General features: G+C 45.1%; 2 protein-coding genes across 3 annotated transcripts; both read right to left on the bottom strand.

Moving 5' to 3' along the window:
• Positions 1 to 23,848: 23,848 nt before the first annotated feature.
• Positions 23,849 to 25,362, bottom strand: LOC123058278 (expansin-A11). Its single transcript, XM_044481055.1, has 4 exons — positions 25,296 to 25,362; positions 25,033 to 25,176; positions 24,619 to 24,928; positions 23,849 to 24,523 (listed from the first exon to the last, which is right to left on the bottom strand). Exons 2-4 carry the CDS (start codon positions 25,157 to 25,159, stop codon positions 24,220 to 24,222), a joined length of 741 nt encoding a protein of 246 aa, XP_044336990.1. The 5' UTR covers positions 25,160 to 25,176; positions 25,296 to 25,362; the 3' UTR covers positions 23,849 to 24,219.
• Positions 25,363 to 28,419: 3,057 nt separating this feature from the next.
• Positions 28,420 to 39,582, bottom strand: LOC123061094 (uncharacterized). Of its 2 annotated transcripts, none has more exons than XM_044484018.1 (11): positions 37,678 to 39,582; positions 36,845 to 37,075; positions 36,044 to 36,173; positions 33,238 to 33,390; positions 32,918 to 33,126; positions 32,716 to 32,785; positions 32,171 to 32,377; positions 31,109 to 31,338; positions 30,328 to 30,406; positions 30,110 to 30,247; positions 28,420 to 29,113 (listed from the first exon to the last, which is right to left on the bottom strand). In XM_044484018.1, the coding sequence occupies exons 1-11, from the start codon at positions 39,417 to 39,419 to the stop codon at positions 29,102 to 29,104; spliced, it is 3,201 nt and encodes a 1,066-aa protein (XP_044339953.1). In that variant the 5' UTR covers positions 39,420 to 39,582; the 3' UTR covers positions 28,420 to 29,101. The 2 variants fall into 2 exon arrangements, with proteins under 2 accessions (XP_044339953.1, XP_044339952.1); XM_044484017.1 differs by having other exon boundaries at positions 32,888 to 33,126; positions 37,678 to 39,580.
• Positions 39,583 to 72,089: the final 32,507 nt, after the last annotated feature.

Raw genomic sequence — 72,089 nt, 5'->3', positions numbered from 1 at the left:
AGCAATGCACACTTGAAGAGTTGAATCATGGAGATCTCCCCCTATATCTTGTAATTCATACACGCATTTGACATATAACAGTGAAGAATTTGAAATGCATGATGAAATATGGTGACTGATGTAATTCAGCATGCGTGCAACAATATTAACGAGGAATAAGCATGCAGAAAAACGTATCAAGAGTATCAGAGCACCATCGGGTTTAAGTTTACAACTCGATCCAATAAAGTCTCAGAACGAGAGTTGTAAATTAACAAAAAAAATGCCCATATAGAAAGACCCACTTGAAGACTAACTCAAAGTTCTCCCCCTTTGTCATCAAATGACCAAAAGGATCGAATATGAGGACTAACTCCCCTGAAGAAATTCAAGTTAATAAAGGAGCGCCAGCATTGTTGGGGTCGTTTGTTGTAGTAGGGCCTGCCGCAGTGTCGTCCAAGTCTTCATTTTCATCAGTGTCGCGCGATGAAGAATATGGGCTGGCCACCAGAGAAGGAACCTTGACCTTCTTGAATTTCTTCGGTGGAGGTGCAGACCAATCAAAATCTTCATTGAGACCCATTTTCTTCAGATCGTCTTCACCATACAGATGTGATAGGATTGCCCAGGTGCGACCGAAGACTTGATGGAGGTAGTAATGGTTTTTCTTCACTGCATTGTGTGTGGCAGTCATGTTGTGAAAAAGTGAACCAAACTGACGCTTAACCCATTTGTGATTTCGATCCACCTTCTAGTGAAGACTAAGCAGAAGTTCACGGCCAGTCATCACGCGTGGAGCAGTGGCTTGAGGAGTGGACTTGGGTGCATTGGCAGAGTCATGTGTGGCAGAGTCATCATTGGTGGAATAAGATGCAGCTTTGCGAAACTGACCATCCAATGGATGAATGCCTTCATCTATTACAGCTGGTGCCTTGCCCTTTCCATCAACTGAGGAACATGTCTGCTTGAGGACTTCAATTGGGGGCAAGTAGCTGAGGTGATTCTGGAAATCAGCTTTGTAGTTGAGTGAAGACCTTGTCCTAAGGAATCTCATAATCCAAGGTGCATAAGGCTTCAGCTCAAACAGAGACAGTGCAACATTTGCCATAGTCCTCATGAAGAAATCGTGATAATTGACAGGAATGTCATGAACGATGTTGAATACCAGATTCTTCATGATGCCAACAATTTCCTCATCAGATGAATCGTGGCCTTTGATAGGACTGATTGTCCTCGTAAGAATACAATAGACAGTTCTGGGCACGTACAGCAATTCCTTCACGAGGAATTTGGTTCTTGGTGCTTGACCTGGCTTCAAAGGTTTCATTAGCACCTGCATGTAATGATGTGTGAGCTCAGGTTCACTGTAGATGCAGCGAGCTTCTTCAAGGGGAGGACTGAGTGGTAGAGCACGAAGCAATTCAGAGGTTGGTGCAGTGTAGTGAGTGTTTTCAGACATCCAGTCCAACACCCATGAATTCACATCTTCAGCATCTCCGGTGATGTGCATCGTTGCATAGAATTGAAGAATCAGTTCTTCATTCCAATCGCAGATGTCAGAGCAAAAGTTTAGCAGTCCAGCGTCATGAAGAACACTGAGGACTGGTGCGAAGCACGGCAGAGATTCCATATCCATGTGAGGAATATGCTCATGGTAGAAGATTTTCTCCTTGTTGAACAGCACTGAGGAATAGAAATTGGCTTGACTAGCAGTCCAGAAACGCCTCTTCCTACGGCGAGCAGAGTTATATGGGTTGTAATCTTCAAAGAATATGTGCTCGCCGAAGAAATCATCAGCCTTGAACTTTTGCTTGCGTGAGAATGGATCCTTTGGCTTCGGCAGAGGAGTGTCAGTGAGTTGCATCATGACCGCAGGAATCTCAATCGCAGGTTCTTCAGGCTAAGGAATTTCTGGTTCCTCCTCAGTGGCAGTCTATGTCGTTGGTTGTTCAGCGGCAGCAGTTTCTTCAGCGCTAGTGGCTGGAATTTCCTCATGGACAAATGCAGTGGGATGAGTTTCTTCAGAGCCCATTTGAATAGTTGGTGCAGGAGACTGAGGTATTTGATGCAGCGGTGTGAACATTGGAGAGTGTGGATGTTGACTGTCCCAGAATTCATCACTGATTACGGGTGTGGAGCAGCCAACGTCCACATCTTCATCTTCCATTTCTTCAATGCCAGCCTCTTCAGCTGTGAACTGAGGCATGGGCGAGGAGATGATAGGTGTTGAAGGGATCGCATCCACTTCAATTTCTTCATCAATCTGCTCTGACGAACAAGCAGAAGGAGTTTCTTCATCTGATCCACTGGGGATCACATATTCTTCATCAAAAGGAACAAGGTCCTTTGATGGCCTGGTTGAGATGGGAACAGCATCACTGTGATTTGCAAATGAACTTGTCATAGGCTTCATTTTCTTCGGAGCTGAAGAATCTGAAGCAGCTGATGCTTTCCTTTTCTTCATTGCAGCATGCTCTGTAGCCTTGGTCTTCTTCACATCTGATGCAGATGGAAGGATTGGAGTTGAAGTTGGTGCGGGAGCAGCTGAGGAATCTGGTTGGTTTTCTTCAGACACAACTGATGCAGTTGCCCTGAGTTCTTCATTTTCTTCAGGCGCACCACTAGTGGGTGCCCTGGCAATTTCTTCAGCGGCTGGAATGCAGTCATCAGCCCTGGAACTCCCATTTTCTTCAGCAGCCTGATTGTCATTAGCGGTGCTGGCATTTTCTTCAGTAGGCTGAGCAGATGCTTCAGCCTGAGGAATTTCCTGTTGCGTTGGGGCTGCAACATTGGAAGTGAAGTTATCCGCAAGTTTCACAAAACGAACCTTGGCTCCAAGCCAATCAGCGCGATATGCGTCAAAGTCATCACTGAGTTTCTTGATCTTAGTCTGAATAGTGACAAGTTCTTCAATTGTCATAGAGACAACATTTTTCTTCAGATAGCGCTCTTTCTTGTATTGCGCTTTCTTGATCTTCCTGGCCTTCTCAAATTTCCACTTTTCTTCTTGAATGAAGTGGGTCAGCATGTGACTTTGGCCAGGAGTCAGCTTGAAGTCAGGCATGGGAGTGTTGGGGTCCTTGTGCCTGGGCGAGGACCTCGTCCAGCAGTGGCCTTTGTCTTCAGCAGTGAGGCGCCAGCTGAGGAACTTGGTGCAGCTGAGGAACTAGCTGAGACACCTGAGGCAATGGAGATGCCTGCAGTCCTTTGGCACGAGGCGAGATGCATAGGTGCTGAGGATTTAGTCGGAACAGCTGAGGGCTTTGGCGGAGGAGCTGAGGAATTTGGAGGAACAGGAGCAGCATGAGGAATTGGCCGTGAGGGCTTTGAGGATTCTGGCCGTGAGGGCATTGCTGAGGAACTTGGCCTTGAGGGCATTGTTGGTGAAGCACTTGGCTTGCGCGCAGGCTTCTTTGACATAGCCTTCTTTGGCTTGACAACAAAGGCCTCAGCAGAGGCAGCAGCAGCAGAGTCTTCATTGAATTTCCTCACTGCTTCTTTGGCTTGTTTAGCCAACTTGGCTTGGCGCTTGGCCCATTCATCAGGATAGTCCTCACCGCACTTGAGGCTGGTGGGATCAGTGATTTGGACAGGTGCCAATGGAGCTCTTGGGCATGGAGGATTGAGTGTGAATTTCTTCATGTACTTTGGAGTTACATACTTGTACTCCCTCCACTCTCTTGCCCGTCTCCTTTCTATTTTATGAATGCGCACCTTGCGCTCATTCTTCGTTTCCTCAGTAGGTGTGCAGTACCCAGCATATATTTCATCAGGGATCTCAAATGTTGTATTGACCTCAGGCCTCTTTCCTCCCTTCTGTGGCTTCTTACCGTCGGCCATTTTCTTCAGTTGAGGAATTTGGACAATTGAATTCTCTGAAGAAGTATGCAACTTTTCTTCGAGGAATGCTGCAAATGAGTTAAGTTGATGAGAACCTAGTTATTCAGCAGCTGACATGTGTACCTATGAACAGAGTATAGTTGCGAGGAATTTGGAGAGGTCATATGCGTTCTCAGAGGGTTTTTCAAAAATAAACAAGTTTGAGGAAAGAGTCTTGAAGAATTTCACTAGGCATTCTTTGTCTTAGGTTCCAGAGTTGTATAGATCGAAGATCCACACAATTGAGGAATCTTGAAGAAAAATGATGCTTAGAGAAACGAATCAAGAACAGATGACTTGTGAGGTGTTTAGTGTGTGAAGCTATGAAGAAAAACACCTTTGAAGATTTTGAAGATAATCATTCGAATCAACAAGGGCAGTAAAAGTAACTTTTAATTACCCTGGATGAAGAACACGACAAACAGTGAGGTGTAGAGATGAAGTTCCTCTGTGTAGATCTTCCACGCCCTAACTCGGCGGAGGAAGACGGCTACGGCGGCGGCGGAGTGAAGATTTCTGCAGTCGGTGCGAGTACATCGGCGACAAGGTCGAGGCAGTGAAGCTCTTCCTCACCGGCGGCGATGAAGTACCGGCGGCGCTAGGGTTTGAGAAGCTCGAGCTGGAGAGAGAGGTCGAGCGGAGTAAAAGAAGTGAGGAAGGGAAGGAGGGGTATTTATAGCCACGGTGAAAATCTGCTCGCCCGAAGAAATTGGACGAACGTGCCCCTGACCCTTCTCATTCGCATGACATGTGTCACCCACGTACTAAGAGGTGGAGATCATGTGTGATCGTGGGTGAATGGATAAGTGTATCGTGGGATGCGGAACGGTTTGAGCGGCAAAGCCAAAAATTTAGATAGGATAGGTTTTAAAGTTTCTTTCCCAATTTCTTCAGCTGACAAGGACATAGTGAAGATTTTGAACAAGTTTCAAATAGAACGCACATGAAGAATTTGTGAACAGATTGGGTTGAGTATAGCATAGAGGGGAAGGGTCCGATCACATTCACTTAGCAGAAAAACCAACTTGAAGAATTAGCAATAAGTGAATGCTATAGAGGACATAAACTCATATATATATATATATATATATAATGAAGAAAAATGACGAAACCAGTGAAGACAATGCAAAGTTGAAGAATATGATCAATTGAGGAATTTCAACTTTTGGTGGTGGCATGACCCACCGTATAAGAATGATGATTTCAGACACCGCGTACAATTATCGTAGGGTTCTGAGAATCAAATTCTTTGTTAATTTCTTCACACTAAGAGTGTTGTTCTTCATTGAATTGAAGAAAAACGTTTCTTCATGTGTTACATATCTAAGTCATCAATTTTGCATAAGTGTTAGGATGAGTGTCCTTTTCAAAGAACATTCGAAGATTCTAGGATATTTAGCTCACACCGCAACTTGCTAAATCTCTTCTCGTCCAAGGGCTTTGTGAAGATATCGGCTAGCTGTTCTTCAGTCTTCACATGCTCAATAGAAATGCCGCCCTTCAACACATGATCACGAAGAAAATGATGACGAATCTGAATGTGCTTTGTCTTTGAGTGCTGAACTGGGTTGTGAGCAATCTTGATGGCACTCTCATTGTCACAGTAGAGAGGCACATTCTTCATGTTGACGCCGTAGTCCTTGAGAGTTTGCTTCATCCATAGCAATTGGGCACAGCAAGAACCAGCGGCAATATACTCAGCTTCAGCAGTAGATAGTGATACACAGTTCTGTTTCTTCGAGGACCAACAGACCAAAGATCGTCCGAGGAAATGACATGTACCAGATGTTGACTTGCGGTCCGCACGATCACCAGCATAGTCAGAGTCAGAATATCCAATGAGATCAAAAGCCGAGCCCTTGGGGTACCATAATCCAAGTGTTGGTGTGTGAGCTAGATATCGAAGAATATGCTTCACAGCCTTATGGTGTGATTCCTTCGGTGTAGCTTGAAATCGGGCACACATGCAAACACTAAGCATTATATCTGGCCTAGATGCACATAAGTACAATAAAGAGCCAATCATGGAGCGGTATACCTTATGATCGAAGTTAATACCATTTTCATCAGTGCACAGATGGCCATTTGTGGGCATAGGAATTTTGACGCATTTGCTATCTTGCATGTCGAATTTCCTCAGTACATCCTTGAGGTATTTCTCCTGAGATATGAATATGCCATTGCGTTGTTGACGAATTTGAAGTCCTAAGAAGAATTTCAGCTCTCCCATCATAGACATTTGATATTCTTCACTCATCATATAGGCAAATTCATCACACGCCCGTGGGGCCTGCTTGAGGCCATAGAGGGCCTTGTTGAGTCTGAAGACTTTGTCAGGATTCTTTGGATCTTCAAAACCTGGGGGTTGAGCAACATATACTTCTTCCTCAAGCTTACCATTGAGGAATGCACTTTTCACATCCATTTGATATAAAGTGATATCATGATGGTTAGCATAAGCAAGTAATATGCGAATAGCCTCAAGTCTAGCAACAGGTGCAAAAGTTTCATCGAAATCAATTTCTTCAACCTGTGTGTAGCCTTGAGCTACAAGTCGTGCCTTATTCCTCACCACAAGGCCATTTTCATCTTGCTTGTTGCGGTAGATCCACTTTGTGCCGATGATATTGTGCTTGCGAGGATCTGGACATTTGACCAGTTCCTAGACATTGTTGAGCTCGAACTGATGTAATTCTTCTTGCATGGCCTGAATCCACTCAGGCTCCAGAAATGCTTCATCTACCTTAGTGGGCTCTGTAATAGAGACAAAAGCATGGTGCCCACAAAAGTTAGATAAATGTGAAGCTTTTGAGCATGTGAGAGGACCTGGCGCTTTGATGTCATTGATGATCTTTTCAACTTGCACTTCTTTTGCAATACGAGGATGAGTTGGTTGCCGTTGAAAAATTTGACCAGCGTTTTCTTCAGCACCATTTTCTTCAGTATTTTCTTTAGGTGCATTAGCTCAACATTCTTCATGTTTTGGAATGAATTCTTCAGCAGATTCTTCAGTAGGAATGACATCCTCAGTAGCCTTGAATTTGATAGTTTCCTCAGGCATTGGTTCATCTATCACAGTAGGTAGGTGCTCTCTTTGCGAGCCATTAGTTTCATCGAACCGCACATCTACAGTTTCAAAAACCTTGTGAAGAACGTTGTTGAAGACTATGTAGGTATGCGAGTCCTTTCCGTAACCAAGCATAAAACCTTCATGTGCTTTCGGTGCAAATTTTGAGTTGTGATGAGGATCTCTAATCCAACATTTAGCACTGAAGACTTTGAAATAGCTTACATTCGTTTTCTTGTCCGTGAGGAGTTCATATGAGGTATTTCTGAAGAATTTGTGAAGATATACTCTGTTGATGATGTGGCACGCAGTGTCAATTGCCTCAATCCAGAATCGACGAGGCGTTTTGTATTCATCAAGCATAGTGCGAGCCATCTCAGCAAGAGTCATGTTCTTGCGCTCCACGACGCCGTTCTGCTGAGGAGTGTAAGGAGCAGATAACTCATGAGTAATACCAAGTTCATCAAGGTAGTCATCGAGACCAGAATTCTTGAACTCAGTGCCATTGTCACTTCTGATGTGCTTGATCTTCACTCCAAAGTTGGTTGAAGCCCTTGAGGAAAAACGTTTGAAGATTTCCTACACTTCATGTTTGTAAGTAACAATGTGTACCCATGTGTATCGAGAATAATCATCAACAATAACAAATCCATATTGAGATGCTTCATTTGAAACAGCAGAATAATGATTAGGATCGAAGAGATCCATGTGAAGCAATTCAAATGGGTGAGTAGTGGTCATGATAGTCTTCGCTGGATGCTTGGCCTTCATCATCTTCCCAGCTTCACAGGCTCCGCATAGGTGAGCCTTGAGGAATTTGACATTCTCGATGCCAATGACATGCTTCTTCTTCGCAAGCGTGTGAAAATTCCTCATGCCTGCATGACCAAGTCGTCGATGCCAGAGCCAGCCTTCTAAAGCTTTTGCAAGTAAGCACACGGCTGGTTGTGATCATGTAGAGAAATCAACAATATACAGGTCTCCTCTCCTAAATCCTTCGAAGACTTTGGAATTGTCAGCTTCCATAACCACAACACAATGGTACTTGCCAAAGACAACAACCATATCAAGATCACAAAGCATTGAGATAGACATAAGTGAAAGTGCGTTATATCGACTAGAGGGGGGTGAATAGGCGATTTTTATGGAAGTCTTCAAAACGTGGAAGTTATGAAGACAAACGATAGAAATAAACCTATTACCATGCAGCGGAAGGTAGACTACACTAGACAAGCCATAGTCAAGTATTCAATGAAGTGAAAGCACAATGACTTAATAGCAGAAATGTAGTAAGGATTAGGTAGGAAGATATTATGAAGCCATACAGAACATGCAGTCACTCAATGAAGACAAAAGATAGTGCAAACATACAATGACTTCACAAGGAGCAACAGTAAGTAAAGGGAAGGGAAGATGAAACCAGTGACTCGTTGAAGACAATGATTTGTTGGACCAGTTCCAGTTGCTGTGACAATTGTACGTCTGGTTGGGGCGGCTAGGTATTCAAACCTTAGGACACACAGTCCCGGACACCCAGTCCTGAACACGCAGCTCAGGACACCCAGTCCTCACCGTATTCCCCTTGAGCTAAGGTCACACAGACCTCGCCCAATCACTCTGGCAAGTCTTCAAGGTAGACTCCCAAACCTTCACAGACTTTGTTCACCGGCAATCCACAATGTCTCTTGGATGCTCAGAACGCGACGCCTAACCGGCTGGAGGATGCACAGTCCTCAAGTGTAATAAGTCTTCAGATCACAGAGACAAGAAGACTTAAGTGATGCCCAATTCTCTCTGGCTCTGGGTGGTTAGGGCTTTATCCTCGCAAGGAATTCTCTCTCAAAGGCTTCGAGGTGGGTTGCTCTCAAACGACAAAAGCCGTATTCTCAATCTGAGCAGCCAACCGTTTATGGTTGTGGGGGGTGGGCTATTTATAGCCACTTGGCAACCCGACCTGATTTGTCCGAAATGACCTTGGGTCACTAAGGAACTGACACGTGTTCCAACGGTCAGATTTCAAACTCACACGGCAACTTTACTTGGGCTACAAGCAAAGCTGACTTGTCCGACTCTAGACAAGATTCGCTCTCATAGTCTTCACTCGAAGACATAAGTTTTTTTGGTTAGGCATCACTTCAGTCATTCTGACTAGTTCTCTTGGACCCCACTTAACAGTACGGTGGTTCCTATGACTCAACACAAAAGAAAAAGAACTACGAAAGATCTAAGTCATCGAGCTCCATAGGCTTCATGTGGTGTCTTATCTTGTCATAGTCTTCAATGTGAATATCTTCATATACCACCTTTGACTTCAATGTCTTCATACATTTTTAGGGGTCATCTCTGGTAGGAAAACCGAATCAATGAGGGACTTCTACCTATGTTATCCTGCAATTCTCACAAACACATTAGTCCCTCAACTAGGTTTGTCGTCAATACTCCAAAACCAACTAGGGGTGGCACTAGATGCACTTACAATAAGGTTGTATCCTAAGGACTCAACAAGCATGACTTTGTCCATGTGTCGATCCTTTGTGATCGCAACCTTACCTAGGCCCAATACCTGACTTTTGCCTTTGTCAGCAAAGATGATATGCTTCAGATGCGATGGAGATAATGGAGCATCCATCAATAGATTCTTGTCACCAGTCATGTGATTTGTACATCCACTATCGAGGACCCACTCAGTGGCTTTGGGTTGATCATCCTGCAGATGAATTAGTGCAACTTACAAACTCATATACTTCATCCGTGAAGAATATGACATCAATTCATCAGATCAATTTCATCAAGCAACAGAACAGATAAAGCAGTGTGAGTACATGAGAAATGAAAGTTCATTTCTTCATGATTAGCATGCGTCCTATCAGGCATACTCAGGTCTTCAGCAAATTCTTCAGACGATTACGTACGTCTGGAGACCTGACCCTGTAGAAGAGATTAGTTCTTTTTCTTCACCACCCACATCTGAAGGGGTGGCAAAGAGTTCATCATTCTGCAAGCTCCATACGAGAAGGATGGCATAGAAGCCAGTCCATTTCGTTTTACATAATAGGGGTTAAAGTAAGCATAAGAGTAAGCAGAGAAATTCTTCGAGGACTTATGGACATAATAATTTGAAGAATAATGCACATATCCATAATCCTTAGATCTTCTCTGCGAAACAGACGGGTTAGCACGATGATGTTCATATGAGGACTTTGATCCTTTTGAGGAATTTGATCCATGTGAGGAGTTTGGTCCGTATGAGGACTTGGATCCATATGAAGAATTTGGTCCATATGAAGAATTTGATCTGGGGTTCCTAATCTTCACAGGTGGCGTCATGATAACATTCACCTGAAGATTTTCAAGGCATCTTTTGGGAACCCAGATTTTCTTCATAGGGGGGCCGTTCCTGTAGTTAGTGCCAACATATCTAGCAAATACTTCACCATTCTGATTTTTGAACAGTTTATAGTTGGAGTCAAATCACTCATCATCGGAATGAGGAGATTCACATGCATATCCAGATAGGTTAGATGGATCAACTGGAGGTCCCTTTGCAGCAACCCATGTAGTTTTGGGGTACTGCTCAGGCTTCCAATATGTACCATCAACATTGAGTTTCCTCTCAGAGGCAATACCCTCTTTCCTAGGGTTCCTGTTGAGGATCTGCTTTTTAAGCACATCACAAAGAGCCTGATGCCCTTTGAGGCTTTTGTACATGCCTGTCATGTACAATTCCTTCAGCCCTGCATCGTTAGTGATACTAGCAATGTCCTCAGATGAGGAACTAGTGATAGCAGAGGCATGTGAAGAATTTGAAACATTAGCAGCATTTGAACATTCAGGTGAAGAGTTAGCAGTTTCACGTTCAATGCATTTCAAATATGGAGGAACAAATTCTTCCTGAGAAGCGCTGATATGTTGAGCAAGTAATGAATCGCGCTCCTTCTGAAGATCTTCATAACTCACTCTTAGCTTTTCAAGATCTTGCTTTCTTTGAAGAAATTCATAAGAAAGCTTCTCATGATCGGATAAGAGAGTGTTATGATGACTTTGAAGATTGTCAAACCTAGTCTAAAATCTCTGAAGGTTTTCAGTCAAGGCTTTAGTGCGATCCATTTCTTCACCCAACATATCATCACTTTTGTCTAGCATGTTTTGAACCTTTTCTAAAGCCCTTTGTTGTTTTACAGCAATCTTAGCAAGTTTAGAATAGCTGGGCTTAAGGTTTTCATCAGATTCATTCTCACTTGATTCAGATGAGGTATATTTGAGTACCTTGGCACCCTTTGCCATGAAGCAATAGGTGGGAGCGTAGTCATCATCCCCTTCATCAGCTTTGTTAGTGAGGCCATTTTCTTCAGTGTTGAAGATAGACTTGCTGACGAATGCAGTAGCGAGAGCTAGGCTCGCCACTCCGGATTCAGACTCCTCAGATGACTCCTCTTCCTCATTTTCTTCAGATTCAGCCTCAGAGTCCATTTCCTTGCCAATGAATGGCATGGCCTTCTTGGAGCTGCTCTTCTTGTGATATGAAGGCCTTGAGGATTTTGATGATGAGGATTTTGTGGATTTCTTCTTTTTCTTTGCATCATCAGAACTATAATCCTTGTATTTCTTCTTCTTTCATTCCTTTTCCCATTGAGGACAATCTTGAATGTAATGTCCAGGCTTCTTGCATTTGTGGCAGAGCCTCCTCTTGTAGTCACTGGATGAGGAATCACTGCTCCTTGAGGGTCTTCCAAGGCGACCATGTCTTGAGAACTTTTGGAACTTCTTCACAAGCAGAGCCAGATCATGGCTTAGTTCTTCAGGATCACCAAGGCTGCTACCAGAGTCTTCATCTTCGGACTCAGATACTACCTTGGCCTCCAGTGCACGTGTTCTGCCATAGCTTGAACCATAGAGATCTCTCTTTTCAGCAAGTTGGAACTCATGAGTATTTAGCCTTTCGAGAATATCAGTGGGATCAAGTGACTTGTAATCAGCACGTTCTTGTATCATCAATGCCAGAGTGTCAAATGAGGAATCAAGCGATCTCAGCAATTTCTTCACCACCTCATGGTCGGTGATGTCAGTGGCACCAAGTGCTTGAAGCTCATTTGAGATGTCAGTGAGGCGATCGAAGGTTTGTTGAACATTTTCATTGTCGAGTCTTTTGAAGCGGTTGAAGAGATTGCGAAGAACATCAACTCGAGAGTCACGCTGAGTTGAGACTGCTTCATTCACTTTAGACAACCTGTCCCAGATAAGCTTCGATGTCTCCAAAGCACTCACTCTGCCATACTGTCCTTTGCTCAGATGGCCACATATGATATTCTTTGCTTGAGAGTCGAGTTGCTTGAATCTCTTCACATCAGCAGCATTCAGAGAAGGTGTGACTGAGGGAACACCATTTTCCACAACATACCAGAGATCCTTATCAATTGCTTCAAGATGCATTCGCATCTTATTCTTCCAGTTGGGGTAGTCCATCCCATCGAAGGTAGGACACCCAGCAGAGACCTTGATCATACGTGCGGTCGACATAACTAAAACTCCAGGCAGTTAAACCAAAATCACACAGAACAAGGGAGTACCTTGCTCTGATACCAATTGAAAGTGCGTTATATCGACTAGAGGCGGGTGAATAGGCGATTTTTATGAAATTCGTCACTTAGGAATTTGCCGGTGAGGAAATTCCTTAGCGAAGAACTACTAGCAGCGGAATAAGTACTCAAAAGTAAACATAACAGAATACAAGCATAGTCATCATGATGAAATGAAGACAGGCACAGAGTACAGGAAGCGTAAGCACAGGATAACACAGGATGAAGACAAACAGACTGAAGAAATTTAACTGAGAAAATTGAGAAAGTCTTCAATCAAAGTCTTCAAACACAGATATGAACAAGTACACAACTCAATTATGAGGAAATGAAAGAGTTGAGGAAATGGAACCAGTAAGCTTGGTGAAGACAATGATTTGGTAGGCCAGTTCCAACTGCCGTCTCAGTTGTACGTCTGGTTGGAGTGGCTGAGTATTTAAACTCGAGGACACACAGTCCCGGACACCCAGTCCTCACCGTATTCTCCTTGAACTAAGGTCACACAGACCTCGTCCAATCACTCGTGGTAAGTCTTCAGGTGAATTCCAAACCTTCACAAACTTGGTCACTCGGCGATCCACAATTCCTCTTGGATGCTCTAGACCATGACGCCTAACCGTCTGGAAGAAGCACAGTCTTCAAAGGTAACAAGCGTCGGATCCACGCAGGATCAATCTCTTCAGTGATGCTCAATCACTTGGGGTTTGTAGGTGTTTGGGTTTTGGGTTTTTCCTCACTTGATGATTTTCGCTCAAAGTCCTCAGAGGATGGGTTGCTCTCAAATGACAAGTGTCAGTTTCTCTCGGAGTAGCCAACCAACTAGTGGTTGTAGGGGGCGGCTATTTATAGCCTAGGGAGCAGCCCGACATGATAAGACATAAATGCCCTTCAATGATATGACCGTTAGGTGGATAGATATTTTGGGACAGCTGGCGCATAGCACAGCAACGGTCGGAATTTTGAGTAGCAAAATCCTCAGGGCTATCATGTTCCTCACTGTGTAGGAAATCCACACTAACGAATTCCTAACTCCTCAGTCAGAACAAATTCCTCAGAGGCTAGAAGAACTTCATCTCTGTCACTGAAGAAATTGACTGAACTGTATGAGATTTCCAATGGCTTCACTCGAAGGGATTGGTAGGTGTAGGATTTTGAGTTGAGCCTCACATGGAAATTTTTCCTTAGTATTTCCTCGACCCCCTTTAATAGTACGGTGTTTCCTATGACTCAAGAAAGAGAAAATGAAACTACGAAAACAAAAGTCTTCACGCTTCATGTTCCTCGAATGAATACCAAGTCTTCACGGTCACACCAATTTCTTCACTTTCAAAGTCTTCAGAAAGTCTTCAGAGATCGAAAGTCTTCAGTCGAAGAACTTCATTTTTAGGGGTCGACTTTCTCTATAAATATCAAACTCCTCATAGACTTATAGACCTGTGTACACTCACAAACACATTAGTCCTTTAACCTATAAGTCTTCAATACACCAAAATCACTAAGGGGCACTAGATGCACTTACACACGGGTTTCGGCAAACCCTTGAGGTTCGAACACTAGGGTGTGCGTGAAGGTTTTCTCCCTATCAATCAACGCCCTAGCTCTCTAAGATCTTGCGGACGAACTCAACGAACTCACAACACAGAAAGACACAAGATTTATACTGGTTCGGGCCACCGTTGTGGTGTAATACCCTACTCCAGTGTGGTGGTGGTGGATTGCCTCTTGGACTGATGATGAACAGTACAAGGGGAAGAACAGCCTCGTGAGATTGAGGTGTTCTTGTGCTTGGTGAACTTGTGTAGGTGAGATGATCTTGGATCCGCTCTCGACTTGTGATAAGTTCGATCCTCTCTCTCCTCTACTATGGTGGCTAGTTCTACTTATATAGGCACTGGTCCTCTCCTCAAATATTGAGCGGGAAGGGAGCCAACAACGGCCAATTCAAAAGGGGACAGCTAGTACAAGTTATCCTAACAAAAGGTGGTCCTCGCCTGCCAAAGGTTCTGGTGATGACGCCGTCTTGGGCTCCATGGTGACCTCCGTCCTACCGTCCTTCTAGTCTTGGTCTCGTTGCACCAATATGGAAACCTTTGCTTGATGCCTCGGTACTCCGCGCTTGTGCTTCCCCCCTTGGCACCAAAGGGGAAACAAGGACACCGCGTGCGTTGGCGCCTGCCTAGTCTCGATCGTTATGGCTCACATCACGAGGACCTCGCGAGGTTTGCCCTGCCTTGATCTCTCCGCCCCTCGTGAGCCTGCCTGGCGAGGCCGCTCCTGAGGAGGTCTTGCGTCATCCGCCTCACGAGGCTTGGCTCCTCGCGAGGGTCTTGAATGCCTTGTCGATGAAGGTGGGCCGTACAGACATGCCAGCCCAGCCACGCCGTGGGCCGCAGGCAGGCAAGTCTGGGACCCCCGTTCCCAGAACGCCGACAGTTACTATAGGAGGTAAATTCACAACGAAGCCGGGGAGCTGGCAGGTATCATTTATTATCACTGGGGCAGCAAGTATCAGCTAGCTTTTGGGCTGCCCCATCTAGGCTTTCTTTTTTAACATGCGCAGCCCACGACCTCAGACGGGAGGTCCATAGACATGTTTGTATTTTCTTGAGGGTCATCATGTATCGACTAGCCTATGGACCTCCCATCCGAGGTTTTATTTTTCCTGAAACATCGGCGGCCCAATTTATGTATTTTTTTGAAGAAAACGCAGAGGTCTGTTTTATTTTTTATATAAGAATAGCAACGCCTGGTCCAACTTATGTTTCCCTTCTAACTATATTATATATATTTAAAATATTTTATATGTTATTATATATTATTGTTATTGTCATCATATATTTAACAGATACTTACATATGTAAGAAAACAATATCCCACATCTTGTTAACTTATAAAAATAATTTCTTAACAATAAAATCCTGGATTTTTTTTGGCAACGAAAATCTTGGTGATTCTGTACAAAAGTTTGGTAAAATTTAAGGACCAATGTAATAATAAATCACTTATTATTTAAATATATATATAACAAAATGCGCAGCCCCTTTTTATTTTTTGATAACATTGCTGCGCCCACCCCAACATTATAATTAGAATTAGCCCAGCAAAATCATGTATTTCGAGAAAGTGCAAATGGCCTGTAATTTTTTAGGAAAAACATAAATGGGCCGCATGGACGCTACGTTATTTGTTCACCCAGCCCAGCTAATGGACTGTAATTCAAAAAAAAGATCAAATGGACTGTAAATTCTACCCCGCAAAAAAACTATAAATTCTGAAAAAATGGGTTGAATATGTGCCACATTTTTGGAGGCTAAAATATGGGCCAATAGGCCGAAGCCAATGCAAGTCGTTGTCAACTTAGTCAACAAATGATTCTGACATCGTTAGCCGTTGGATTTACATCCAATGACTGGCATCCATCTTCAATCTCTCGTCCTCTTCCTCCAGCGCCGCCGGGACCACCTACTCCTACCTCCTGCTGCTAGCAGCTCTGCTTAGCACGCTTCGCTGTGAAGCGCTACTCCACCGTTGGCCAGGCCATCCCTCCATCCCTCCACACCTCCCATTCTTCTCCACCGACTGCCGAGCCACACCGCACCAGAACCAGTTAACCCTTGCACACCTCTCCGTTTGCGACTCTACTCCTGCATCTTCCCATCTCCGGCTCGTTGATGTCCAGGGCCTCGCCGTTGTCCACCACCTTGGATGCGCTCGGTGCGGAGTGGTCAACGTGGTCAAAGAACGACACCATCGGAAGTAGACTGTGCGTGGAGAGGCTGACAGCTGGGTCCACGGCCGCACGCAAGGAAATGCCTCCTTATTACGTGCAAAATAATGATTCCTCCACCTGACAGCTAGGACCCACCGGAAGGGCCTCTGTATTTCGCAAAAAAAAAACATTCCCACCGCTGACAGGTCGGACCGACCAGCTATATCTTCGCATGCAAGGAAGTGCCTCCTTATTACGCACAAAAAATGAATACTTCCCCTGCTAGTTGGGACCCACCTTGGTGGGAGGCTGACTTGTGGGCCTACTAAGTTGACGGGGACGGAGTGCTTTGTCAACTTAGTCAATATGAATGATTCTAGCTCCAGTGACCGTATGATGTCCATCCAACGGCCGTAGTTCTTCTTCAACCTCTGGTCTTCTTGCTCCAGCCGCCCAAAGTAGCGTCGGGCATGTCGCATGCTCCTGCCTCCTGTGGTCGGCTGTGCTACCGCGAAGGCCTCACCGCCCCCTACTATTCCCACGGCTGGCCAGGCCCTGCGGCGACGGCAGCCTCACACCGTAGCCGAACCAGTGAACCCTCGTACTCCTCTCCGTGCGGGCTTCCACTGTCGCGTCTTCCCCGGCTCGGCGTCGTCCCCTTCCTAGGCCTCGCCGTCGTCCACCGCCCCGGTGCTCTCGGTGCGGCATGGTCAACGTGGTCAAGGAGCGGCTTCCATTGGACGTGGACTATACGTGGAGAGGCTGACATCTGAGTCCATGGCCGCAGCAAGGAAGTGCCTCCTTATTACGCGCAAAATAATTATTCCTCCACCTGACAGCGAGGACCCACCGGACGGGCCATCGTATTTCATGAAAAAAATGTTTCCCCTTGACTGCTAGGACCCACCAGCTACATCTTCGCACGCAGGGAAGTGCGCCTGGGCAAAAAAACGATTCTCCCCCCTGACTGCTGGGACCCACCAGCTACATCTTCGCATGCAATGAAGTGCCTAACAGTCGGGACCCACCTGATCAAAGTGCATGTAGCATTGTCATTCTGGTCGCGAACGTGTACGTACATACTGGTCGATGTAGAGGCGCGCACGTGTCGTAGTAGAGGCGCAGACATAGCATGTACACGTACGTACAGCGGCCAGTGTGCAAGAAAGAAAATACGGCCACGTACATACATACGGGTAGGGTCTCGAACGCCTACTCGCGCGTACGTACGGCCAGGGCTCGTGTACATGGCTGGGTCGGAACAGAGAAACTGCATCGTCGTCATGTTCATGGGGAGCCAACAGGCTGGGTCAGAACAGAATGCGTCGTCATGTTCATCGGGAGGGTTTAGATGGAACAGCCAATGGAAACGAGGCATGGCGTACCGCAGAACGAAGGAAACGGCCTTGTGTTCGACCAGCCACGGTCAAAACGGGATCCTGTTCATTGGGAGGGGTCTGGCGTACCGCAAAACGGAGGAAACGGACCTCCTACGGTCGAAACGGGGGTCCTGTTGATCGGGAGGGGTGTGGCATACCGCAAAACAGAGGAAACGGACTTGTGTTGGAGCGCTACGGTCGAAATGGGGGTCCTGTTCATCGGGAGGGGTGTGGCGTACCGCAAAACGGGACTCCACGAGATACTGTTCATCTCCACCGTCGACCCCCTCCAGCCTCCACGGGCTACTGTTCATCCACCGTCGACCTCCTCCAGCCTCCACCTGTGACTGTTCATCCACGGGCTCCTGTTCATCCAGCCTCCACCGCGCGCTACTCCACCGGTTACTGTTCAACCAGCCCTCTCCACGGGCTCCTGTTCAACCACCCCTCCGCGGGCTACTGTACATCTAGCCCTCCACCATCTATTGTTCATCCTGCCCTCCACGGGGTGGTCCTGTTCATCCAGCCCTCCACGGGGTCCTGTTCATCCAGCCCCAACTGGCTCGATCGATCGGGGTCCTGTTCATCCAGACGAAACACCATGGGGTCCTGTTCATCCACCCCCATCGGGAACTGTTCATCCAAACCCCCCAGCAACGCTTACTGTTCATCCAGAGGCAACACCATGGGGTTCTGTTCATCCACCCCCACCGAAAACTCTTCATCCAACCCCCCCCCCCCCAGCAACGCTCACTGTTCATCCAGAGGCAGCATCGATCGACATCAGTTAGCAGCAGTAGCCATCGATCGATCGGTCGGGTTCAGCTAACAGCCATCAATCGATCGCTCGGGTTCAGTAACGCGTAGCCTGCAGTGCAATCGCTCGGGTTCAGTTAGAGCCCAATGCCTCGCTCGGGTTCAGTTAGAGCGCAACGCCTCACACCCACGCGCGTGCGTGTACGAGAGAAACGCGCATCGCTCGGACCCGACCACCCACCGTAACCGGGAACACCCTGATATTTTCCTCGCCCTCGCTTCTACCATGGTTTTTTCCGTCATGGACGGCCCAAAGAATGTCATGCAGCTGCGTCTCCGGCCCGCCCAGGACGAAAAGCCCATTTTCTGTCATGATTTTTTGTCATAGAAGTAGGACCCCACCACATCTATGATGATACCGTGTTTTGTCACAATTATCGTCATAGAAGTGTCATAAGTATGACAAAAAAATTTGTTCGGCCCAAAATGTCACGGATGTGTCTTTTTTTTGTAGTGAGGGTCCGCACGCTTAACGTTCGATGACGATTTAGTATTATATGTGTTATGTGATTTGGTGACCAGATGTTGTTCAGAGTCCTGGATGAGATCATGTACATGACGAGGAGTCTTGAAATGGTCGAGAGGTAAAGATTGATATATAGGATGATGGTATTCGGACACCGAAAGTGTTCCGGAGAGTACCGGGTACTTATCGGGTCACCGGAAAGGAATTTCAGGCAACACCGGCAAAGATATGGGCCTTATGGGCCAAGTGAGGGAACACACCAGCCCTGGTGCACCCCTACAGAGGCCGGCCCTATGAGGAGGAGAAGGAAAGAGGGGAGGGCAAGGAAAGTGTGGATTAGCTACTTCCTTCCCTCCCTCCCCCCCTCTTTCCTTCCCCCCTTGGTTATATATGGCAGGGGGCGCGCGCGGCTTGGGAGGGACTTCAAGTAGGATTCCTCCTACTTGGGTGCCCCATGGCTGCTCCCCTCCCCCTCCCACCTATATATACGTGGGGAGGGGGCGCCTAGAACACACACTAACAATTGTTAGCCGTGTGTGGCGCCCCCTCCATAGTTTACGCCTCCGATCATATCTTCGTAGTGCTTAGGCAAAGCCCTGCGCGGATCACTTCACCATCACCGTCACCATGCCGTCATGTTGACGGAACTCATATTCTTCATCGACACCTTTGCTGGATCAAGAGGACGACTGATGTCATCGAGCTGAACGTGTGTAGAACTCGGAGGTGTCGTACGTTCGGTGCTTGATCGGTCGGATCTAGAAGACGTTCGACTACATCAACCGCATCGTCAAATGCTTCCGCTTTCGGTATCTGGGGGTACGTGGACACACTCTCCCCCTCTTGTTGCTATGAATCTCCTAGATAGATCTTGCGTGAGCGTAGGAAATTTTTTGAAATTGCATGCTATGTTTCCCAACACGAGGGATGCCATCGAGCTGAACGTGTGCAGAACTCAGAGGTGTCATACGTTCGGTGCTTGATCAATCAGAACGAGAAGAAGTTCGACTACATCAACCGTGTTGTCAAACGCTTCCGCTTTCATTCTATGAGGGTACGTAGACACACTCTCCCCCTCTCGTTGATATGCATCTCCTAGATAGATCTTGCGTGAGCGTAGGAAATTTTTTGAAATTGCATGATATGTTCCCCAACAATGTGTGCGTCTTACTGTACTCTGTTCATGTAGAACAAGTATTTAAACCTGAAGAACAATTGTTCTCATTTAAGATTCCATTGCTATCGTGCATATTGCTTTGCTCTTGTATCACTTTATTTACTCATACAAAATTATTTTTAAATTAAAGAATCCAATCGAAACTCCAATGGCACAACAGGTATGTTTACGCATGTTTCTTTAACAGGTTTGCTCTTATAAATAGCTCTGTTGATTTCAATTTCAATTGTGTATACAGTTGGCTTCTCATATCATGCATATTACTAGCATCATAATAGAGCCACTAGTGTTGTTGTACATGTAGACATGTGGTACCCATCTGAAATCTTGTTGTGCCGTGTAGTTTCCCATGCTTTGTATTCTTTCAGTAATGCTTTGTCTTGAACTGATATGATTTGAACCGTGTCTCTATTTTGATTTGGCAAGACAATGCAGTGACCACAGGACATAGGTATATGTTTGTTTGATGCTTTTATTATGTACTACTTGGCAATAGAAGACTTGATAGTTTAATCCTGTCCACCTTACTAATGAACTAGTTCACCGAAATGAGTTTCATATACTAGTACATGCTAAACATGTTATGTGTCTGCTTGGTTCTTCTTTTAGAATGCTGACGGAATATTGGGGAAGAGTGCCTTATTAAGCAATGGTAAAGGAAGTAATGCATATAAGGTTCAGGATAGTGAGACACCCTTGTTGATCTCCAACAAAGCTGATAAAACAACTAAGGAAAACTATCTTGAAGACAGTGAGACAACCCCAAAGTCATGTCTTGGTTTAGTGTTCGAGTTACTGGCCACTACCGCTGGCACAAGCTATTCAAAATCATTGTCTGAATCAGTTTGGTTTCTTGAGTCTCAACTACATGCTGAAAAACATCGATCAGTTGTGCTGCGACAAGAAGCCAAAGGACTGCAGAAGTCCCTGGAGCATTCAGATGCATACTTTCTAGTGCAACAGCAAGCGTTGGAGGATTTTAGCGCCAAACAGGACAAAGCTAATAAGCTTGCTAAGCTTATTGCCAGCATGGTGGATACCCAGGATAATATTTCTTAAACTCTTCTGAAGTTGTTTCAGTAATGGACTTGTTTTGCTGCCGCGTTTATTTGCACTGGTGGCCAATTTAGACGGCTAGTGTATGTAATATGCTGCTTTGTTCCCTATATTTGCACTGGTGACGAACTTTGATGCCCGGTGGATGTAATATGTGTAATAGTCGTAATAGCCTAACGTTAGTTGCTTGCTTATTTATTTCCTTATTGTCATGTTTAGTTGTTTGTTTGTAGTCACTACAGTTCTTTTTCCGCATTTTTCTAGTGGCCACAATAACCTATTTTTATAACTAGGCCACAATAACCATGGCAATACACGGACTGTTGTAATCATGGTCCTGCTACCTGTTGTAGTGACCATGGGCCTCCTACGGGCCGTAGGATCCATGGGCCTTCTACGGGCCGTAGGATCAATGGGCCTTCTACGGGCCGTATAATCATTTTGCCAAACATGGGTCATACTATTCGTGAACTAATAACAGTCTGCAAAATGGGCCGTAAACGGGCTAGAGTGGAAAATGTCTGTTTATGGCTCGACCATAATGGGTCGTTAATAAGCCGTATTTGATGATGCTATGAAAACAGCCCAATGGGTTAACGGGGCGACTGTAACCACTGGTCGAATTTGGCCCACAAGCGGAACAGGCCGGTAATGGACCGTAACTAAACGAATTCTAGAAATGGGCCCAAGAATAAATGGGCCCTTAGAAGGCCGAAAGTTAACATGGGCTGGAAATAGCCGACAGAATAATGGATCGTTAATGGGTATAAAGCGATACACCATTCATTATGGGCCAGTTTCATCTCGGGCCTTTAATGGGCCCAAAGTTACAAAGGGCCTACTATGGGCCGAAAGACATCATGGGCCATACATGGGCCAGAAGTTACAACGGGATGGAATCATATTGGATGGCCCATATGACGCTACTGGGCCAAATTCCGGTAGGCCATAATAGGTCGTGAGTTAGCGGGCTGTAAATGGGCTATATGCGAACAGGCCATTAACAGGCTTTATGTGGGCCGGCCCGCTACCTTTCCACGTGTCGACGTATCATAGGCGCCTTCAGTCCAATGAGTGGATGACATCTGTCCCAATGGTGAGCCGACACATGGTCCCTCTAGCCATTGAGAATTTTACACGTGGAAAATCGCCATTGGTCCGGGCTGTTAACGGGTGATCGGATCAAAACCGGAACCCGATAGCTTAACGGCGACCCGTTACGGTGGATGCCATGTGTCGATCACCCTTGACGAAAGCACTTCTATGACGCGTGATTTATCGTCATGGAAGTGGACACTTCCGTTATGATAATTTTGGTAATGTCATGGAACACTTCTACGACAGCACAGGTATAACTATCTTGATTTTGTCATAAAATCGTCATGATGTATATGCATGATAGAAAATGTGACCTACTGTGACAAACACGTATCATCACGGAAGTGTATGTTTTTATAGTGTATCCTTGGGCCTACTCCTTGGGTATAACCTCATCACTGTTACTTTTTCTTTTTTTCTTTTCTTTTCTTTTCTTTTTCTCAATTACAAAAAATAGAGAATAAGAAAAGGAAAGAAAAGAAAAACCTAGTGGGCTTGGGAAAATGTGAAACTTTCTCTATGGGGTCTTTCATTTACACCTAGCCACATAGAAGAGGTTTCACCAAGTTTTGAAGAGTTTGAATTCAAAGTTATTTTAATTTAATTCAAATTGGTTGTACTAGAAGTATTGATAGGAATGTCCAAAATTTGTGAATTTTTGGAGCTTTGAAAAGTGAATATAAAATTATGGGCAAAGTTTGGAAGCATAAATATGAGTTGAAATTGAATAGGATTTATGGAAAGGTTTGCATTGAATTTGGAAAGGGCAATTAAAAGAATAGCAAGAAGGCTCAAATTTTTGATTCTTTGGAAATATACATATTAATTATCTGAGGTCAAATATTTAATGGCATGATGGCACGGAAATATATTAATTATTTGAGGTGCAATATTTAATGGCAGGATGACATGGAAATGCAAAATAAAATTATTACAAACTCATTATGCCAAAATATGTGGTTTAAGACTCTAGGTTGTTACACAAGCCAATCGCTAAGAAGCTTCTCGAATGAATCTTTCTATTTTCCAGTCTTTTCTTTACCAATCTTTTAAAGTGAATGCAAATGCTAAGATATTTTGAATGGAAATGAGCCCATGCCACAACAAAAAAAGTTGTATATGCCTATCATTCATTCACCTTCTCAAAGAATTAAACTTTAGTTTGTTTTATGAAAGTTGGTTTTGGTGGTTAAAGGTTACAATTACTGGAGCGAGCCGAAGGCACGCCGCCGTCATTGCCTCTCCCTTAACAGAGCCGGGCAAATCTTACTAGACAGTCGAGAAGTCTTGTGGTAAGGCCGCATAGGACCAGCTCACCAGAACAGCAACCGTCGTCGATGAAGAGAATCGTAGATTGGAAGGATTGCAGACAAACACACGGACGCATACGAACGACGACTGGATCCGACCGAATCCCACGAGATGCGATGAAGACATACCTCCACACGTCATCCTACGAGGTTAGACGCGCCGTTGGGACGGAGGCTAGGCGGGGAGAACATTATTCCATCTTCTACGGGGTCGCTTGTGTTAGCTGAATGACATTTGAAGGCATCAAAGTGAAGCCATTCGTTCCTACTCTGGCAAAAAAATTGAAGCTTGACATGACAAATGAAAGAATTGGCCAAGCAAAGGTAGAACAATCCTTTCAAGCTCTCAAAACACATTCCATTAGTTTTATAGCATGCAAAGATACATAAACCGTTGGTTTGATCCCATGGGCGGGTGACCAGCCATTATGCTCGTCACCACAGCCAGCCATTGCTTTAATCTTCTGAGCTCAAACCTAAGGATCTCCGCATAATACGCCTACTTAAGGTAAAACCGCCCAACCGGCTAATGTGAGCACGCCTTGAGGGGAGCAAAAACGGTAACCCCAGAAGTGCGTAACCTCACCACGGCGACGCAGATTTTGTTACTCGGAGGAGACCGCTTCAAAACAGAGCCATCCTCCGCTGACACTCTACACGAAGATAGTAGTAAAAGTAAAGAGACTTCTGCAGTGGTCGCCGGCTGGCTAGAACTGGCTACCGGCGAAGGTCTGGCCGAAGCTCCAACCGGAGGGCGCCACGTTGTTGGACGTGATGGTACGGCCGTCGCTGGTGGTGACCCGGAAGGACAGCGGCTGGCCGTTGAGCATGGCGCCGTTCTGCCAGTTGGCGCCCCAGTTGTGGCTCATGGTCAGCCATCCTGTGCTAGGAGATTTCACGTACACCGCCGTCAGGTCGCCGGCGCCGGCAACGTTGGTGATGAGCACCAGGTTGAAGTAGGAGTGGCCGGTGATGGTGAACCGGATGCCACCCGTCTTGACACACACCACCCTACAAAGTGCAAACAAATACTACATGTTAGCTCGAGACGCACTGACGGGCAGACGCGTTAGAGCTTAAGTCACCGATGCGAATGCGATGGGTACCTTCTGTACTGGACGGGCACGACGCCGGCACGGGCCTGGGCGATCTTAGTGAACATAGGCTCAGCGAGGTCGAAATGCGACTGCGGCGGGTTGCACCACCCGCCCTCGTTGTTGGGGAGTGCGTAGTTGGCGGGGCAGAGGTTGGTGGCCGTCACGACGGCGGAGCCCGGCAGGCAGCTCCCGCTGCCGGCGCACCGGATCTCAAAGCACGCGCCGCAGCTCTGCCCGTTGTTGAACAGCGCGGTGCTCAGCGCCGCCGTGTTGGTCCCGTACCCCGCGCTGAACATGTTGCCGTACCCACACGCTCCTCCTGCACACACCACGCACATATCACAAAGATTAGTTAGCAAGCATGCACCGGCGATGAACAGCTCAAACGGCTGGCCTAACTAGACCTCATTTCTGTGCGCTTACCCATTGTCCCTGACGCGTCGTTGCCGCCATAGAACGTGGCGCGGCCATTGCTCCAGGTTGAGTCCTCGCCGGCGACAACTCCGACCACCGCGGCGATGGCAAGAGCTAGCAAGCCTAGAAACTCCATGTGTATATGGAATCCTTCTGAAAATCAGCAACGAGTGAGCTAGTTAATCGATACAGCCAAAAATCGCAGGAGAGAACAAAGTAGTACAAGGCTTGATAGCTCTAGCTAGGGACTTTTCATCTCATCTACTGCTTACCGTGTTAAGCAACTAGGCTTTGCTAGCTCAACACTTGAATTTGCAAGTGCGGAGATGTTGGGAGGAGTGCGAGGATCCTAACAGGAAGATGGTGCCTATATATAGGCATAGGTCGGGATGCTCTGCATCTGAGATTGTGAGAAGTAAAGTCCACGTTTGCCACTGCGAACCGATCTTGAAATATTTTTTGTTCGGGATTTATAAGTAAATATTATAATAGTGCATGTTGGTTACTGTAATTTCCAATGGTTAGTCCCACCTGTCGGTGATACACCGGAACATTTCAGAGAAGATACGTTTGTGTGTGTGTGTGTGTGTGTGTGTGTGTGTGTGTGTGTGTGTGTGTGTATAGTGAATAATATTTTGGCAGGAGAAAATTGGAAGTAATTAAGTTCTATAGAACATGGGCAAATGGGCACATATACTGTTAGCTCGAATAACAAACTGAGAGAAGACATTGACTTCTCATCTATCAAGGAGTTGAGATACTGGGATACATAGTTAATGGCCAATCCACTGCAGAAATTAAAAGAGTTGATACGATTTAGTTTTGTGCACGAGTTCAAATTCCAAGATCACTTTGACTTCCAACTCGCTTCAAGTGCAAGGTAGTGTCCCATGTGGTAGTTTTGCTTATCACGAGATCATTACCCATTTTATTAGTGGATGGTTATGTCGGCTGCCATTAAAATGGTATGTCTGCAGGCTAAACAGATGATAGATTCAGAATGAACACTGGAAAACTGGGAAAGGTAAAAGGTTAAATATGTCTAGTTTTCGTTCATCGTCTATAATTTGGAATATACCAGAGACTCCAAGAATTAGTCATGCAACTATGACACAAGGCACACACTCGATGTCAATGAGCTAAGAATTAAGATGGCATAAGTAGCTGAAAGATGCTGAGCTTTGAATTTGGAGTAGGTGATGACCTTTTAAAGCACACTCGATGTAAATGAGCTAAGAATTAAGATGTCTATGAGTACGTAATTCACAGTAAACACATGTTGAATATATTCTCTTACTACAAAAGAAAGCTGGCTGCTTTCTTGCAGTATACCAAGGAATAGTTGAAAGCAGTCAGTCAGTACTACTAGTACCTTAGTGATAAACTGATAGTTGGAAATTTTCTGTCTAGTATTTCTGTCACGCAGAAATTTCTCCACATCTTCAAAAGGGCAAAACCAATTAAACAACCAGTATCAGTGCAAATTAAAAACCAGTATCAGTCCAAGGAAATCAAGCAAGCAACTTGTTGAGATTGAAGGGCTGCAAAACCTCGTTGGCTGGAGCTGGGCGACCTTACGATCATGTGGTGGCGTTTTGGTTCTTTTGTGGATGTCTCATGTCTCTGTCTGTAGTTAAAACTTATGGGTGTTTGCTGTGGATATTCAGTGCCGGCTAGGTTTTCGCCCCATGACATTCGTTTCGATGGCGGGCGAATGTAGTGGGTTTCCTGGCAGTGCCCGGACTCGCTTTACCTCTTTCCCTCCTCCTGACATGTTTCTGAACTCTGTATTTCCGTTCATTTGCAATGGAAAGGGGTATAGCCCGGTTCGGAAAAAAAAAAGCAAGCAACTTGTTATTGTAAGGTGCCGAATCAGAGCTCAAGAATCAAGAATGTACTTGTTTAGTGCTTTCAAAATGGAACACTTGTTTAGCTCTACCAGCACGGCCAGCAAGATGCGGATCAGATGCTAGGGCACATGGCCACAGGGTCCTCCTAATTTGACTCTACATAGATTTAACTAAGCCCTCGATTTTGGAAAACAAGTGCTTCATAAAAGTTTGTCAAGTAAACTCTCAACAGCCGATCACATGTTGCCACTCTGCAGACTTCTAGAACCACATGGGATCGCGTAAATTTTTTAAGAAAATGGTTTCTTTTTTCACTTTCTCTTACCACTGCATATTCAAAGGTTTTGCCAAATACGGAAAATAATGACTAAACTCTTTACATGAGTAGAGGTTTTGACACCAAGGACAAGCGAGGTCATTATATGGCTGATATTTTACTGGAACTGAAAACCATCCATTGATCATGCAATAATACAACTAGGTACTCCTCTTTGAACTAAAACTACGACAAAAATTATGGAACGGAGGGAGTAGATATGGTAAGAAAACAGTGGTTTACATGGCATACTAATACTAGCTACACTATAGAACACTTCCAGATATGGCTCTTCTCCTGCTATAATGATCGCTATGCCGAGATCGCATGCCCAGCAAGCCCCTTGCAAGTGCAGGACACGAAAGTACAGAAACCACTGGCTAATTATGTTTAACTAGTCAGGAGTCAGGAACATGGACCATCTCTTTCAACAAGGTCCTCTGTCAGACAGATATGGTTGTATTGTACCTTCAACATGGCCTTCGTATTTTAATTTATTTTGTATTTCGGATTCCTTTAGGTTGGCCTAGAGCCCTGGGATAAATCAAGTTGCTCTCATGAACTTGTCAAAATATATGGGGTTTGAGAAGCTACTCAATATCACCTGAAGATCTTTATTTCTGTTGTCTAAAGGACAGTAAACATTTAACCATGAACACATGACAAACCTTATCCCAAATATCAGGCTTGTACATATTTATATCAGCTGGACAAGATAAAACATACTCCAGTGAACCTTGAAAATACCACCCACTTTGCTAAGCCGCAGGGTGTGAAGTAACTAATTCACCAAAACGGGCTCGCTGTAATTTTCAATCACTCCAGCCAAGTAAACAGTTTCATATTCAAATCTATTCAATGTTAAGACTTGCGAGAAAATAAAAATGAGAAAAAACATCACACACTTGTCTCAGTAAGCGATAATGTCGTCTGGTGAGGCTAACTGAGTGCAATCTACTGCTAAGAAAATTACAAGTTTTCCTTTTTGTGGGAAAGAAAATTATATAAGTATTACTCTCATTTTGCATATTTAGATAGTCTTGCAAAATATTAAAAAAAAGATGGTCTTGCTCACTTTCTTTCAGCAATACTCACGTGCTTCTGGAAGCTTCATGCCCATTTTTTCCACACCAAAATACATTCGTGAATGAAGGGAATGTCGTACAGGCTATAATACCATTCTTCAAAATACAACTTGGAACTTCCAAAAGCACAACAGGCCAATAGTTGTAGATCAAAATATTCATCCATGCCAACTTATTTGTTTGTTTCAACAAAAGAATCACTCGTTTGGTCCAGTTTTACATACAAACGTAAACCTCAAGGGGAAAAACTCTCTGCCCTCTTCCTCTTGCAAAATCATTCTAAGTATACAATCAACAAATCAAACAAATCATGTGCTCCTGCCACACCTCGTGTATTTACAGTGTTCCTCTGTTGCTGATTTCATTTCCAGCTGCTTCAACAAACTATGCACAACATCAGATACATATGCACATCTTCTTTACATGAAAAGGTAAGTTGGTAGCGGTAATCCAATATAGTATACACCCTGCACACCAAAATGGAAACTTGGCAGGCAGAAAAACTTTCACAGCGGTGATTCACCCATGAAGACCCAGATCTGCAACTTCCTGGGTTCATAGTACTCATGCAGTCTAAACCTCGCAATGGGAGCACCGGACATGCCAAAACTCACGTTAGTCAATCATTCAGCATGAATAAGGTCACCAGCATTCTTGTAGATACTCCCCATTATACTTCTTTACTGTACCACTTCATAATTATCACAAAATCCTATCACCACTTCTGTTTTGTACAAACAAACACTATACATCACTTTGATTGCTCCGAGGGCAGCCCTCATGTTCATGTGCACTGCTTGTACCATTAATCCACGTGCCCGGTTCCATCATTTGCTCTTCTGTACGATATATATCAGGCACCACAATTAGAAAACAACAGGTATGATTGCTGCTTTGAAATCAAACAAACAGAAACTAGCCTTGATGGATGAAGAATTAAAGCTATCCAACTAATTTCCATTAAGAAAATACTGGAAATAAAATAAAACTCTAGCCAAACCATTGTAGATCATCATGATAAACTAAAAGTTGAATATGTTAATGCCACTAAGAACTACAATGTTGATTTCCATACTAACATCTGTGCAGACTTTTGCAGATGGAAATATCTGAATGGTTCTTCGACTTCGTGCCAGCCTCAACTCTACTTTTCCTTTTCTCTAAAAAACTTTACCCCATAAACTTGATTCCACTTTCAAGTTCAGATTCCCACCCAGGCAAACCATACAGACTCCTTTGAGTCCACGGCTCCACACAGAATTCTAAGAACTTACCTTGGAGGTTCGAGTTTCTTAAGTTAATTGATTGATACTTCAGTATTAATTTTGCTGAAACTGCCGTAAACAGCGGTCTCTTGAAATTATCAACAGAAGCGACACAAAACATTAGCACTGCAAAGGTGGGCACTTAACATGGTTCCAACTTGAAGTCCTACTGTTACTAGCTAGTAGCATGTGCTTGTGCCAGATGTTCATGCTGACTGTTATTAACTTGCCTTATAGCTTCAAATTCTCAAATACCTATGGCATGCATAACACTGAATAGTTCCACATTCAGATCTTCAAAAAAGAGAATCTCAGATTACACTTGATTATTAACAAAACACAGTTTAAGTTCATTCAGAAATATCAAAGAAAATGCAAGCCTTTATCATAACAAGATAAACTAAAATAGAAAACTGCTCTAATCTGACATGTCACTCAATCTAAACCAACATAGAACATTATTAAAAGAAAACATCAGCCAATATAAGAACCTATATTCAGTTTTCAATAGATAAAACTTACAAAACACTAACAAGAGCAAAAACACCCAGAATATGACAAGAAACCTACCATGGTAGGGTCCGAAAGTATAGCATATGCTTTCCCAATTATTTTGAACAAATAATCAGCATCTCTGCGGATCGCATTCACAATTTCGCTCCATACTGTATCATCGATATTTTCACTTCTCACGAGAAAATTACCTGCCTGTGCCATAATTAATGTTAGTGAACAGAAGAAATCAAGAAAGATGACATACTTGTCTACATGAAGATCGAATATAGTACTTTGTCTGGATGATGCCTTAATGCTGCTTTGCGGTATGCTCTTTTTATATCCACAGCAGAGCAGGATGGCTCAATTCCTCTGCATGGAAAAGCAGATCTCAGTCAGACATTCCAGGTGTGTTTCCAGGAAGAGACATTCAGTAACTAAGTTCTTCCCACTTTCGCAGAACAAAACTTTGGAACTATGTTCCAACATGCCCTATCCACATTGCTTTCCAACGGAAGTTCCTTTCCATAGGGAGCAAATGCATGTAATGTAATTCTAAATGCCCAACTCCCCACTTTTTGCAGTAATATGGAAAATAAACTGTGACTACTCACCACTATCAGAAATGATTTTCATAACTACACACATGAAAGAAAGACACATTCATTGCACAAGGTGATGTCATGAATGACATGATAATAGTGTAGCATTTTCATCTAACTGCTGCAGAGCTTATAGGTAAAATGATAATTTCACTTTAGGAATAAGTTGTAAGTCAGAGCGCCCTTCTATCAACTTAATCAATACTACCTCTCTTTCTAAATATAAGACATGTTGGCAGTATAAAGTAAACTGCCAAAATGTCTTACATTAGTGAACAGAGGGTGTATTAATTTACAGCATTGTAATTAATGGAGGTTTAGAAGGACAAATTGTACATGTCGAAGGATGCAGCAGCAACAAAATTAGACACAAAGATGCACGGATAGATATTGCATAAGTATAGGTCATTGTAGAAAACATGATTGTGTATGTTCTACTTCAAACGAAATTAGAATAAGGACAGAGGCTTACAATATCAGATACATATTCAGTGATGTCCTTTTTCTGGCATCACGCTCCAAAGCAGAAAGCCTAAGATTGGCTCGGTGTAGATTGTTACGAACATTATCTAATTTTTCTGATGGCATGGACATATTTTCTTGTAGTTGTTCCTCAAGAAGAGAAATTAGTCTTCGAAGATCATTTTCTGCCTGATCGTAGTCCCTTATAAGTTCATACAAACTAGCCCTTCTAGAAATAACCTACAAAACACAATACATTAGGAGTGTTTTTCTTGGTTCTTTCTTATTTCATACTCTTGTCCCCCATTTTGTGTGCAAAGAAGGCTTTGGGATAACATCTTCTCACAGGTCTACAATTTATCTAAAAGTTACTTGACAACATAATTAGTCAACCAGCTCTATTCAAGACTTATCCAGTCAAACTTCCAACATCATAAAAACAGTATGTACAGTGGATATAGAAAATATAACTCAATGTGAAAGGTTCAGCCAAAAGAATCCAGTAATAACTCAAGCAACCACATAGATTTTTAACTTAGTTGCTCACACCATTCATATGAAGAAATTTTCCCTACTACAATGGTGATGTCAACTTCATCTGATCGAAAGGATGGAGAAAGCAGTAACTTTGCATAAAACATACAAGGTTATAACTGGTAAATGGTAATCCAGAAAGATCTCCAAGCTTCGGGTTTCACTGAATGCAACCCAAGAATACGCATGTCATGCATAGGAAAATGAAGAGCAGGACATTACATATTGGAGCATTCCTATGCCCATGTGGTAGTAAGCCAAATCCAAAATCAAAGTATTATTATCTACCTATTTTTGGGCAACTTAGACAAAAAAGTACCAAATCAATACATCGCACATCAGAACGTTTAAGGTGGAGGGAGATGTTCACCAGATGGGTTAGCAAGAATAAATGCATGCCCTGCCAAAATACTTCATGAAATAAACAAGGACATTTATAGCACACCATATCATACAGACACTTTTGGCCAGAATCTAAACAAAAATAGAGAGCATGGTTAAATTTTAGTTTGATAGAAGATGAGGATCTTTCACCAACCTTACAATAGCTAGTGTCAAGGGCTATAGCTAGCGAACAATCTGCTATGGCATCTAAAATTTGGCCCATTGTTTGGTATGCAGCCGCACGGTTGCCAAAACAGATTGCTGAAAAATGTAATGACTCCGCGTTGCTCAACAAAGCAGCAGTATAATGTTCCACAGCCTCTGAATATTTACCAGCTTGAAAAGCTTCATTCCCAGCAACCTAAAATGAAGAAAATAAGAATTTCATGCCTCTAGTGCAAAATCCTTGCAATACTTGTGGAATCAGGGATATTATGTATGTACATGACCGAAAGACAATGCATGGTAGATAGAATTTGGATATAGTGGGACATCATATGATTAGACCAACACAGCATAGACAACCCGTAAACAAAATGCTGGATAGTTTTTTTTTTCTAGAACAAAAATGTTGGATAGTTGGAGTATTGGACATCATATCTTAGATAGTGAGGCTGCGATGATGCAATTGATAGCCTGTGACGTGTCATCAACTAAATCATCCATGGAAGTGAAATAATAGAGGCAGAATGGACATACTTTAAGACGCAGTAGTTCAGAGATTGTCTTCGAAAGTAATGAAACTGATTGTTGAGACTGCTTCCCGCACCTAGTCAATATTTTCACAAATTTAGCAAACCATATGAGTAGTAGTGACATACAGAACATAAAACCATACAACACTGACATAGAAATCTTCACAAAATATTACTTGTATTCTGCAGGTGTTGTTTGCTCGTACTTTTTCAAGAACTGATGAGCCTCTTCAAGTTTTCCTATGAAGAAATATGACTTGGCGATAAGATAATAGCGCCAAGATTTCACAGAAAACCCGTAGCTGTCCAAGTTAATGTTTTCTAGATGCTCATCAAGACACAGAGGCACACTATTTCTTTCTGCCAGTTGCAGAGTTTCTTCACAAAACTGAATTAATTCTTCATATCGCCGCAACTGCCAAGCCCCATTAAAGTAACAGTTAAGTAATACACTTACTAGCTACAGTAGCAGTCAAAACTTGGCAATATGGTATGTAGGAAAAACAAGTTTACCGTAAATACAGACCAGTAACAGGGCTTCTGCTTTCATTTTCATCAAGTTATCTGAATGAATGCTTATGGACAAAGCATCTGTGATCATTTGTAAGGCACTTGGTATCTTGTCAAATTCCTTTTTAACAAGATATTCCTTGGATTGAAGCATGAAAGTGGATACTTTCTGTCCGCAAATGACAACAACATACTGATTAGATAATCAAGTTCCATTGCAAAAGTAAATTGGTTCGGGTGGCTTTTGACCCATCATAGTTCACATCAATAATCAAGTTCCATGTAACAAAAAAAATTGATCAAATATTTCCTGGAAAAAATGCTATATATGGTTGCAGAATCATATAAACTTTATTATCTAAGATTCTATGATAAGGCATTCCACTATGAAAAGGACAACAGAAATGCAACAAAATACTTAATTGATTACTGAAAGGAAATAAGAAAACATATAATCAACCATCACACAAAAACAAATTTAATGTAAGGAAAGTAGTTTAGCAAGAAAATAGGTAGGCTATTGTAAGTGCATCTAGTGCCCCCTTTGTGGGTTTTGGATGATTAATGACAAAACAGTTAAGAAACTAATGTGTTTGTGAATATATAGAGGTGAAAGTCCCTGAGGATTAGGTTTAACCGTGGAATATGACTCCTAAAAATGTTGTAAGAACATTGAAGCCTTCAGAATGCCTATTGAAGGATTGAAAGTTATTGTGAAGACTTTTGTTTACTAATTTATTTTTCTTCATTTGAGCCGTAGGGCAACGTACTATTAGCAGTGGTCTAAGTGAAAGTAAGATTCAAGTCTTCGTGTGTGTGCACAATCGAACCGAGTTCTTCAGAGAGTGAATACTTAGAAATCTCTTTCAAAGTGAGTCATTTAGCCTTGGTGCCGAAGTTAAGTCTTTGGGACACTTGGGTTAAATTCATCACTGAGTTAGATGACTTGTTCCACAAGTCGGTCCATGCGCGCTTGTGTTTGAAATTCATATCGTTAGCCACGTGCCACGTGCACGTTGGGAGTGTCTCAAACGGTCATTTCAGCCCCCTTGGGTTGCTCGCCAGCTATAAATAGCCACCCTACCCCAACCATTTGTTGTTGGCTGCTCCAAGTGAATTTGGGACAAGTATTGCAACCCTTCGTCCCAAATATTTGAGAGAAATTCTAAGTGAGGAAAAAACACACAGAGCCTAAAAGTATCAAGTGATTAAGCATCACCGAAGAACTTGATCAAACCTAACTTTGACTTGTTACTCTTAAGGACTGTGCATCCTCTAGATGGTTAGAAATCGTTCAAGCGCGTCCAAAGTGTGGAATTGCCGAACAACAAGCTTTTACCGGTCCGGAGATCACCGCAAGATACCCCAAGTAATTGGGTGGGTTCCGAGGGCTTAGCTCAAGGAGAACAAGGCGAAGACTTGTGTGTCTTCAGAGTTGTGGCTCAGCCTCTCCAACCCAGGCGTAGAACTGTGCCAGCAGTTTGAACTGGGGTAAACACATCATTGTGTCTTTGTCGAGCAACGGGTTCTAATTCCTCGCTCCTATTTACTTTCCGTAATCTGCCGATTTTTGAAGAATTTCCTCTTCCTTCTTTCTTTGTGATTATTGCAAAGTTATCTAAGTACTTTCATACCTTTCCGCTGCTTAAGTTTTCGTTGAAGTGGTGTACTTTGTTTTCTCAATGAAGACTTTGTCCGTACTTAGGCTGTTAGATTTACTCGCATCTATAGCTCGTTTGTCTTCTGCTCCTGTGATAGCAGGTTTACTTTAGTCATGGTTACCTAGTAGGTTTGCCGCTTGCCTCGTGATTTATCTAGTTCTTCTACTAGATTTCCTCTGAACTGTGGTATTGTTGTCCTGTTATTCTTCTATTTAGCGAAGTATTTTGTATTTCAGAAGAATTTGCTAAAATCTACCATTCACCACCCTCTGGTTGATACATTTGATCCTACAGCGAGGCATTAGAGAGAGTAAGTCATAATCAAAGGGAGGTGTGTTTAAACGGTATTTTCTGCTCATAGTCATCTACTAAACATATTATGGCATCGTAGGGGCAGAAGACAGGTAAAAAAACACCAGGCATCTTTTTCATATTTATCATGTATGTAATGGGCTAAATGGAAATAGCTTCGTAAAATTTTATCAGAAACTATTGACGAATACATTTTTTACCAACGGATCTTCTAAATAGATTAAGCTATGTGATACATTCCAGTTTATCCGGTGTGTTCAGCAGAACTGCAACAAGTTGGGAGCTGTACGAGTGCTTCATTGTGATGGAGACTTAGAGGAGTTGTGGATGACACATGGAACAAATTGTGAAGCTCTAGGAGAAGCAGTACCATTTAACAGCTTACGGGTAGTTGAATGAAAAGTGGAAGCGGCTGATGTAACAGAGACCTCAAATTCTCAACACAAGATACTTTTGAGCTTAAATCCATCTATGCTTTGGAAATTTGTTAAAATTCTGCTGTGAATTTGTCTTAATTTCTTGTATATTTCCCCCAACAATATATACAGTTTTTAGTACTTTCCAGTTGAAGCCACCAGTCTACTAAACTATGGTAATCAACAATTGCACTTAACATAAGCATCCCAGGAGTAGTTATTTTGCAATACGGTTCCTCGATAGCTCGTAAAATCATATTCGAGAAAAAATAATCTCAAAATCATGTATGCTTCTGGTTTCGCAGTTCTCTACTCAAAAGTCAAAACTCACTCAAAGTAGCATAAAGGGATACAGACTAATTCTACAGATTCCACAGTTCCTCAAGTTATGATAACATGAACAACGACAGTATAGCACCAGAGACAAGCCTACCTGAGCTTTTTGTAGACCATCAGAAGCCTCTTCTATGACTTTACGATCCAAGCTTGCCGCATGATTAGACTTCAAACAGATTTCAAAACCCTTTTGTGCTTCGTCGACATCCCCCAGAGCAAGTAGACAACTATACACAATTAGCCGAGCATATTGACCAGATCATATATTCAGCAATATTATACAAGTTATATAACAAGGGCAAGACACTTATGACCAATTACATCCACTACTAACTCCTAACATCAAGTAACCACATTAAGTTATGGAGTTCGAATTAACAAGACTATTAACACTTTGCAAACCAATGTCAACTGAATGTACACAAACAACAAGGAGTAGAGTTAGGCATGTTCAGGCAGTACTCAGCCCTAGGTATCATTTAACTACAAAACATGAAATGTTTCTTTCCTCTGAGATCTGAAATTCCTAAGAAAAAAACAATTGAATTGGATATTTCCTTAAGAACAATATCTAGTTTTTTCTCCTTCACCAAATAAAGGGCAGCCCCAGTGCATGTAGCTCCCGCTTGCGCAGGGTCTGGGGAAGGGTCCGACCACTTTGGGTCTATTGTACGCAGCCTTTCCCTACATTTCTGCAAGAGGCTGTTTCCAGGACTTGAACCCGTGACCTCATGGTCACAAGGCAGCAGCTTTACCACTGCTCCAAGGCTCCCCTTCACCAAATAAAAAGTTTAAGAATTATGATGCAAATTCCAATTGTTTAAAGAAAAACTGTATATATGTGAAAGTTCACAAATCGGTGATTTGTCAATGTAACAGCCCTAGGTATTCATCTTACTTGGCAGCTCTGACTTGTGCCTTGAGAAAGCTGGAATCAATTTCAGTAGCTTTCTGACAATCAGAGAGGGCATCTCTCATCCTACCGAGAGATATCCGGGTAGCTGCACGATTGCTGTAGCACAGCATTAATGCTTTCTGAGAAGCTTGATTTTGAGAAACAGAATTAATCCCATGGGTATAGCATTCCTCCGCCTTAGCTAACTGTCCTGCAGCATAAGCTTGGTTCCCCCTGGTGCAGAATAAACAATTAAGCTTAAAATGCACCAAATATACAGTTAAAGCAACAAAAAAGAAACTCTAATCCCCTTATTCAAATCAAATCAAAGCTCAACATATTTCAGTTTTAACTGTTGATATTTCATAAACTACCACTCGTGGGAATTAATTCTAAGCCAGCAAACTCCAGAATTATCAAACACAGCACATGATCCATAAGCATAAACTTGATTACATAGCATGAGGAGCGGGTGTGAGAAAAAGGCAAAAGGCTAACAGAGGAACAAATAACTGAATTTTGATTGACTGAGATACATCACGTTGGTTCTTGGTTGGAGATAATTTTCTTTCTGTTAAGGAAGTTCTAATTTTCTTCTGTTATGGAAGTTCAAGCACAGTTGCAATCCTTTCAAAGTTTGCTTTCAGATTACTGCAGATATTAAACTGGTGTCCACTGTCCACAAAAAAATAATCATATTTTGTGCTATTTGCCTATTTCAGAAGATATAGTTGATATAACTGTGACATTTGCAACTGTGCAGGCACAAGTCATTAAACATAGTATGTAAGTTCATAAATACGCCTGTAACAAAATATGAAAGGTTGTGTAGACACCTTATACGCCAAGTTTCACAATCCTCCTGATATCTAAAGTTTCCTGTTTTTGGACATGTTACTACTGTAGATTCTGCTTTGCTGTATTCGGTCCATTGAGGCGCTAAAACTGTGTCTGGCTGGCTTGCTGAAACTTTTGTGTGTGCAAAACTAATGGCAGATGTAGGAAGGCTTTGAACAAAGTTAGTATGAGTCGTCATTCCTTCAGAACTTCTATTCTGTTGTCTTTGTGAGCCCAAATTACTTCGATCGAAAGTAGATGAAGCAAATATTAAGTCAGAGTTACCACAACTTTCCAAGTTTGCTGCAAAAGTAAGCCCAGTTCCATCATGGCTACTTTCTGCTGTTTGCGTAGCATCAGCTACCTCTGGGCCACTGTTAACAGAACCCTCTAACCTGAGGCCAACTTTTCCAGATTGTTCCATACTAAAGTTTGTTTCCGGAGTCACTTTTCCAGAAAAACTGTCAGCTGCAAGGACATTCCGCAATGAAGAAACCTGACGGGTTGAGGAAAACTTCTTTGGTTTAACTGCCCTTCTATTCATGCTCATAGCCTTAATCACTCCCTTGTCTCCAGATGCTGAATTGTGGTCCTGTAGAGTAAATGATCTCTCATCGAAAGATCGACATTCACCAAGTCCCGATGCTGCACCTACTTGTGTTTGCATACCATCAGGCAACTTTGTGAAAGAAGCCTTCACAATGTCATCTTGAGCTCCAATGCTAAAAGGTGCAGTTTTCGAGGCTTTTTCTGTTTCATGGACTTGACAAAGTCTGGAATGTTCTGAAAGACCAAGTTGTTCAGAACTGCATGTTACCTCCTCTTTATCAGATGAATCCAACTTCTTGAAATTACTTTGCTCTGTATTTGCAGCGAACAGACTATGTTGAGCACTAGCAGGTCCCCCGAAAACAAACAAATCATGTTTGACATTAACACCAGTTGCAGAAAGTTTGCTTCCATCCTTTGTGAAGTAAACTTTACCGACAGAATCTCCTACGGATGAGTTACCACAGTCCACGGGGACTTCCATGGAGTCATTCCTGTCAGTACATTTTGTTGCATTGACCACTTGACCAACTAATGATGAATTTATTTCCGTACTCTTGCACCCTACCGTCTGAGAGAGCATGCTACGCCCCTCATCGCGCTGCTTGGCAACACCATGAAGAATGCGCGGACGAAAAACCTCATGTGACTTCAAATTGCTTTCCGAGGCACCAAAAGTACCCCGAGAATTTATCTCCAGCACGGAATCATTTCCTCTAGAAACGTGAGCACGGTCATCTCTTTGCTTGCCGGAAGAATCATCTTGTACAAGCTCATCGGCTGCTGTAGAGAGGCTGCACAACGAGGCAGCACCGGATCTAACCGAGGAGCATCTCTTCATCTCCGATCTCGCCGAGACGCCACTCCCAAAAACAAAATTAGCGCCACGGGAAGAACCCCATGAGCCCGCCGACGCCGGATCCTCCGCGACGGCGCGGCTAGACGTTTCCGCGCCGAAGACGAAGGCCGAGGGGCGTGATCCGCCTGCGGTGCTCGGTCGCGAGCCAGCGCCCGCAGCGAAGCTCGAGAGATCGCCGCCGAGGCGCCGGCTGGGGGAGCAGGAGGCTCCGGGGTGGTCGGAACGAAAGGGGGCGGCCTGGCGCCGCGGGCGGGCGACCCGCGACCTGTGGGTGGCGGCGGGGATGGTGGGGAATGGGGCGGAGGCGGCGAGCGGATCGGGCGAGGGATCCATCGGGTGGGCGTCACGGAAGAGGAGAGCGTGTGCGGCGGAGGGCGGCTTTACGTCGGCGGCCGCGCGCGGGCGACGTGGATTTCGTTTTCCGGCGGGGCAGGGGTGTGGGCCATAGACAGATAGAGAGAGACGGGAAATGGATTGGATTGAATTGAACTGATCTGTACATACCCAGCTGCTGCATTAAAATAGGAAAAGAACAGAAAATGGTGAACGTGCCGACACGTGCATTACATGGTCAGCGGCTCGCCCTCCATGGCATGGTATCCCATCCCCATCGCAGCCATCAGGCCAACTCCACCGCGCGACTCCAAACGAACCTCCGGTTTGATCAGATTTTGTCTCTTTAAAACACCGATGGGTTCGCCTATGTCTACATTTGTCTGATGATGGGTTGTGGGTGCGCCCAACGCGCGGCCACATCTAAAAACCTGTCCGGGGTGGACGTGAATAAAAAAATTTAAAAACTTAAATGAAATGACTAAAAAAGTAAATAAACGCAGTTAAAAAAACATAAAACATATTTATAGAGATTACGGCCACAAAACGGCCCAGTTTATCAGTCCACTTAAACAGCCCAGTTCATAATTAACATAAAACCAAAAAAACGCCTCCCGCGCGCTCCTACCACGTCTGTCGATGTCGTGGCCGTGTTAAACTATGTATAGCTTCTGTACCTATGTACGTATATGGTACATATTGTAACACAACCATTATATATAATGAGATAAGCCACCCCTAGAGGGTTGTGCTGGTTCCCCAAAACTTATTGTCTTACATGGTATCACGCTAGGTTACGATCGCTTCCGCTTCTAAACCCTAATACCCGCACCGCCGCCGCAGCCGCCGCCGCCTTCACCGCCGCCGCCGCGCCACCGATCGCGCCGCCGCCATGTCGAGCGCCACCACCACCGGTTCCACTGCTGCGGGCTTCCTCCCGGCCTCTCTTGCGGCTCTGCTCAACCTCCCGCTCGATGCCGTCTCTGTTCCGCCTCCGATCGGGACAAGGAGCATCGGCTCCGTCTTCTCCACGCCGCCGGCGCCCTCGCTTGGGCGTGACCTCGTGGTCCACACCGCGGCGCCGCCGTCCGCTGCGGACTCCGCAGGCGTCGTTCCGCCGCTCCTGCCGCAAGCTGATCACACTGCCCCGCTGGCGGGGTTGGCGGCGTCCGCCCCGGCCGCGGGCCTTGCGGCGTCCGCACCGGCCGCGAGCTTTGCGGCGCCCGCCCTGGCTGCGGTCCCGCCTCCTCCCGCATCGGCTTCGGTGCCTCCGGCTGCCTCCATGGTGTTTACACCCCAGGCAGCCTCCTCGATGGGATTGTCTTCGCCGCCGCCGTTTCACTTCGGTCATCTCATCACCATCAAGCTCTCCGCCGACAACTACATCTTCTGGCGTGCGCAGGTTCTCCCGCTCTTGGGGAGTCACTACCTGCTAGGCTACGTCGACGGATCGCTTCCCTGCCCACCCGCGCTGGTAGACAGCGTGCACGGTCCGGTCTACAATCCGGCCCATCGCGTCTGGACGGGGCAGGACCAGGCGAACCTCTCCTCCATCCAGGGGTCGCTCTCGCCGGCAGTTGCCGGCCTTGTTGTCTTCGCGAAGACGTCTCATGAGGCCTGGACCATCCTTGAGCGCACCTTTGCAGCGCAGTCCCAGGCTCGTGTCTCTGCACTCCGTCGTCAGCTTGGAGAGTGTCAGAAGCTTGACTCCACTGCCACTGAGTTCTACAACAAGGTCAAGGGCCTCGCCGACACATTGGCCTCCATTGGACAGCCCCTCACCGACTCCGAGTTCAACTCGTTTATTGTCAATGGTCTTGATGAGGAGTATGATGCCTTAGTCGAGATCATCAACGAGCGGGGCAACTCGACACCCATGCTGGCACACGAGGTTTTCTCTCGGCTCCTTCTCACTGAGCAACGGGTCGAGACTCGCCGCACCAGGGGCACTGGCTCCCTCTCGGCCAACGCCGCCACCAAGGGTGGCCGCTCTTCTTCATCACCCCGGTCTCCCTTGGGGCTGCCACCGTCGCCCGCCTCGGCCCCCCACCTACTGCGACCTTACCGGGGGCTGGCGGTCCACGTGTGTGTCAGCTTTGTGGCCGCGATGGGCACTGGGCCTCCAAGTGTCATAAGCGCTTCCAGCGAAGCTTCCTTGGTCTTGGCAATGACGGCAAAGATACACGCAACAATGCCCGTCAGGTCGCCATGGTTGATCGTCCCGCGCCGCAGAAGCAACAGGGACACACTCAGTCCTACTCCATCGATCCACACTGGTACATGGACTCTGGGGCGACAGAGCATCTAACCAGCGAGATGGGGAAGCTTCACACTCGTGAACCCTATCATGGCTCCGACAAGATCCACACCGCCAATGGAGCAGGTATGCACATCTCTCATATTGGTCAAGCATCTCTTCTCACTAGACATGCCAATAGGAGTCTTCAGCTTCGCAATGTTCTTCGAGTTCCATCTGTGACCCGTAATCTTCTTTCAGTTCCTAAACTCACACGTGATAATAATGTGCTTTGTGAATTTCACCCTTTTGATCTTTTTATTAAGGATCGGGGCACGAGGGACATTCTTCTTAGTGGGCGGTTGTGCCAGGGCCTCTACCGTCTGGAGCATCCTGGTGTCGCTCGTGTTTTCAGTGGAGTTCGGGTCTCTCCGTCACAGTGGCATGCTCGTCTTGGTCACCCGGCCACACCTATTGTCCGTCATATTTTGCGTCGTCATGAGCTTCCTAGTTTGTCTAGTCATAAAGATGTAGCAGTGTGTGATGCTTGTCAGCAGGGGAAGAGTCATCAACTTCCTTTTTCGGAGTCCAGTCGTGAGGTGAAACATCCTTTAGAACTTGTGTTTTCAGATGTATGGGGTCCTGCTCAGACTTCTGTCAGTGGTCATAATTACTATATCAGTTTCGTTGATGCTTATAGTCGCTTTACCTGGCTTTACCTTATTAAACGCAAATCTGATGTGTTTGATATTTTTGTTCAGTTTCAAAAACATGTTGAACGTCTTCTCAAGCACAAAATTGTTCATGTCCAGTCAGACTGGGGGGGGCGAGTATCGCAACCTCAACTCTTTCTTTCAGTCGCTTGGGATAGCTCATCGTTTAGCATGTCCACATACACATCAGCAGAATGGTTCAGTCGAACGTAAGCATCGTCATATTGTTGAAGCTGGTCTTACTCTTTTGGCCCATGCATCTGTTCCGTTTCGGTTTTGGAGTGATGCTTTCACCACTGCATGCTTTCTCATCAACCGTACTCCTACTCGTGTTTTAAACATGAAGACTCCCATTGAGGTTCTCCTTAATGAACAACCTGATTATACCTTTCTCAAGGTATTTGGGTGTGCTTGCTGGCCGCATCTTCGTCCATATAACAAGCGCAAGCTTGAGTTTCGTTCTAAGAAGTGTGTTTTTCTTGGCTATAGCTCTCTTCATAAAGGTTACAAATGTCTTCATGTTCCCACTAATCGTGTCTATATATCTCGGGACGTCGTGTTTGATGAGCATGTTTTTCCCTTTGCCAACCTTCCTGTGTCCACTGTCGAACCACCATCCCTGCATTCATCCTTTGTTGCTTCTGACCAATTTGATGATGTTGCATACTCTCCTTTGCTGTTACCTAACCATGGTGCAGGAACCGGATGTGGAACTCGTTTGGAGCTGTTGGAGGATTCACCATCATCATCGTCGTCTTCTGGTGGGCACGTCGATCGCCCTATGTTGCATGGCATCGATTCGCGTGCCCATGCATGGTCACCCGATGAGCCCGTCGCGCCGAGCATCTCCACTGCTCGGTCCGTTTCGCCAGCGGCCGCCGAGTCGCCCGCGGCTCGGCCCGTCACGCCGTCTTCGCCTGCGGCTCGGCCCGTCACATCGTCTTCACCCGCGGCTCGGGTCCTCACGTCGCCTTCATCAGCGGATCGGCCCGCGACACCGGCCGCACCACGGCCCACTATGCCGAGCTCGCCATCGGCCCGGTCTGTGATGCCGGAGTCGCCAGCTGCTTCGTCTGCTCTGCCGGTTTCGCCGGTGGGTCGGCCTTCTTCGCCAACCGAGTCCGAGGCTACCGTGACTGGCTCCTCGTCACCGGCTGACTCGTCAACGTCGCCATCCTCCAGCCCGTTGCAGGCTGCTCCGTCGACCTCGGTGGTTCCTGTGTCCCGACCACATACACGCAGTCGCAGTGGCATTTTCAAACCTAAGGAACGTAAGGATGGTACGGTTGCTTGGTTGGCTGCTTGTTTGGCTGCTGCTGTTGCGGATCCATCTTCTGAGCCTCGCTCATATCAGGCTGCCCTGCGCATTCCACATTGGCGAGAGGCTATGGAGCAGGAGTTTCATGCTCTTCTTCGTAACAAGACATGGACTCTCGTTCCTCCACCACCACGGGTAAATGTTATTGACTCAAAATGGGTATTCAAAGTGAAGAAGCATTCGGATGGATCTATTGAGCGTTACAAAGCGCGACTTGTTGCTCGCGGTTTTCGGCAGCGTCATGGTCTTGACTATGAGGACACCTTCAGTCCTGTCGTCAAGCCTACCACTATTCGGCTTCTTCTCTCCATTGCTGTTTCTCGTGGTTGGTCACTTCGTCAACTTGATGTGCAGAATGCTTTTCTACATGGATTTTTGGAGGAAGAGGTTTATATGAAACAGCCGCCTGGTTTCTCTGATCCTGATCGTCCTGACTATATCTGTCGTCTTTCCAAAGCACTATATGGTTTGAAGCAAGCTCCTCGTGCCTGGCATGCCCGCCTTGCCTCTGCCCTTCGTGCTCATGGGTTTGTGCCGTCTACTGCTGACACTTCGTTATTTCTTCTACAGAAGCTAGAAGTCACTATGTATCTTTTGGTATATGTCGATGATATTATCCTTGTCAGCTCTTCTCAGTATGCTGCTGATGCTCTTGTCTGCTCTCTTGGTGCTGATTTTGCGGTCAAAGATCTTGGGAAGCTTCACTACTTTCTTGGAGTTGAGGTCACTTCTCGTGCTACTGGTCTTGTCCTTACGCAGAAGAAGTACTCCTTGGAGTTGTTACAGAGAGCTGGCATGCTGAAGTGCAAACCGACCACCACACCCATGTCGTGTACCGACAAGATAACAGCTGTTGATGGTGAGCTTTTGTCTCCTGCGGATGCCATAGAGTACAGGAGCATTGTTGGTGGACTTCAGTACTTGACGATCACGAGACCAGATATCTCTTATGTTGTTAACAGGGTTTGTCAGTATCTTCAGGCTCCCAGAGATACTCATTGGGCTGCTGTTAAACGCATTCTTCGTTATGTTCAGTTCACCCTGACATTTGGTATGCATATTCGGCCGACTTCCTCTCGGGTCCTTTCGGCCTTCTCTGATGCAGATTGGGCTGGTAGCCCAGATGACAGGCGATCCACGGGGGGTTATGCAGTATTCTTTGGCTCTAATTTGATCGCCTGGAGTGCTCGGAAACAGGCTACTGTGTCACGTAGCAGTACTGAAGCTAAGTACAAGGCTGTGGCTAATGCTACTGCAGAGATTATTTGGGTGCAGTCTTTGCTTCAGGAGTTGGGTTTGTCTCAACCACAGCCTCCTATTCTTTGGTGTGATAACATCGGTGCTACATACCTTTCTGCAAATCCAGTATTTCATGCCCGAATGAAACACATTGAAGTTGACTATCACTTTGTACGGGAACGTGTATCACAGAAGCAACTCCAGATCAAGTTTATCTCATCTAAGGATCAACTTGCAGACATCTTCACTAAGCCTTTACCGCTGCCACAGTTTGAGGCTTGTAGGCGCAATCTTACCCTTCTCAATTCTTTAGAAAGTGGCTAAGATTGAGGGAGGGTGTTAGACTATGTATAGCTTCTGTACCTATGTACGTATATGGTACATATTGTAACACAACCATTATATATAATGAGATAAGCCACCCCTAGAGGGTTGTGCTGGTTCCCCAAAACTTATTGTCTTACAGGCCGTCGCCGTCTTAACTGGCCGTCGGTGTCGTCGTCGTTGCTGACGAGGTCGATGTATTCCGGCAGCGTCCACAGGTGGGTCGGCGGTCCGTGGTGCACGGGGGCGGCGGGCTGCAAGGTGGCCGGTGGTGCCTGCACCACTTCCTCCCGAGGCGAGGCCTCCCGCTCCGGCGACCGCGGCGGCGTGGGGCACCAGTTCACGGCCCCAGGGCGGCCGTCATCTGCTCAGCGGAGCACGACCAGCTCCACCTCTGGCCCACCAGGTCAGGGTGGAACTCGGCCACCGGCGGCTCCTCCACCACCTCCTCCCGAGGCGCCATCTCCGGCTCGGGGATGGCGACGTCGCCGGCCGCGGAGAGGGCCATCGTCGCCTCGAGGTCCGCCCATTGGCGCTCGTCGTGCGTGTGCATGGAGTCCTCCATCACACGCGCCATGAGTCGGGCCTCCTCCTCCGCCGTCATGCGAGGAGGTGGGGGTGGCGATGGAGATGGCGACGGCGACGGCGTGGGCGTCAGGCCGCGGACCCGCGTACGCCCGCGCGCCTGGGGAGCCGCTCGGGGCTCACGTGGCCATTGCGGCCCCCTCGACGTGCCGGCGAAGAACGACGCCCGCCGCACGTCGTGCTCATCGCGGAGCCACGTGTCCCACAATGGCGAGTCGGGGCGTACCTCTCGTCGTAGTAGAGGTCGTCCGGGAGGAGGCGGCGGCGGCGCTCAATCTCCTGGCGGCGCGCACGGCCGCTCTGCGGGACGGGCGGGATCGGCACGCGGTCGGCCGACAGGTGCCAGTTATTGGGTAGGTGGACGTCGCTCCAAGGCAGCGACGTCCTCGTCTCTCAATAACGGCGGCAGACGGCCGCCTCGATCTAGTGCCAGTCGCGCTCGCCGGCGGCCGTGGGCGCGATGGAGAAGGCGGGCAGCATGGGAGGCCGACGTGGTGGCGATGGCGACGCGGGCTCCTCTTTCTTCATCGAGCCACGGCGGCGTCCCAACGAGGAACCAGCCTCGCGGTCGTGCTTGCCTTTGCGGCCGGAGTTCCAGAGGCCCATGGCTGCGGGCGGCCGGCCGACGAGTTCTTCACTAGGGTTTGGGTTCGGCGCTGTCGGGTTTCGAGGAGGCCGCGGGGTGGCGTGGGGCAGTGTGGACGACGACCCGTCCACGCTTCCCACTTAAAGAAGGACGACGACCGTTCGACGTGTGGATGACAGGTGGGGCCGCCCCCTCGTGCGCATTGATGTGGGCGTGTGGGAGGTAGGTGGTCGCCTGCCACGCGGCCCCGACACGGACGTGGCGCGCGTCCGTTTGGTGTCCGTCGCGACCCAAACCCGGCACAAATTTGCACTTGAAATAGGTCGACCCGGACACAAAACGGATAAGATGGGTCCGGGCCGTCGCGTGCCGGGCCGCCTTCTTTGTCTATTTTACTCCAAACAGACGGGACCAAGCATGATAAGGTCGCGCAGTGGAATTGGCCTCAGGGTCAGGGTCTCCAACCAACCTGACAAGGTTAGTAAAGCTTTCACATGTTTCTTTTAGCTGGAGAAAAAGTGTTCTGGAGTTCTCAGTTTTTAGGAAATCCAGAATGTTACATTTAGATCTTGCCAGGTGTGTCACAGCCTATATCTTAGAAACGTGTTGGCCCAGGATTTGAAGAGTGTGTATTCAAATTCTCAAAGGAAACCTAATTCTTTTAAAATGTGTGGAATTAGTGCCAAAAAGCCCAATAAAAGAATTAGTGCCCATATTTGGCATACACTGTCGGTGTCTTAAGGGTAGCTATAATGTGGCCAAATAATGATTTCAAAATCCATTTTTGGCTTTGGGATGGCTCCCACTAAGTGCATCTCCAACAGATGTGCAACCGTGCGGCGCGCTAAATTTTTATAGAGCGTTGAAATAACATTTTTTGCGCACAGCAAGGCGCTTGCTCCAGCTGTCGCTGCAAAATATGGTGTGGTGCTATAGCTCAGCGTGCAAGCAGCCGACGATTGAAAATATGATCAACACATGTCCATTTGATGTTTCAAACATTAAACAAGTGTGCAAAATAAGAGCAACATAGCATAATTCAATTGCATGGCATAGTTCAAAATCACCCAACCAAGTTCATTACAAATAAAAGTTCACATAAACAAATGGCACATCAACAATTATGCCACATCATCATCATCATCCTCTTCTTCCTCCTCATCCGAAGACAATTCTTCCTCCTCCTCTCCATTTTCAAGCGCCGCATCGTCATCGGGAGCTCGGATGGTGTTCACAAGATCTCCAACAGCATAATGCGAAGGTATGTGAGGCACACCGGAAGCCATGCATCCACCCATGTCACTCGGAGGTGCTCCCATGCCTCTCGTGAGAGACCGAAAACTCATGCCTCCCATGGTAGCTCCGAAGCCACCCATGCCTCCCGTAGGTGCTCCCATGCCTCCCATGCCATCTATGGTGGATCCGAAGCCACCCATGCCTCCCATGTCGTCCATGGTAGCTCCGAAGCCACCCATGCCTCCCGTAGATGTCCCCAAGCCTCCCATGGTAGCTCCCATGCCTCCGAAGCCTCCCATGGTAGCTCCCATGCCTCCCGTGGCCATGGCTCTTTTTTGGACCAAGACTACATCATAGGAAAGATTAATGTACTCATTTTTCCTATCATCGAGGGTAGATGTGTCCATGAAGAACAAGTACTTCTCCCATTCCAATAATCTAGCTCGCTCCTCCATGGCCAATTTCTTCTCCTCCAATGTCACCTTTCTCTCCTCGGCCGCCACCCTCCTCTCCTCAGCCGACGCACCTTCGCTCCTTGTGATCATCCTCACCTCGTTTGCTTCATTTCGTGCCTTCACAATAGCTTCCATACCATTCTTTAAATCATCATCTCCTCTCCTCTCTTCTTCTTTTCTTTTGCATCTTTCTTACCTCCATTTGGTCTTTTTGGCTTGGAGTAGGCAACCGAGTTTGGTGTAGGGCTTCTCTTGCCGCCATCACTTGATGCCTCCTCCTCATCATCATCATCCAAATCAATAGTTGCCTTGCTTTTCTTGCTCTCCTCTTGGTCATCACGGGGCTTCCATTTCTCTTCATCCTTCAACACATTGCAGCAATGGGGCAACACAAATGGTCTCCCTTTCTTGACCTTCCCTTTCTTGGTCTTCTTCTCTTCTCCTTGAAATAGGTTTTGTGCAATAGTGAGCTACAAACAAAACAACAAGTTAGCACTTGAAACACCAAAGAAGAAGCATGAACATGGAAGGAACATACTATCTCTATCATTAGTGCCACTTGGATTTATCGTGTCAACCGCCTTAAGTGTCGCTGCCCACCTTTGACAATCTTTGTTGATTGTCGACCACCGGGAGCGAAGAGATCTACCAGTGCGGTCAAATTCCACTCTTGTTGTGTATATCAAAGTGTTCCTTCATCCGGACCCAATATGTACCTCTACTTTGGTCCCCTCCAACGTCGGCATCCATAGACACAAGCAACCATGTATTGCACAGTAATATGTCTTCTCCATGGTGTAGTTGCACACTCTTTCTTTTGGTGCATCGATGATACCCTCACCATCCTCGTCCACCTCAAACTCATGATCATCTTCATGCACTTCATTGGTTTGAGACCAATGAGAATTGTTAGAGCCAACACCCATAGTTTACATATATGTTCATCATTGAAACTAGAAAGTATGTCGTGGTGGGCGCACGACAGATGCCAAAGGATGGCTAAAGAGAGGGATAGGCTTGAGGGCACCGGGGGGTTCCAGAGGCGTGGGCGGCATGAGCGAGCGAGGGACGCAAGACATACCCAGGTTCAGGGCTCTCGGAGAGATAACACCCCTAGTCCTGCCGAGTGTGGTTTATATGTGGATGATACAAGCTTGCTCCTGGAGCTATTTTGGGGAGGAAGGAACCAGGGCATAGGCTGTTCCTTCTCCTTGTGTGTTTATTCTGCTGGTGATCTGATCATATGTGCTCTCCCGTGCATGGAGGCTTCCTGGGGGGTTTTATAGGCCAACCCCCCAAGGTTACAATGGTAAAGTTACATGGTCGTGGGGCCGGGATGTCAGTGTCTGGGAAGCCGGCGCTGGGCCCGCCGGGTACCAGGGTACACCGGGTTCTTCGGGCGCGGGCCCCGGCGCCAGAGGGCAATATTCCCCATCTTGTCATGCGTCACAGAGTGGTTGAGCCGGCTCGGCTACAATGGTGCATCGCCTGGTTGCCATCGGCTTGCGTCAGCAGGATGGGGGATGCACTGTAGCCATGCCGACCCTGATCAGCGGGGTAGGTGGGCCACTGTTGCCTTGCTCATCTTTTCATGGGAACTTGTTTCCTTGTACGCCCTGGACGGGACAGGAGCTGACCCGTGGCCGGGTTGAGGGGTGCGCTACGATTACGCTTACTTGTTGAGGAAGTCTTGACTCACTAGGACCGGCCGGCATGCGCCAGTGGGCTTGGCCGGATTGCGGGATTTAGCCGAATTGAGGGTCTTGGTCGGGTTGCGGAACCCGGCCAAGGGCAAGCCGGATTGAAGCGTTGCTAGCTTGGTGTTTTTGAAAAGGATCCGGGTTCCGTTGCCTGCCGGGGGTTCATCCCCCCGACAGTAGTCCCCGAAGCTGTGAAGGCTCGCCGGCTTCAAGCAAGGGGGCCTTCGCAGTTCCACCCCTGAAAAGGCGGCTGGTATTGATAAAGCTTGCGACCGCCGGGTCCGGCAACACCCATTGTGTGCCGGCTTTCGGAAGCCGGATCACGACATCCTGGCCTGAGTGGGAAACCGAGGAGTTTGCCGAATCTTGAAGTGGGAGGGACGCGCGTCCCACGACCCGATGCGGGCGCCACATGGCGAACAGTAGCCGGAGAGGCACTGCCAGGCCACACGCGTGACGGGACATAATAGCGGGCTAGGGCCTGCCACGTCGTGCCATCGGCCCCCGCGCAAGGATTTAATGCGGCGGCCGCAGGCGGTTACCCTTCTTGATGCAGTTAATTCGTGGGGAAATCGTGCCCACACACTGCGGGGAAGTGGAAAAGGTGGGCGCAATAGTTCCCACTCCCCCATGTTCTTGTCGTGGTTATAAATCAGGGGGTGGCGGAAATCGTTCACGCATGCGCCCCCTACCTCCTTCTTCCTTCGCCCAGTTCCCGAGCTCGCCGCCCACCAGAAAGCTAGACACCGCTCGAATCACCCGCCTGTCGCGCTCGCTCCTTCTTGCCAGCGCGCCTCGCATCCTTGCCAAGCTCCACAGATGGCGCCGCCGAAAGGCTCGTGGGAGGGATCCATCGTTACCGACGCCGATATCCAGTGTCTCCGTGAGACCCGGCGACTGCCGCCGGTGATGGATGTCACCGCACGCGCGCCCGGAGGAGAAGTGGAGCCGTAGCCGCAGAACGGCGAGCGTGTGGTCTTCTACAGCCATTTCCAGCGCGGGCTTGACCTCCCCGTGAGCGGTTTCTTCCGCGCCTTCCTCACTTTCTTCGTGGTGCAGTCGCACCATCTTGGTGCGAACGTCGTGCTGCAGCTCTCGGCCTTCGTCACCCTGTGCGGGGGTTATTTGGGGGTGGAGCCAAATGTGGAGCTCTGGTGTCGCCTCTTCTTCCTCAAGCAGTAGGGGCCGGAGGCCGGGGCCATGTACGACTGTGGGGACGTCGTCGTTTCGATTCGGCTGGGCGGGATATTCCCCAATATGCCCCTCAAGGATTCTGCCAAGAAATGGCAGAACACCTTCTTCTACGTGCACAACGTCGGCAGGAATGCTGATGCCATCAACTTGCCCCCGTTCTTCAATGAGCAGTCGCTCGCCAAGAGGAACTGGGGCCACACGCCCAGGAACCCGCCGCAGGGGGGCAGAACTTGTGCGACCGGATCTAGGAGATGACGGCGCAGGAGGGGTGATGTAGGGTAGAGCCCTAATCGGCCGATCTTTCATGAAAGGAGTGGATCCCGCGAAGAACACGAAGAACATGAGGGAAAACACGAGAGAAACACTAAACCAACAAGAAATAGTCACACATATGCTAGATCCTCGAGTACAAAAGAGATCACATGATCCACGGTCAACTAGGGACGATACAAAGGTAGCCGGTCTTCTCCGTGAGGACGTCTTGAGGTTCTTCCCTTAAAGGGGTCTTGAATCCGCTTGGGGGATCTTCTCCGAGGAGAAGGTAACCAAGTGGATGAGCAAATCTCTCACACGAAATATGAGCTAATCCTTTGCTAACCCTAGCTAGAAGGAATAGGAGGTCTATTTATAGTCTTAGTGCAAAAGGGACGAAGTGGGGGTACATGGGCTGCGGCCCAACACATGGCAGCACATAGGCACCGGACGTCCAGGAGTTATCGGTCGTCCGGAGGCTCGCGAGGGTCCGGACGTCCGGTGCCTGTCGAACGTCTGTAGATTTGGCTCGGGTGGTCTTCGGTCGGACGTCCGGTCAGGGTCGGACATCCGGGCGTCGGTCGTCCGTAGAGCTTCGGAAGTCCGTAGTTTTGGCTCGGGTGTGGAACTATCGGTCGTCTGGAGAGGGCCGGACGTCCGGAGCCTGGAGGTCGTCGGACGTCTGGGGTTCGTCGGTCGTCCGGAGCCTGGAGGTCGTAGGACGTCCGGAGCCTGGGAACTTCGAGCAGTTCTTCTTCTTGTCCAATGGGCTTGTCGTCCTCACCGTCTTGTCCGTTGAGTGTAGTTGGTCTGTGGCTTTCCTCCAAGCACCTAATCACACATAGGGTTTCCACTTGAGGTAGTAGCCAATTCTCATGCATGGAAGGTGGTAGTTCGGAGAGGAGTGAGTTCACCTTATCTTCGATAGCCTTTGCTCGGGCTCTTGTCATTGGTCCACATGATGTCGTACGAGACGTAGGTAGGTCCATGGGGATGACCTTGGGATGCTTTGCATCATCTCCCCTCCCTTGGGGAAGATCCGACTCGGATCAAAATCTTCATCACCATGGTAGGGCGAGAGGTCCTTGACATTGAAGATGTCGCTCATGTTGTACTTGTCGCGCGGGAGGTCGATCTTGTAAGCGTTGTTGTTGTAGCGGGCAAGCACCTTGAAGAGTCCATCCACTCAAGGTAGAATCTTGGACTTGTGTTCGTTGGGGAAGTGGTCTTTGCGAAGGTGTAGCCACACAAGATCACCAATGTCGAATACCATGGGTTTCTTGTTGATGTTGATCTTGGTCACAAGTCGTTGTACTTGGCGCTCGATGGTGTGCCTTGTATCTTCATGCACCTTCTTGAGATGGGTCACACGTGCACTTGCATCCAAATTGATGCGCTCTTGTAGTGGTAGAGGAAGAATGTCCAATGGGGACAATGGGTTGAATCTGTAGACGACCTCGAAGGGGGACTTGCCAGTTGTTGAGTGTCTTGCTCTGTTGTAGGCGAAATCGCGATAGGTAGGCACTCCTCCCACTCCTTGATGTTTTTCTTTATGAGCACGCGAAGTAGAGCGGAGAGTGTGCGGTTGGTCACCTCCGTTTGGCCATCGATTTGTGGATGATACGCCGTGGAGAAGAGTAGCTTGATTCCGAGCTTGGCGCATAGGGCCTTCCAAAAGTAGCTTAGGAACTTGACGTCGCGGTCCGAGACGATCGTCTTTGGTACTCCATGTAGATGCAATATTTCCCTACAAAAGAGATTAGCAACATGTGAAGCATCGTCTATCTTGTTGCAAGGAATGAAATGTGCCATCTTAGAGAAACGGTCCACAACGATAAATACCGAATCCTTTCCATTTCTAGTCCTAGACAATCCAAGTACAAAATCCATGCTAATATCTTCCCATGGTTGAGATGGAATTGGGAGAGGCATATAAAGTCCATGAGATTGAGCGTTAGACTTAGCTTTGCGACATGTAGAGCATCGGTTGGTGAAGCGGTTGACATCGCGAAACATCTTGGGCCAAAAATAGTTCTTGGAGAGTGTAGCAAAAGTCTTGTCGCGTCCAAAATGTCCCATTAGTCCTCCTCCATGAGATTCCTGCAAAAGCAACAAACGAAGAGAAGACTCGGGGATGCAAAGCTTGTTAGCTCTCATAAGATATCCATCTTTGATGTAATAGCGTTCCCAAGATGTATGCGTCAAACATTTGGCATAAGGAGTAGCAAAAGTAGGATCATGCTCATACAAGTCTTTTATATGCTCAAAGCCAATGACATCCAATTCAAGTTGAGTAACAAGCATGCATATGCGGGAAAGAGCGTCCGCCACAACGTTTTCCTTACCTTTGATGTACTTGATGACATAAGGAAAAGACTCTATGAATTCACTCCATTTAGCATGACGCTTGTTCAACTTGGTTTGGCCCTTAAGATACTTGAGTGTTTCATTATCGGTATGAATGATGAATTCATGAGGGCGAAGATAGTGTTCCCATTCATGCAAAACGCGCACTAAAGCATATAGCTCTTTGTCATAGATGGGGTAATTGAGTTGTGCTCCAGAAAGTTTCTCACTAAAGTAAGCTATGGGGCGCTTCTCTTGCGTTAACACACCTCCTATGCCATTACCACTAGCATCGCAATGAATCTCGAAGGGTTTGTCAAAGTTGGGTAAAGCAAGCACGGGAGCATGAGTAAGCAAATTCTTAAGCTCATTGAAAGCGGTATCTTGGGATGGTCCCCAAACAAAAGGAGCATTTTTCTTGGTCAAAGCATGCAAAGGTGAAGCAATGGTGCTAAAATCTTTCACAAAGCGACGATAAAAACCCGCAAGGCCAAGAAAGCTACACACTTGTTGCAAGTTGCTTGATTGGGGCAAAGTTTTGATAACATTGATCTTAGAATCATCAACATGAACACCCTTAGAAGAAACAACAAAACCCAAGAAAACAAGCTTATCAACGCTAAAAAGGCACTTTTCCATGTTAGCATAGAGATGCCCTTTTCGAAGAGTTTGCAAAACGGTTCGAACATGGGGGACATGATCTTGAAGAGATTTGCTATAAACAAGGATATCATCGAAGTAGACCACGACAAACACACCAATGTAAGGGCGAAAGACATGATTCATAAGATGCATGAAAGTACCCGGTGCTTCCGATAGACCCATAGGCATGAGTAACCACTCATACAACCCAAACTTGGTTTTGAAAGCGGTTTTCCATTCATCACCCTCGTGTATGCGGATTTGATAGTAACCACTTTTAAGATCAATTTTGGAGAATACAGTGGCACCACTAAGTTCATCAAGCATATCATCAAGGCGTGGAATGGGATACCTATAGCGAACGGTGATATCATTGATAGGTCTACAATCGGAGCACATGCGAAAGCTACTGTCTCTTTTTGGCACAAGAATGACCGGGACGGCACAAGGGCTCAAACTTTCACGCACATGTCCATGGTCTATGAGATGCTTTACTTGCCTTTGTATTTCTTTGGTTTCGTCGGGGTTGACGCGGTAGGGAGCTTTGTTCGGAAGAGGTGCTCCAGGGATGAGGTCGATGCGGTGCTCGATGCCTCGTAGTGGAGGTAGTCCCGGAGGTAGCTCGTCAGGGAAAACATCTTGAAATTCCTGCAAAAGAGAAGACAACACTAAAGGTAGAGTGTGAGAGGTGTTAACGGTTGGTGCGTCGTCCTTGCATAAAAGGACATAGTGTAGGACACGAGATGGGTTCTCACACACTCCTCTTATCTCACGTTTGGTGGCAAATAGGACTAAGTTCTTCTTTTTGCTCATCGTGGAGGCACTCGATTTGGGCTTGTGGCGCCCACTCTCTTTTTGGTGGCTCGCTCTCTCACCATTCTCTTCACGATGGGTGGCTTGCTTGTTGGCGATCACTTGGCTTGGAGACATGGGACAAAGTACGTACTCCTTTCCTTTCATCTTGAAGATGTAGTGGTTCGTTCGGCCATTGTGGATGACACCTCTATCAAATTGCCATGGGCGTCCAAGAAAAAGCTGGCAAACGGTCATTGGAATGACGTCGCACTCCAAAGTGTCTTCGTAGGCACCAATTTTGAAGGAGACTTGTACTCGATGTTCGACTTGGATAGTGCCGGAGTCGCTAAGCCATTGAAATTTGTAGGGATGTGGGTGCTTCATCTTGGGCAATTGGAGCTTGGAGCAAAGTTCGTCACTTGCGAGGTTATGACAACTCCCTCCATCGATGATGACCTTGACGGATCTTCCATTGATGCCAGCCTTGGTATGAAAGATGTGGCATCGTTGGTCTTCTTCTTGGTGATGTTGAAGAGTCAAGACCTTGGAGACGACTAGAGCGGGACTTGAATCTTCATCGCAAAAGACTTGTTCCATGTCTTCTTCGTTGACTTGCCGATGTATGGCCACTTGCTCAAGGGCGTCCATTTCTCCTTCACTCATTGAGTCATAAGTGCTATCGTCGTTGAGGATCATGGTCCGCTTGTTGGTGCACTCATAGGACTTGTGGCCTCGGCCTCTGCATGTGAATCATTTGAAGGAACTCGTCTTGACGGTCTCATCGGTTGGAGTAGATGTTGATGAAGCTCTCGGCTTGAAGTTGCTTGTAGTAGGAGGATGACTTGGAGTTGATGAAGCTTTCTTGGAACTCGACTTGTCAACATTGCTTGTAGAAGGCTTGGTAGACGGTGTTGGAGTCGTTGAAGCTTGGGTGTTGGAGAAGCCGTATGACTTGGATGAGAACTTGGCATACTTGTAATCGTCTTGCACTTGACGTTCCGCTTTGGTAGCTTGATGCACGAGCTCGATGAGGTTCGAGTATGGTTGGAAGTCGGCGATCTTCTTGATAGGATGATTGAGTCCATTCAAGAAACGTGCCATTGTTTGCTCATCATCTTCTGTGACATTGGCTCGTATCATGGCAATCTCCATCTCCTTGTAGTACTCTTCAATGCTCTTGGTTCCTTGCTTGAGTAGTTGGAGTTTCTTGAAGAGGTCGTGGTTGTATTAGGTAGGCACGAAGCGTGCTCTCATGACATCCTTCATTTGCGCCCAAGTAGTGATGGGTGGTTCACCTCTTGCCTCATGATACGTCTCCGTCGTATCTACTTTTCCAAACACTTTTGCCCTTGTTTTGGACTCTAACTTGCATGATTTGAATGGAACTAACCCGGACTGACGCTATTTTCAGCAGAATTGCCATGGTGTTATTTATGTGCAGAAACAAAGTTCTCGGAATGACCTGAAACTCCATGATGACCCACAAGTATAGGGGATCTATCGTAGTCCTTTTGATAAGTAAGAGTGTCGAACCCAACGAGGAGCAGAAGGAAATGATAAGCGGTTTCCAGCAAGGTATTCTCTGCAAGTACTGAAATAAGTGGTAACAGATAGTTTTGTGATAAGATAAATTGTAACGAGCAACAAGTAACAAAAGTAAATAAAGTGCAGCAAGGTGGCCCAATCCTTTTTATAGCAAAGTACAAGCCGGAACAAACTCTTATAATAGGAAAAGCGCTCCTGAGGACACATGGGAATATCGTCAAGCTAGTTTTCATTACGTTCATATGATTCGCGTTCGATACTTTGATAATTTGATATCTGGGTGGACCGGTGCTTGGGTGCTGTTCTTACTTGAACAAGCATCCCACTTATGATTAACCTCTATTGCAAGCATCCGCAACTACAACAAAAGTATTAAGGTAAACCTAGCCATAGCATGAAACATGTGGATCCAAATCAGCCCCTTACGAAGCAACGCATAAACTAGGGTTTAAGCTTCTGTCACTCTAGCAACCCATCATCTACTCATTACTTCCCAATGCCTTCCTCTAGTCCCAAATAATGGTGAAGTGTTATGTAGTCGACGTTCACATAACACCACTAGAGGCTAGACAACATACATCTTATCAAAATATCAAACGAATACCAAATTCACATAATTACTAATAGCAAGACTTCTCCCTTGTCCTCAGGAACAAACGTAATTACTCACAAAGCATATTCATGTTCATAATCAGAGGGGTAATAATATGCATATAGGATCTGAACATATGATCTTCCACCAAATAAACCAACTAGCATCAACTACAAGGAGTAATCAACACTACTAGCAACCTACTAGCACCAATCCCGGACTTTGAGACAAGAATTGGATACAAGAGATGAACTAGCGTTTGGAGATGAGATGGTGCTGGTGAAGATGTTGATGGATATTGCCCTCTTCTGATGAGAGGAGCGTTGGTGATGACGATGGTGATGATTTCCCCCTCCCGGAGGGAAGTATCCCCGGCAGAATAGCTCTGCCGGAGCTCTAGATTGGTTCCGCCAAGGTTCCGCCTTGTGGCGGCGGAGTCTCATCCCGAAAGGTTCCTTCTCATTTTTTTCTCATCAAAAGACTTCATATAGCAGAAGATGGACGTCGGAGACCCACCAGGGGGCCCACGAGGTAGGGGGGCGCCCCCCACCCTCGTGAGCAGGGTGTGGGCCCCCTGGCCTTCATCTTTGGCGAGGATTTTTCTTTATTTATTTTAAGATGTTCCGTGGAGTTTCAGGAATTTTGGAGTTGCGCAGAATAGGTCTCTAATATTTGCTCCTTTTCCAGCCCAGAATTCCAGCTGCCGGCATTCTCCCTCCTTATGTAAACCTTGTAAAATAAGAGAGAATAGCCATAAGTATTGTGACATAAAGTGAAATAACAGTCCATAATGCAATAAATATCGATATAAAAGCATGATGCAAAATGGACGTATCAACTCCCCTAAGCTTAGACCTCGCTGTCCTCAAGAGAAAAGCTGATAACAATAAATATGTCCTCATGTTCAGAGGTAGAGGTGTCGATAAAAATAAAATACGGACATGAAGGCATCATGATTATTCTCATACTAGCAACATATATAGATTTTGTCATATGATTACTTATGTTCAAGTGATGATCTATTCACAATGCAAAAGTATAAATCATAAACCTTATTGGGCTCCGACAAACTATAATCTCAGTCATTGAAGCAATTGCAATTTATCATAACATCGGAAAGAGTCTATGTCAGAGCTAAAAAGCAAGTCCACATACTCAACTATCATTTAGTCCTCCATAATTGCTAACACTCACGCAATACTTGTGGTTATGGAGTTTTAATCAGACACAGAGAAAGATAGGGGCTTATAGTTTTGCCCCACAACCTTTTACCTCAAGGGTAATGTCAACAATAATGGTTCATGCTCCCCTACATCCAATTAGATATATATATCATGTTCTTTCCAACATGCTGAGCTTGCCAAAGGATAAAATGAAAAAGAAAAGGTGAAGATCACCATGACTCTTGCATAAGGTAGAAGATAATAATAAAGTATAGCCCCTTCGCAGAGGGAAGCAGAGGTTGCCATGCACTTTTATGGTTGGATGCATAAAATCTCAATGCGAAAGAACGTCACTTTATATTTCCCCTTGTGATATGAACCTTTATTATGCAGTCTGTCGCTTTTATTACTTCCACATCACAAGATCGTATAAAGCTTATTTCTCCCACACCAATCAATCATACATATTTAGAGCAATTTTTATTGCTTTGCATCGATGACAACTTACTTGAAGGATCTTACTCAATCCATAGGTAGATATGGTGGACTCTCATGGCAAAACTGGTTTAAGGGTATTTGGAAGCACAAGTAGTTTTTCTACTTGGTGCTGAGAATTTGGCTAGCATGAGGGGGAAAGGCAAGCTCAACAAGTTAGAGGATCCATGACAACATACTTTATCTCAGATATAAGAAAGACATAACCCATTACGTTGTCTTCCTTGTCCAACATCAACCCTTTAGCATGTCATATTTTAATGAGTGCTCCCAATCATAAAAGATGTCAATGATAATATATCTATATGTGAAAACCTATCTTTCCTTATTACTTCCTATTAATTGCAACAATGACCAAAGCTATGTCTGCCAACTCCCAACAACTTTTAATCATCATACTCTTTCTATGTGAAGTCATTACTCTCAATAAGATCAATATGAACTTTTTGTTTCTTTTTATTCTTTTTCTCCTTTCTTTTATTCACCCAAGATCATGGCAAAATAATCAATCCCTTGACTCAACACTAATCTTTATTATATATAGCTCACGGACTCGATTACAAAGAGAGATCATAAAGCAAACTCAAAACTAGATCATGCCATAAACTTTATTCTACTAGATCAAGATACTACTAATAGGATCGAACTTAGAAAAAACGGTGAAGATAGGAGTTGTGATTGTGATACGATACCGGGGCACCTCCCCCAAGCTTGGCAGTTGCCAAGGGGAGTGCCCATACCCATGTGATTATATCTTCTTTGTCGGTGAAGAAGGTGGAGGTGACGGAAAATCGCACATCGAGCGTAAGAGGTCCTCCAGCTTGCGAATAATGCCCTTGAGTGCAACAATATGCTCCTTCAACAAAATATTTTCTTGTGTGAGATACTTGTTTTGTATACGAGCTAACTCAATCATCTTGAAAGCTTCGATCTCAGTTGGGATAAGAAGGTTATGATCAAGTTGAAGGATGTCTTTTGCTGCCGGAGCTTGATCCTCCGTGGCCTTCTTGATCCTTTCATCCTTGTTGACCCTCGTGTCCTTCCCGGACTGCTACTTATTTTTCAATTTTTCTAAATATTCCAAAACGGAGAAATATTGCCTTAAAAATTGTTTTGGAGTCGGTTTACTTACCATACCACATACCTATTCCTTTTCGGAGTCTGAAACGTTCCGGAAAGTGTCCCTTATGTATTCCTCCGGGGTTACGATTTCAATAATATTGGTTTCAACATTTATGGGATTACATGAGATATAATGTTTGATTCTTTGACCGTTTACCACCTTCGGATTTGTGCCTTCAAAGTTGTTGATCTTTATGGCACCGGAACGATAGACCTCTTCGATAACATAGGGGCCTTCCCATTTAGAGAGAAGTTTTCCTGCAAACAATCTTAAACGAGAGTTGTATAGCAATACATAATCACCTACATTAAACTCACGCTTTTGTATCCTTTTGTCATGCCATCTTTTAACTTTTTCTTTAAACAACTTGGCATTTTCATAAGCTTGGGTTCTCCATTCATCAAGTGAGCTAATATCAAATAACCTCTTCTCACCGGCAAGTTTAAAATCGTAGTTGAGCTCTTTAATAGCCCAATACGCCTTATGTTCTAGTTCGAGAGGTAAGTGACATGCTTTTCCATAAACCATTTTATACGGAGACATACCCATAGGATTTTTGTATGCAGTTCTATATGCCCATAATGCATCATCAAGTTTCTTAGACCAATTCTTTCTAGACCTATTAACAGTCTTTTGCAAAATTAATTTGAGCTCTCTATTGCTCAACTCTACTTGACCACTAGACTGTGGGTGATAAGGAGATGCAATTCTATGATTAACATCATACTTAGCAAGCATTTTACGGAAAGCACCGTGAATAAAGTGTGAACCACCATCAGTCATCAAATATCTAGAGACTCCAAACCTCGAAAAAATAACTTCTTTAAGCATTTTAATAGAAGTGTTATGATCAGCACTACTAGTTGGAATAGCTTCTACCCACTTAGTAACATAATCAACAACAACTAAAATATGTGTATATCCATTAGAGTCAGGAAAAGGTCCCATATAATCAAAGCCCCAAACATCAAATGGTTCAATAACAAGAGAATAATTCATAGGCATTTCTTGACGTCTACTAATATTACCAATTCTTTGACATTCATCACAAGACAAGACAAACTTACGGGCATCCTTGAAGAGAGTAGGCCAATAAAAACCAGATTGCGATACCTTATGTGAAGTTCTATCTCCAGCGTGGTGTCCTCCATAAGCCTCGGAATGACACTTGCGTAGGATCTGTTCCTGTTCATGCTCAGGTACACAACGTCTAATAACACCATCTACTCCTTCTTTATAAAGATGTGGGTCATCCCAAAAGTAATGTCTCAAGTCATAGAAAAACCTTTTCTTTTGCTGGTATGTGAAGCTAGGTGGTATAAACTTAGCAACAATATAATTAGCATAATCAGCATACCATGGAGTACTACGAGAAGTACTTATAACATTTAATTGTTCATCAGGGAAGCTATCATTAATAGGTAGTGGGTCATCAAGAACATTCTCTAACCTAGACAAGTTGTCTGCAACAGGGTTCTCAGCTCCCTTTCTATCAACAATATGCAAATCAAATTCTTGTAGCAAGAGAACCCATCTAATAAGTCTAGGTTTAGCATATTTCTTTTCCATAAGGTATTTAATAGCAGCATGATCAGTGTGAATAGTTACTTTAGAATCAACAATATAAGGTATGAACTTATCACAAGCAAATACAACTGCTAAAAGCTCTTTTTTAGTAGTAGCATAATTTCTTTGAGCATTGTCTAGAGTCTTACTAGCATAATAAATAACATTTAATTTCTTATCAACTCTTTGCCCTAGAACAGCCCCTACAGCATAATCACTAGCATCACAAATAATTTCAAAGGGTAAATTCCAATCAGGTGGCTGAACAACAGGTGCAGAGACTAATGCTTTCTTAAGTAATTCAAATGCTTCTACACAATCATCATCAAAGACAAATGGTATATCTTTTTGCAATAAATTAGTCAGAGGCTGAGAAATTTTTGAGAAGTCCTTAATGAACCTCCTGTAAAATCTGGCGTGACCAAGGAAACTTCTTATACCTTTGATGTCCTTGGGACATGGCATCTTTTCAATAGCATCGACCTTGGCTTTATCAACTTCAACACCTCTTTCAGAAACTTTATGCCCCAAGACAATACCTTCATTAACCATAAAGTGGCACTTTTCCCAATTCAAGACAAGATTAGTTTCTTCACATCTCTGCAAAACTCGATCAAGATTGCTCAAGCAATCATCAAAAGAGGAACCATAGACAGAAAAATCGTCCATGAAAACCTCACAAATCTTTTCACAAAAGTCAGAGAATATAGCCATCATGCATCTTTGAAAGGTAGCAGGTGCATTACATAAACCAAAAGGCATACGTCTATAAGCAAAAGTACCAAAAGGGCATGTGAAAGTAGTCTTTGATTGATCTCTAGCCGACACAGGTATTTGAGAGAAACCAGAATAACCATCTAGAAAGCAATAGTGTGTATGTTTGCATAATCTTTCTAGCATTTGATCAATAAAAGGTAAGGGGTAATGATCTTTCTTAGTAGCTTTATTTAATTTACGGAAATCAATTACCATCCTATAACGTGTGATAATTCTTTGTGGAATCAATTCGTCTTTATCATTAGGAACAACAGTAATACCTCCCTTCTTAGGGACACAATGGACATGACTTACCCACTGACTATCAGCAACGGGATAGATTATACCTGCCTCCAAAAGCTTGAGTATTTCTTTTCTTACCACTTCTTCCATTTTAGGATTTAACTGTCATTGGTGATCAACAACTGGTTTAGCATCTTTCTCCAGTTTTATTTTGTGCTGGCATAGAGTGGGACTAATGCCCTTAAGATCATCAAGAGTATATCCAATAGCAGCACGATGCTTCTTCAGAGTTTTCAATAATCTTTCTTCTTCATGCTCTGAAAGGTTAGCACTAATAATAACAGGATATATCTTCTTTTCATCAAGATAAGCATATTTAAGATTATCAGGCAAAGGTTTAAGCTCAAACACGGGATCACCCTTGGGTGGAGGAGGATCCCCTAAAATTTCAACAGGCAAATTGTGTTGCAGAATAGGTTCCTGTTTAAAGAATACTTCATCTATTTCCCTTCTTTCATTCATGAACATATCATTTTCATGGTCTAGCAAATAGTGTTCTAAAGGATCACTAGGAGGTACGACAATAGAAGCAAGACCAATAATTTCATCCTTACTAGGTAATTCTTCCTCATGATGTTGTTTACTAAATTTAGAGAAATTAAACTCATGAACCATATCATCCAAGCCAATAGTAACAACATTCTTTTCGCAATCTATCCTAGCATTAACAGTGTTCAGGAAGGGTCTACCAAATATAATGGGACAAAAGCTATCTTGCGGAGAAGTAAGAACAAGAAAATCAGCAGGATATTTAGTTTTCCCACACAAGACTTCAACATCTCTAACAATTCCAATTGGTGAAATAGTATCTCTATTGGCAAGTTTAATTGTGACATCAATACCTTCTAACTCAGCAGGTGCAATTTCATTCTTAATTTCTTCGTATAAAGTATGTGGTATAACACTAGCACTCGCACCCATATCACATAAGCCATGATAACAATGATCTCCTATTTTAACAGAAATAACAGGCACGCCTACCACATGTCTATGTTTATCTTTAGCACAAGGTTTAGCAATTCTAGCAGTTTCACCTTCGAACTGAATAACATGCCCATCAATATTATCAGACAAGAGATCTTTAACAATAGCAATATTAGGTTCTACTTTAACTTGCTCAGGAGGTGTATAAGTTCTAATATTGATTTTACGAACAACAGTTGAAGCTTTAGCATGATCCTTTATTCTAACAGGGAAAGGTGGTTTCTCAACATAAGAAGTAGGAACAATAGGATCATTATAAGTGACAGTCTTTTCTTCAACTTTAATAGGTGCAGCTACTTTTACTTCTATGGGAGGATGATATTTAAACCACTTCTCCTTAGGGAGATCAACATAAGTAGCAAAAGATTCACAGAAAGAAGCTACTATCTCAGAGTCAAGTCCATATTTAGTGTTAAACTTACGGAAAATATTGGTGTCCATAAAAGATTTAACACAATCAAACTTAGGTGTCATACCTGACTCCTTACCTTCGTCGAGGTCCCAATCTTCAGAGTTGCGTTTAATTCCATCCAATAAATTCCATCTGAATTCAATAGTCTTCATCATAAAAGAGCCAGCACAAGAAGTATCGAGCATGGTTTGATTATTATGAGAAAGCCGAGCATAAAAACTTTGCATAATTATTTCTCTCGAGAGCTCATGATTGGGGCATGAATATAACATTGATTTAAGACTCCCCCAAGCTTGAGCGATGCTTTCTCCTTCGCGAGGCCAGAAATTATATATATAATTGCGATCACGATGAACAAGATGCATAGGGTAATACTTTTGATGAAATTCCAACTTCAATCTTTTATAGTTCCATGATCTCATATCATCACATAGCCTATACCATATCAATGCGTCCCCCTTCAAAGATAAAGGGAAGACCTTCTTCTTAGCAACATCATCGAGTATACCTGCAAGCTTAAATAATCCACAAACTTCATCCACATATATTAAGTGCTCATCAGGATGCTTTGTTCCATCTCCTGTAAAAGGGTTAGCTAGCAGTTTTTCCATCATACCCGAAGGAAATTCAAAAGGAGTTTTCATTTTCAATAGGTTCAGTAGGTTGAGGAGCAACTCTTTGCTCTACTGGACGGGGTGAAGATACCCCGAACAAGCCCCTCAGAGAATTACTTTCCATAGTAACAAGTGACAGTAATTTCAGCACACTATATAATTTTTTCCTTACCAAATTCCACCTACCAAAGGTACTACACTCCCCGGCAACGGCGCCAGAAAAGAGTCTTGATGACCCAAAAGTATAGGGGATCTATCGTAGTCCTTTCGATAAGTAAGAGTGTCGAACCCAACGAGGAGCAGAAGGAAAAGATAAGCAGTTTCCAGCAAGGTATTCTCTGCAAGTACTGAAATAAGTGGTAACAGATAGTTTTGTGATAAGATAAATTATAACGAGCAACAAGTAACAAAAGTAAATAAAGTGCAGCAAGGTAGCCCAATCCTTTTTATAGCAAAGGACAAGCCGGAACAAACTCTTATAATAGGAAAAGTGCCCCCGAGGACACATGGGAATATCGTCAAGCTAGTTTTCATCACGTTCATATGATTCGCGTTCGATACTTTGATAATTTGATATGTGGGTGGACCGGTGCTTGGGTGTTGTTCTTACTTGAACAAGCATCCCACTTATGATTAACCTCTATTGCAAGCATCCGCAACTACAACAAAAGTATTAAGGTAAACCTAACCATAGCATGAAACATGTGGATCCAAATCAGCCCCTTACGAAGCAACGCATAAACTAGGATTTAAGCTTCTGTCACTCTAGCAACCCATCATCTACTTATTACTTCCCAATGCCTTCCTCTAGGCCCAAATAATGGTGAAGTGTTATGTAGTCGACGTTCACATAACACCACTAGAGGCTAGACAACATACATCTTATCAAAATATCAAACGAATACCAAATTCACATAACTACTAATAGCAAGACTTCTCCCTTGTCATCAGGAACAAACGTAATTACTCACAAAGCATATTCATGTTCATAACCAGAGGGGTAATAATATGCATATAGGATCTGAACATATGATCTTCCACCAAATAAACCAACTAGCATCAACTACAAGGAGTAATCAACACTACTAGCAACCTACTAGCACCAATCCCGGACTTTGAGACAAGAATTGGATACAAGAGATGAACTAGGGTTTGGAGATGAGATGGTGCTGGTGAAGATGTTGATGTAGATTTCCCTCTCCCGATGAGAGGAGCGTTGGTGATGATGATGGTGATGATTTCCCCCTCCCGGAGGGAAGTATCGCAGAACAGCTCTGCCGGAGCTCTAGATTGATTCCGCCAAGGTTCCGCCTCGTGGCGGCGGAGTCTCGTCCTGAAAGGTTCCTTCTCATTTTTTCTCATCGAAAGACTTCATATAGCAGAAGATGGACGTTGGAGACCCACCAGGGGGCCCACGAGGTAGGGGGCGCGCCCTAGGGGGGAGCGCCCCCACCCTCGTGAGCAGGGTATGGGCCCCCTGGCCTTCATCTTTGGTGAGGATTTTTCTTTATTTATTTTAAGATGTTCCGTGGAGTTTCAAGACTTTTGGAGTTGCACAAAATAGGTCTCTAATATTTGCTCCTTTTCCAGCCCAGAATTCCAGCTGCCGGCATTCTCCCTCCTTATGTAAACCTTGTAAAATAAGAGAGAATAGCCATAAGTATTGTGACATAAAGTGAAATAACAGTCCATAATGCAATAAATATCGATATAAAAGCATGATGCAAAATGGACGTATCTCTCCACGGAGCATCTTTTTGGAAATAATAAAAAATACTAGCAAAAGATCAAGACCAGGGGGCCCACACCCTAGCCACGAGGGTGGGGGGCGCGCCCCCTACCTCGTGGGCCCCCTGGAGCTCCTCCGACCTCAACTCCAACTCTATATATTTGCTTTCGGGGAGAAAAAATCAGAGAGAAGAATTCATCGTGTTTTACGATACGGAGCCGCCGCCAAGCCCTAAAACCTCCCGGGAGGGCTGATCTGGAGTCCGTTCGGGGCTCCGGTGAAGGGAATCCATCGCCATCGTCATCATCAACCTTCCTCCATCACCAATTTCAGGATGCCCACCGCCGTGCGTGAGTAATTCCATCGCAGGCTTGCTGGACGGTGATGGGTTGGATGAGATTTATCATGTAATTGAGTTAGTTTTGGTAGGGTTTGATCCTAGTATCCACTATGTTCTGAGATTGATGTTGCTATGACTTTGCTATGCTTAATGCTTTTCACTAGGGCCCGAGTGCCATGATTTCAGATCTGAACCTATTATGTTTTCATCAATATATGAGAGTTCTTGATCCTATCTTGCAAGTCTACAGTCACCTACTATGTGTTATGATCCGTCAACCCCGAAGTGACAATAATCGGGACCACTCTCGGTGATGACCGTAGTTTGAGGAGTTCATGTATTCACTATGTGTTAATGCTTTGGTCCGGTACTCTATTAAAAGGAGGCCTTAATATCCCTTAGTTTCCATTAGGACCCCGCCGCCATGGGAGGGTAGGACAAAAGATGTCATGCAAGTTCTTTTCCATAAGCACGTATGACTATATTCGGAATACATGCCTACATTACATTGATGAATTGGAGCTACTTCTGTGTCACCCTATGTTATGACTGTTACATGATGAACCGCATCCAGCATAATTCTCTATCACCGATCCATTGCTACGAGCTTCCCATATATTTTTCTTTGCTTATTTACTTTTCCGTTGCTATTGTTACAACCACTACAAAATACCAAAAACATTACTTTTGCTATAATTACCTTTTGCTACCGTTACCACTACTATCATATTACTTTGCTACTAAACACTTTGCTGCAGATATTAAGTTTCCAGGTGTGGTTGAATTGACAACTCATCTGCTAATACTTGAGAATATTGTTTGGCTCCCCTTGTGTCGAATCAATAAATTTGGGTTGAATACTCTACCCTCGAAAACTGTTGCGATCCCCTATACTTGTGGGTTGTCAAGACTATTTTCTGGCGCCATTGCCGGGGAGCATAGCTCTATTCTTTGAGTCACTTGGGATTTATATCTTCTTATCATTATGAAGAACTTGAGAGATCCAAAAACCAAGATTTATCCCTCAACTACGAGGGGAGGTAAGAAACTGCCATCTAGCTCTGCACTTGATTCACCTTCTGTTTTGAGTAAGCTTGCGACACCTAAACCTGCTTCTGCTATTCATTCTAATATGTCGCATGTTATTGATGATGCCACTTCTGCTATGCATGATACTTATGATGAAACTACTTATATGCTTGATACTACTGTGCCACTTGGTGAATTTCTTGATGAAGAACTTGCTAGGGTTAGAGAGAATGAAATTATTGGAACTGATAATATTGACGAAAGTGATGATGAAGACTCTCCCCCTAATAAATATGAATCGCATGTTGTTCCTAAGGGTTATGTTTTGGAAAAAAGAAGCTGCTATAGCTATTTTAGCTTGCAAAGATAGATACGAGCTCAAGAGGTTATTAGCTAAATGGAAGCAGCAATCTCTTAATGCTAGAATGAAATCTGACCCTACTTTTGCTACTTCACCTATCTGTGTTACTAATAAGGATTATGAATTCTCTGTTGATCCTGATATAATTACTTTGGTTGAATCTGATCCTTTTCATGGCTATGAATCTGAAACTGTTGTGGCACATCTTACTAAATTAAATGATATAGCCACCCTGTTCACTAATGATGAGAAATCTCGCTACCTTTATATCCTTAAAATATTTCCGTTCTCATTAAAGGGTGATGCTAAGATGTGGTTTAATTCTCTGGATCCTGGTTGTGTGCGTAGTCCCCAGGATATGATTTATTACTTCTTTGCTAAATATTTCCCTGCTCATAAGAAACATGCTGCTTTGAGGGATATACATAATTTTGTGCAAATTGAAGAAGAGAGTCTCCCACAAGCTTGGGGGAGGCTTCTCAAGTTACTTAATGCTTTGCCTAATCATCCTCTTAAGAAAAATGAAATACTTGATATCTTTTATAATGGACTAACCGATGCTTCCAGAGATTACCTGCATAGTTGTGCTGGTTCTGTTTTCAGGGAAAGAACACCGGATGAAGCTGAAATTCGATTGAATAATATGTTGACAAATGAAAATAATTGGACACTTCTGAGCCAGCTCCTGAGCCTATTCCTAAACCAACTCCGAAGAAAAGAGGTGTTCTATTTCTCAGTCCTGAAGATATGCAAGAGGCAAAGAAATCTATGAAAGAAAAAGGTATTAAAGCTGAAGATGTTAGGAATTTACCTCCTATTGAAGAAATACACGGTCTTAATTTACCGCCTGTTGTGGGTTTGTCACGGAAGATGTCCTCGTGAAAGAACTTAGTTGTGGAGCCATCACAATGGGTTAGCTTGAAGGGGTTAAACCGGACAAGGGGACACGGGAGTTTATACTAGTTCGGCCCCTTCAATGAAGGTAAAAGCCTACGTCTAGTTGTGATTGGTATTGCTAGGGTTTTGAAGGCCAGGGAGCGAATCCGCTTTGTCTGGCTTTCGAGTTGTTGTTTGTTTGTCCCTAAACCGCGGCCGGGTCATCCCTTTATATACATAGGTTGACGCCCGCCGGGCTACAGAGTCCCGAAGCCGGTTTATAAACGTATCCGGTTCGGTCTCTCTCTTTCTATCTTACTATACAAGTTACATGATTGGGCCGGTTTACATTTACATATTGTAACTCGCCTCTGGGCCCTCCGTAAAGCGCTAGTATCTTTATATCTTCATGGGCTTCTAATCTTCAAAGAGTCAACCCGGCTACCCAAGGCCGGTTTACCTCCAGTAGTAATATCCCCAACATTAGGCCTCAGATTGGTTTGAACTTGTTCATGTCAATCTTCCACACTTTAGAAAAAATCTTCTCTCTTGTCTTCATTTTTGATCTTGTAAACCGCCGTGACGTCATACTTCAAAATTACGATAAACCATCCTGACATCATCCATCCGTTGATATCGGAGATTTCCTTCATTTAATATATATCCAGCTATCGAGGCGACACCTTTATTAACTTATCCATTTTTTGGACTCCTCGATTCCCGCACTTGCCATTTTTCACTTTGCCTTATAAATAGGACCGAGGGGTCATTTTCACCGTTTCCCCTCGTGCCTCTTCACATCGTCTTCCTCGTGCCGCCCAGCCTCTAGAACTCCGCCGCCACCGTCGACCGTCGTTTCTGCTCCGACCTCGGCCGCTGCATCGCCCTGAACACACCAGAGAACTGCGGCGCCCTTCCACTTCTTCACTAGCTCCGGTAAGTTCTGCTTTTTTTCACCATATATCTGTTCTAGGGTTTCGATATTCCTCACAGTTCTTCCGAAGTTCATCAGTGCTATTCTTCCATGTTCTTCCTTTAATAGATGGTCACTTCATGCTTGATACATCTCTTACCGTAGCTTACCTACCATGATCATCACAAATCTTTATGCGCCAACAACTGATCTGTCTGTCAAAAATTGCTTCAGTTCTGCACCCCTTCAAGATCCAATTATTTTTGCTTTTCTGTCTTATCTCTAGATCCAAAAGTTTTATACATCACTGTGAGATCTGTTTCTCCTCGCGCCAATATAAGCGATTTGACATTGGATAAATAGTCTATGCCATTAGCCCTCTGATAAACCGGAAAAGCATGTTACCATCATAAATACACTCCGGTTTAACAGTGTCTGATCAATCCTGCGCTAGCATTACCTTCTTTCTCATTATACTAGTCTCCAGGTTGTACCATTTATTATATCAGTACATTTCTTATTCCCTTGTCTCTTGTGCATGATCATGCATAATTTATAAACCGGCCTTTCATTTTTAGTTTGTTCGCTTTGCAATGGCCAAACAATTCACTGCCTGCAACTGGGCTTGTTCCCGGGTTACTGAGGCTCAACTGGGTGAGATGGTTAGCATCGGCTCTCTGCCTAAGAAAACTGAGATCAAATGGCGAACCCCAGGAACTGAGAATCCTCCAACCCCAAGACAAGGCGAAGTGGTAATCTTTGTTGACCATATAAGCCGTGGTTTCAAACCGCCAGGGTCGAAATTTTATCGAGATGTGCTTGCCAGCTTCCAACTGCATCCACAAGATATTGGTCCCAATTCTGTCTCCAACTTATGCAATTTCCAAGTCTTCTGTGAAGCCTATTTACAGGAAGAACCAACTGCCGAATTGTTCCGGGATTTCTTTCACTTAAACCGGCGCACAGAGTTTGTGAATGGCCCGGATACAAAGCTTGGTGGTGTTTCGATTCAAAAGCGGAAAGAAGTGGAATTTCCTCATGCCAAACACCATAGCCACCCAAAGGAATGGAACCAAACATGGTTCTATTGTAGAGACACTTCGCCTGAAGATGAGAATCCCCTCCCCGGCTTCCAAGATCATAGATTATCCAATACTCACCCAATGCCACAATGCCTGAGCTCCTCAGAAAGGGCAAAATATGCTCCTCAAATCGCTAAGCTCCGAGCCTTTGTGGAAAACGGTTTAACAGGTGGGATTTTGTACGCTGTTGGATATCCTGGAGTATCTTGCCGCTAAGCCGGCGCCCCGGTTTAATGTGCGAATATACCGGTGAGGTTGACGATCCTCAACGCCACTGCAACATCCAATTATCTGAGGAAGAAGTTACTGAAGGTGTAAAGAAGATTCTGAATGAATTGGAACTGGTCTGTAGTCAAACCGGCCTGAGTCCCTTCTACACCAAGAACAAACCGCCTGTTGTAACCATTACACTTCCTTTTCCTTTCTAATATCTTTGACTTATACAAGTTGTAACCCTTCTTCTTTATATGTATAGGGTGATGACCCCTTCTGGAAACGGAAATCCATAGAGAAAGCGGCAAAGCCAGCTGGAGACAAAGTGGCCAAGCCAACCCGCCCGAAGACCAAAGCCGTAAAACGGACATCAAAGCGGAAAATGGCTAACCGGATTAATATGGAGCTTGATGATGATACTGATGACCCAGAAGCTGAGGTAGAACTTGACTCACTTGGCTCTCTTTTTATGCATCTTGTTAACAATGATCTTCCTCAGGAGGAGGCCAAAGCTAGTCAGGCTGAGGACGTAGAGGTAATTACCCTTTCCTCCGGTTCAGACTCTATGCCAACACAAAAACCTCGCCAACAATCCGGAAAGTAAGCTTTTCTCATCCTCTTGCTCACTTGGATCCAACATTTATTTTGAAGACTCAACAGCATGAGGCTCGCCGGACAACTCGACACAGTGGCCAACAGGTCACCTCTACCGGTTTACCTGATACTCCGGTTCGGAAGCGTCGGTCTGAGGTCTCTCCTACTTCTGACCATTCTTACCCCAAGGCAGGTTATTTCAGACAGCCTCTTAATCCGTCCGATTCAAATTATCAGGTGACACCTCCTTCTTCTTCTGGTGAATCAACAGCAACTCAACTCCCCCCTTTGAAAACCGTGGCTGGGTGAGTTACAAAAAACCTTTCCTTTCAATGCACCCTATATCTTTTGAACAGGAT

The sequence above is a fragment of the Triticum aestivum genome, chromosome 3A, assembly GCF_018294505.1.
Source record: "Triticum aestivum cultivar Chinese Spring chromosome 3A, IWGSC CS RefSeq v2.1, whole genome shotgun sequence".
Classification (NCBI taxonomy): Eukaryota; Viridiplantae; Streptophyta; class Magnoliopsida; order Poales; family Poaceae; genus Triticum; species Triticum aestivum.
The sequence above is the reverse complement of the archived record's forward strand: the minus strand, read 5'-3'. Positions and strand labels throughout refer to the sequence as shown.

Bases quoted from the DNA above. Each gene is read 5' to 3' on its own strand.
- LOC123061094 (XM_044484017.1), bottom strand. From the start codon at position 39,419: ATGGATCCCTCGCCCGATCCGCTCGCCGCCTCCGCCCCATTCCCCACC. The intron at 33,391-36,043 runs GTAGGCTTGTCT...ATTTGCGGACAG, and splicing joins ATGGTCTACAAAAAGCTCAG to AAAGTATCCACTTTCATGCT. The intron at 32,786-32,887 runs GTAATATTTTGT...AATATTGACTAG, and splicing joins ACAACACCTGCAGAATACAA to GTGCGGGAAGCAGTCTCAAC.
- LOC123058278 (XM_044481055.1), bottom strand. From the start codon at position 25,159: ATGGAGTTTCTAGGCTTGCTAGCTCTTGCCATCGCCGCGGTGGTCGGA. The intron at 24,929-25,032 runs GTAAGCGCACAG...TGGTGTGTGCAG, and splicing joins CGACGCGTCAGGGACAATGG to GAGGAGCGTGTGGGTACGGC. The intron at 24,524-24,618 runs GTACCCATCGCA...TGCACTTTGTAG, and splicing joins GTGCCCGTCCAGTACAGAAG to GGTGGTGTGTGTCAAGACGG.